Source organism: Myotis brandtii, unplaced genomic scaffold (genome assembly GCF_000412655.1).
Source record: "Myotis brandtii unplaced genomic scaffold, ASM41265v1 scaffold953, whole genome shotgun sequence".
NCBI lineage: Eukaryota > Metazoa > Chordata > Mammalia > Chiroptera > Vespertilionidae > Myotis > Myotis brandtii.
This window is the reverse complement of record NW_005371933.1, coordinates 1,907,136-1,979,224: the sequence shown is the minus strand read 5'-3', so window position 1 is coordinate 1,979,224 and position 72,089 is coordinate 1,907,136. Positions and strand designations below refer to the sequence as shown.

The following is a 72,089-nucleotide window of genomic DNA, read 5'->3' as shown; positions in this document are numbered from 1 at the left end:
TTTGGGGAATTCTGGACTGCCATCTTGGGAGCGCTCCATCCAAGTGCACAGAGGGAACCCATTTATCCCTGCCCTTAGGGGTGAGCCTTAGGCCTTGGCAGTGCTCACAAGCACCTCCCACACCCCCACTTTGATTTTTTTAATGCCTGGTTTGCTCCAAACAGTCCCAGTTCTCTGCAGCAATAACCCTGGAGCCCCCATAAAACACTTGGAGGCTTTGTATGGAAGGGCCCTACCCCCACCCCTGGGCCTTTCTCTCTTCTTGGAGGACAGGACCTCTTGCCACTGGCCAGGCCCCTTGCTCAGCTCCCCCAGCTGACCCGCTAAAGAAGGGCAGAGGGCAGAAAATAACTCATGAGAACCAAAAACAAAACCCCATTGGAACCACAAATGGAAATGGCTTAGGGAAACAGGGCCCTGGGATGTTTGGGCTATTAATAAAGCCATGTGCCTCAGCCCTCTTCTCCCAGGGAGCAAGCCAGGCCAGCTCCGGGACAGGCATGTTCATTCTAGGAAAGACCCCAATTTGTCAGATGAAATGTGCTCCAGACCCTGTTCACTCTGCAAGCCCCTCCCAACACACACACATGCACCTTTCTATCAGTCTTCTAGGCACTACATTACCTTTAACCCCTTCTTGGTCCCAGTAAGGCAGTGGTTCTCAACCTATCTTTTTAAAATCCTGATTTCTGGGCCTCATCCTCCGGAAATTCTGTTTCTTTGTTACTAATGTTGTGGCCCCACCCCATAACAAAGAAACAGAATTTCCGGAGGATGAGGCCCAGAAATCAGGATTTTAAAAAGATTCCGAGGTGATTCTAATGTGCAGTCAAGGTTGAGAACCACTGCAGTAAGGGAAGAAGGCATGGGAACAAAGGGTAGTGTACAAGGGCTTGGAGACTTCTGAGGACTTGGTCAGAGGTAACTATGTCTTCGTATTTATCCTCTGTGACCCTGGAAAGATTGAACCACCAGGACTTGTACTATATTCTCATCAAGGACAGACAGACGACACATACACTTGATCACAGATTAGTAGGGGGGAAAAATCCCTAGAACTTTTTTTCCCCAAAGTTGTCTGCTGTGTGCAGCTTGAGTAGCCAATAGAATAATAATTTCCACTCCTTGCTTGAATTTTCCACCACTTGTCTCTTCCTCACTACCCCTCCCCCATGCCCTGCCCCAAGATCATGGAGAACCCTAGGGAATACTCTGGAATGGACTGCTGCCTGCAGAGCTAGGCCTTCCTAGCTCACATCTAGGAAAACAAAGTGTACTCAAAGTGTGTGGCACAGAATGGGTACTGGAGGATTCATCCAGTGAACTAATTAGCACCTCAGCCATGAAGAAGCTCTGAGTCACAGGCTCTAATAGAGGTTCTGAGAGGGAGATGGGACCACAGGTGGCCATCCAGCCAGCCCCCTGCCCTCAGGCAGAGAAGGTGTCAAGCCTGTTGTATAGATGAGGCTACTGATACAGCAGAAGCCCCTCTCTGGAGGTCTACATGGCTGCTGGATCCACCTGCTTCCTGAAAGTGCCACAGCTTTGGACTTCGTCCTGGCTTCTCACCTCCTGATATCCATGAAACCAACCTGGGCAAGGGAGGGGGATAGAGGCATGACATCCCATCCATCCCACCATTCCAACAACATTTAGTGTGGTCAGGAAACCCAGAGTTAGCCACTCTCCATCTGATTCAGGAATAGCGTGTATTTTTATTATCATAGTCAGGAGATTAAGTTCCATTCAAACCACCCAACGTGGTGGGAAGACAGTGTGGGATAGAACAGTGCTGGGCTGACCTGGGTATGCGTTTCTTTTCTGTCCCTTGCAAGTGGAATGGTTGACCTTGGGCCACCATCAGTTTCCTGATCCATATAATGTAGATACTATTGTTAAGCCCCAGATTCCTCAAACTGCAAAACAGATGCAGCAACCGCTCTGCTTTGTACATGGTAGATGCCTGTTTTTCTCACCACTGGACATCCGAGCACGGCTCTAAGCTCATCGTAGGCATAGAAAATTGTTTGTCAAAGAAATGAACAATGAACCCATATCAACCTATTATTTCAATAGAAAATGCCTTCAACATAGCTCCCTTTTTAATGTTAAAGCTGGTGGTTTATCTCAATGTTGGTTGGGCTTCGGTGGCCTGGAGAGTAAGAAGGTTTTAGCTTTGGTTCAGGGCTGGCTGTTTGGATCAGAAATATCAGGGTAGGCCACTTGGTGTAGGGTGAGTGCAAGCTACCTGTGTTGTGAGCCCTGCTGTGTGTTGGTGTGGGCACCTCTCATGCTTCATCACAGCAGTCATTATAACAGAAGTACCTTGGCCAGGCAAGTTGCAAGTCCCCAGTGGTGGGCAGGGCCACAGTAATAATGCACGTTTGGTAGGTGCCAGGAACACTTGCATGCCCTGTCTAATTCAATGTGCACAGAGAGGTTAAGGCACTTGCTAGAGGTCACCCAGCTATTAAATGGAGGAACCAGGATTTGGAGTCCAGATTCTGACTTTAAAGCACTTGCTCTTTAACAGCTGTGCCTATTCTGAACCACACGCAGAACCAAAGAACCAGCTACAGATAGCCAGCACTGGGTGAACCCCACCCAGACCCCTATCTTGTGCATGAGGCCCAGAGCCATTTGCCTACAATCCATCTTTAAAGTTTGCTCTTTGTGCAGCCCGCCCCATTCCTTCTCCATTCTGCTGGCTGGAGCTAGATTCCCTTCACCCACCCTTCCCACTGCCCCAAGGTCCTTCCCAAGGCAAGAAAAGTAATTTAGAAGAGACTGAGATTCAACATGGTCCTGAGCGCACCATCATTTGTGCTGGAGCCTGAACGATGACTCACTCACAGCACAGAGACTCGCAACAGTAGTGATGTAATAAATGGGTTGCCATGAGGGATAGTAGAGACTCTTTGTCTTGAAAGTTTAAAATTTCCATAGCTTGCATCCTTCAGGGACAGCCGAGACAAAGCTGAAAGGACAAACTAGCTCCAGGATCCTTAACCTCATCAGACCCTGCACCTTCTTTTGTAGCAAATAGTTTATAGCACCCCATATATTATCCCAAAATAAAATTCATGAAAGTATAAACTACATAAATATATAATTTCAAAATTTCAATTTAATGCTTTAATTATAACACAAAAGGAGAAGTAAAACAATGTTATATATACATATACATATATATGTGTATACACACACACACACACACACACACACACACACACAATTCAATATGTGATTGCCAACCACCATTACACTAAAAGACACACTGAGACATGTCTGGATCTCTATGTGGAGTCACTGTGAGACAGCAGCTACACATGCAGACGGATAGCCGTGTGTTGTCTTCTTGGTGACTCTAACACCAGGAGCAGAGTTGCCATTGGCGATGTGATTTTCCGACGCAATGAACAACTCTTAGAGTACTGATAGAAATCCGCACAAGTTCCCCTCCATGTTCACAGTAATTGTATTTCTGGAATATTCAATGTATATTAAAACCCCACAAAATACTTTGCTTTTACATATAATATGGAATTAGAGGTTCCAAGCTCAGACACCCGAGCTTTTCAGTACATGAATGTCTGGAGAAACACTGGAAAGACAGGTGGGTTAGAGAACAGTTGTTTGTACAGGACTGGCCCATGCATGGCAGGACACCTAGCATTTGTGGCCCTGACCAGCAAACAAGAGCGGCCCACACTTTTTCAGAACATTCCTGGAGGCTGAATTGCCCCTTTCAGAAGAACTGGATTAGGTAAGCTTCCAGGTTCCCCCCTCCCAGCCCCTGCCTACGGAGAGTCCATTGGATGCAAGGCTTTGGGCTGGACGATGGGGCCATTGTGAGGTTGAATGAGGGGAGATTCAGAGATAAAACACTGTCCATGCCCTACAGTGTGGTGGGGGACAGGGGTGAAAGGAGAAAGAGTAAGAAAATGAAACATGTAGTTCCCACCTGGCTTTGAGCATCTGGGGACAGGAGCTATGAGCTTGACTCCCCTTTTTAACCTCCTATCGGCCCTGGAATGGGGACTTGCTAAGTCCATGTTGCCTGTTGGATGAAGGAAAGTCAGTAGATTGGAGGCTAAAGAGGCTGAGCCTCTGTTTGTATTATGTTGTAGAGATGACTGAAATGAAAAGTGGGCTTTGAGGGGGAAACATTCTCTTGGTCACAACTATTGACCAAGAACACACTACAGCCTAGTCCTGAGAGTGAAAGGGAGACCAGGAATCAACCCAGTGACTGAAGAGTCAGTGGGTCAAGGAAACCAGGAAGGAGCTCTAAGGCATCCCCCCGCCCCCCAACATGCATGCACGCACACACTGGGTCGCCTCCTTCACCTCCCAAGGGGCATGCTATTCAATTCACACCAGCTTGTCCTCTGGGTCAGTTGTCCTCCTATTTACAGATTGGGGCCCAAGCTACTCCCATTCCAGCCAAGAAGAACCTTGCTTGCCTCCCAAGAGGCAGCAACCTATCCTAGGCTTGACCAACCTTGAACTTTTCAGGTAGAGGCTGTTCTGGCCAGAGGGAGGAGAAAGCAATGCTTAGATTATCTGCTAGGCTGAGCAACCCTTGCTTAGGGCACCAGCCAAGCAGGGGAGAAAATATATTTTTGGAAAGATATTTCTTAAGCAGTAAAGTAGTCATCAGGGGAAACAATCAGAACTCTGCTGCACCTCTCACATTCTTCTATGATTTAGTCCTAGTTTTATTTTTGAACTACGTGTATGTGTGTGTGTGTGTGTGTGTGTGTGTGTGTGTGTGTGCTATAAGCTTTTCTGTGCTTAGAGTGAAGCACCCTGCAGTTAATGTTACAGCCTTTGGAGTCAGACTGGTGGCCTCTTATTAACCACATGACCTCGGGCAAGTTACCACTTCTTTGTGAGTCAGTTTCTCTCTGTGTAAAATGGGATGGTTATAGTACTTATTTTCTAAGATTTTTAAGAGGATAAAAAAGAATTAATATACAAAAAGCATATAGTACAGTACTAAGCATGTTGTAAGTACTATGTAAGTATTTGCTATTAGTGGTAGCATTACTATTAATGCCACTAAAGGTCTTATTCTGGCCCTAGAAGAGAGCATGGGAACAAGGCCATGCTGTATGCTCCCACACCTGCCAAGGAGTCAACAGCTCTTGAGTTTCTGAATTCTGTATTACAAGGATTGAGAAGAAAATAACATAGGGGACTTATAGGTAGGAGGAGTTTAAGAACATTGGTTTATACCAAGTGACTGCTCTCCCTCTTCTAAGGAGGACCTTGATTTTGTGCACTGGGTGTATAGAAATGGTTTGTGGACTAGAAAAAAATTACTAAAAGAATCCCATTTCTGGAAAGGTAGGTCAAAGGTGGCTAGGAGTCGCTGGAGTGGTAAGGAAGGTACTTGATGACTATAGCAGGCTGCCTGAGGTTAGCCTCCCGTGTGTCTGTGCATGTGTGTCCATGTGTGTGCATGGGTCTATCAAAGCATTTCTGAGGTGATGGGCTTCAGCTACAGAGGCCATTGAGCTGTCTATCCCTTTGGTTTTAAGGAACAAACATTAACCTTGGGCACACCCAGACTGTGATGACTTTGCTTATCCTAACTTCCTGGAGAATTGGATCATTTACTCAACAGGTCAAGAGACCCTACCTTGTGCCAGATGCTACACAGAGGAACTAAGATATGGACAGGTATTGATGCCAGGCTCTAATCGGAGCATATTTGATCTTCATAGGAGTCTTATGAGGTAGCTATCACTATTTTCATCATTCTAGGGGAAGAAATTGAGGCACAGTTCTTTAATAACTTGCCCAAATATACACAGTATATGTCCAGAGCTGGAATTCGAACCCAAGGAAACTGGTTCTAGAGTCCAGAGTTTATGGTCTAAACCCCCAATCTCTGCCACAGGGCTTTGACCCTCCAGGCGCTTGTGAGGTGTGTGTGTGTGTGTGTGTGTGTGTGTGTGTGTGTGTGTGAACAATTAACAGGTAACTCAAAGAGGAGTTATAGCTGATATCCAACAATGAAGCAGAGGACCTCACAGGATAACAACCAGTTTTAACATCCAGGTCTCTTCTCTTTGCAACTCCAACAGAGGATGCTCTTATTGTTCCTGCTACAGCTTCTTTAGAATTTTACCTTTTGCCGTTTCCTGCTGGAGGTATAATAATCACCTCCACTACAAAGAGAACTCTCCCTACCCATAGATCCCATGGGAGCAAACCTAGCCCTTCTTTTGCTGTGTCTATGTTGATTGAGGAGGAGGGAAAGACCAGGGATTGATGTGGTTGCTTCTTTAAGTTCAGTCACTTGATGTTTTCTAGAACTGGCAATGGCAAGTGTGAAGCCACCTGTCCATCTAGCCCTACATGGCAAAGAAAAGGACATCATGGGTGGTGAGTACAATGTAAACTCGTCCCATTTGCCACTGTGTTTGCTCTTGGGACTTGAATCTAGCAAAGAGGTAAGTCATGAGATGAGGTGCTAAGAACTAGCTTCAAAAAGCCAAGCCTTAAATATAAGTGAGTCTGTCCCTGTAGGAATGAACTTCCAGTCTTTAACAGGATCACTGCACAGTAACCACCCATGAAAATTGCCTTGGTGGCCTTTGGGTCCTGTTGGCTTTGATTCCAATCTGCCTCTCCTAAGCCCCCTCAGAACTTGGAGCATCCCGCTTGCTTTCTGGTTTTCCATCCTGCCTTGACCCCCACTCCAACTGCATTCATGAGAGTTTTAGTTGCAAGCAATAGAACCCAACTCTGGTTAGCATTCATTGGAAGGGAACTGGGTCACTCACAGAATCAACAGAAAGGCTAAAGAATAGGGCAGAGCAGGAACCAAGAGTGGCAAAAGCTCAGCTAAGTCCAGTAGCTCAAGCTACTGCTGCCACACCCACCATTGCCACAGCCACCACTGCCACAGGACCCCCTGCTGCCCTGCTGTAGCCCATCAGCCCTGAACACTTAGCAATTTCCCAACCCTCAACTGCAGCACCGCTGCCAAGAATAATTCCTGATGGGCCCTTGAGACTTTGCATGGTGTCTCTAGATTCCAAGTCCCAGGCAGGCACCTGCCATTGGTTGCACTTAAATCCCCGCTAATATTCCAGATATCAGGGCTGAGGAAAGGGCTCTCTCTCCCCCACTTATTTTCCATAGTTGGGAGAGCCGTGCTGTTCATCTGTTTGATTAGTTCCCTCTAAAAAGAAAGGGTTAGGAGGAGGCAAACATATAGAAAAACCTGCCCTGTTGCAAATTCCCCTGAAGGGGTGACATTATCTTTGTTGGATGGAGAAAGGTAGCCAACCTTTTTTTTTTTTAATATATTTTATTGATTTTTTACAGAGAGGAAGGGAGAGAGATAGAGAGTTAGAAACATCGATGCAAGAGAAACATCGATCAGCTGCCTCATGCACATCTCCCACTGGGGATGTGCCCGAAACCCAGGTACATGCCCTTGACCGAAATCGAACCCAGGACCCTTGAGTCCGCAGGCCGACGCTCTATCCACTGAGCCAAACCGGTTTCGGCATAGCCAAGCTTTTCCTGGTGACATTATCTTTGTTGGATGGAGAAAGGTAGCCAAGCTTCTCCCGTGGTTTCTCTAGCACATAAACGAATAGATTTCCATTTTAGCTAAGCTAATTTAAATATAATCTTTGTCATATGCAGCCAAAAGAATCCCGAATCATACTTTCATCCCCCTACCTGTGGTTCTCAGCCAGGGATGGCATAGCCCCCGGGGATGTTTGGAAATGTGTGGAGTGTTTGTTTGCCATGTAGTGAATGTTGGCTAAGGATGCTGAACATCCTGAGAGCCACGGCACAGTTAAACACAGTAAGAACTGCTCTCACCCAAAAGCCAACAGTGCCGCTATTAGGAAACATGGCACCTGCACGGAACATGACAGATGGCGCTGATCAACCTCTTCAACTCGGAGTTCCCACTGAGGTTGGCTGTGGCTTCATTATTCTTGACGCGGTGCAGAGCTGTGACTGATTCCTCACAGTTGGCAAAACCACACATGTGCCATCCCTGATGAAGACCAACTTCTTCTTCTTCTTTTTTTTTTTTTTTACAGCTAAAGGGTCTGAGACAAGGAGAGAAAGCCTAATTTACCCCAAGTCACACAGCTCAGTCTAGAGTCAGTTCTCTGGCCCCCGTTGCGTGCTCTCGCCATAACACTCTGCGACCCTTGCCCTTTTCATCGAGGCAGGCTTGGGAAGTCCAGACTTGCTTCGAAGTGTTTCCAGGAAGATTTCAGGGAGGTTCACTGGCTCAAGGCAGGGCCCTGGGTGCCAGGGTGCCACCTGCAGAGGCAGACAATAAGAGGGAGAGAGGCTGTCTGCGGAAGAGGCTGAACTTTGTGGGCAGAGCTGGCACCCAGCAAAGGAATGAACAGGGAGCTGGCCTCTCCCCGAGGGGAGAGCAGGGCTGAGGATGATTTGCAGAGACTTGGAGCAGTTGCTTCAACCCGATAATCACACAGGAACTAATTAGCACCGTCCTTCCAAGCACAGCCTTCTCTGGGCTGCAGGATGCTCAGTGGAGGAGAGAAACCCATTAATTACTTTATCAGGAAGCACTGATAAGTACCCGAAAAAGGTACCTCTCCCAGGCTCCCAGCTAATTAAAGAGGGCTGCGGGGTGAAGGGATGTGCATCTCACCGGGGAGAGCAGAGCGCTCGCTTTGATCCTGAGCCTCAGCTGTGGCCCAGTCCCTTCCCCCAGAGACTCCGCCCTCGCAGCTCAGCAACCCGGAGCCTGGGTCTTTGGGAATCAGGGAGTCTGCTGACTGCAGTGCCCACCAGACTAACTGGGGGCGGAGGGGTCCTCAGCAAGGCGTCTGGTCTGTTTCCCGAGACTCCACACAACAGCCCCACTAGGATGTGCTGTGCTGTGCGCATCTTCTCCCTGGGGGTATTAGCAGGCCCATCTTGTGGGGGTGGAAAACAAGGCTCACAACACATAGTGTCTAGTCAGGGGCCTCTCGGGTAAGGAGAGGCAGGAGACCAACTTGAATCCAGATCTCCTGCTCGAATGTTATTTGCACCACGATACATTATTCCGCAGGGTCTGAGGCACAGCTTCCAGTTAGCAGACTTCCGTTTCTAGTCTGGGGCTCCTTCCTTAGCTCTTGGAGTCGATCCCTTCATTTCTCAGAGCCTAGGTAACCTCATCAGTGAAATGGGGCTAATACCACCTGCTAGGTTGATTATAAGGAGAAGTACTATGTCACAAGGTTACACACTCAGATCACCTAGAACAGAGCCTGTGGGCCATTAACTCTCTAATGCACCAGTTTTCACGCTAATTTCTCACTGCAGAAATTTTAGTTCAAATGCCATCTTACAGAAATGACCAACATGCAAACAGCTAAAAGTGGAACTTCTATGGAGGGAGCCTGGCCCCCTCCCCCCTGCAGGGACCCTGCTGAGCACCCACAAGTTTTCAGAGCAGTTGGCAGGCCAGAGCTAATGGGAGCAAGATACCCTGAGATCTCAAGGGCCTCGGAATAAATGCCCCACCTTAAAACAGGTGGTGTCCTTTTATCTCACAGAGGACCTTAATGACCAAGGAGGGCTAATGGATTTATACAGGTCCCTCTTGCCTTATTCCCAGATGGTCACCTGGCTAGGGAAGAGGAAGGAATATAATGTGCATAAACAGGACCAAACCCATGACCTTGACATCCACTGCTATACTCTAACCCACCCCTCTCTACCCCCGGCTAGGCAGCCAGTGGTCCAGTAAGGAAATAGTGACATTTTGTGTAGACACGTTTGTTTTAGGCCTTCCAGGAAAGTAAAAAAAAAAAGATCACATTATTAATAATAGCATTGCTCCACCTTGTAATTATATGGTAGCTTAGAGAGGTTGGGATGCCTTTTCTAAGGACACATCCAAAGATAAGAGTGGGGTCTAGAAATACTGAAGCCTGGATCCCAGGAGGTGAAATGTTATGAGAACACATCCTGATTTCTCGGAAGACCTGGAGAGGAGATGCCGCCACCCTCCCAGCACCTGAGCGCAGCTCTGTCCTCTCAGGAGGTAATTCTTTTGTTTACCAAAGGTGGCCCAGACTCACAAAGTGCATTTGCCTTCTGGGAGGTCAGGATTGAGGGTCTGGGACAGGAGCATTTATTGCAGATTCTTCTTTCTGGGAACGTATCTATAATTATTATAGAGGACATTTTAACCCATGGATATTTGCTCTCCTGCCTCTGCCCTCTCCTCTGGCAAGTCAGCTGCTCAAAATTCAACTACTATCCATTGAACGGCCACATGTCTACTCTGGGCCTGGTACTTGCTAGGCACACCTCAGGTGTTACTTCATTTAATCCTCAAAACTGCCAGCAATTCAGGACTCTTGTTCCAATTTATGGACATGAAACTGAGGCTCAAAGAGACTTGGGCCCTTAGCCTTGGCCTCACAACTATTGAGTGGCCAGAATTCTGTCTGAGGTTAAGTCCAGTGCTCTCTAAAGCCTTCCCCATGAAAACTTTCCAGAGAAATCCTACCTGTGTCCATCGTTCTAGATGCTGCCCAGAAAAACAACCTGGAAGCACTGAACAGCCTAGAAGATCCAGCCTAGAGGGAGATAATGAGAGAATGGGGAGACCTGAGCTCTAGTTGGTTCTCATTTTAATCAGCTAGCCAGCTCCCTTCTCTAGATCTCGGTGTTCTCCGCTGTAAAGCAGAGGGAGTGGCCTTCTGAGCCACTTCCTGCTCTAACCCCTCCACCGATGACTGCCTGTGGGTGTCTGAAGGCAGTTGTGCTTGGTTGTGTCTCAGTCTGACCTGTTGATGTATCCACAGGCTTTTCTGCCCATGCTCAGTCTGTCCCCAGGAGGGATGCCAGGCCTGCCTCCTTCATCCCCCTGAGCTGGGCTGCTCACCTAGTTTCCCAGCTCATGGAGCCTGACTTCTACTCTGGGGAAGTTAGAAAGGAATCAGGACCCTGGAAGGTGGCACAGCCCCCTGGTGGCTGTGGAGGAGGCAACTGCAAGTGCCCTAGCTGAGGACTTGTCCCTTAGCCCTCTGGTGCTCCCAACAGAGCAACTCTTGGGCTGGTTTTAGTTTGGTGGTTGTTGTTAATCTTTTTGTTGTTGTTGTTAAATTTTTAAAATATTTTTTTAATTGAGAAAGGAAGAGGGAGAGAGAGATAGAAACATCAGCTGCCGACTGCCTGCCCCCCACTGGAGGCCAAGCCCGCAACCCAGGCATGTGCCCTGACCAGGAAGCCAACCAGCAACCTGCTGGTGCATGGGACAATGCTCAACCAACTGAGCCACGCCAGCTGGGCTCTTGGGCTGTTTTAATAGCAAGGTAAATGCATGCTTCCCTGTGCTCCCAGTAGTTCATTAGCAAAAGAAGACACAGGGAGGTGCTAGGGTACAATACGAACAAATCAGCCCTGGCCCTTGTCCTCATGGAGCTTAGCATCGTAAGAGAGGAAACAGACAATAAGTAGGTACAGTAATAAATATGTAATATCAAATTGTGAAAGTGGTGTGGTGGAGAATAAAGGGGTATGTCGGGGGAGGTGGAGGGAAAAGCTTCTATTAAAACATGGCTGCCAAGGAAGCTCAGTTTGAGATGAAAGTCATGGAACCACTGTGTTAAGTGAGGGGGAAAGAGCCTGAGGCAAGGTCAAAGGCCCTAGAATAGGGGCTGTGAACTTTTCCTATAAAGGGCCAGATGGTAAATATGTTAGGTGCATGCCCCATAAATCTCTGTATTGCCTGTGTTCCAATAAAACTTTATTTACAAAATAGGTGCAGGCAGCATTCTGTCAATGTGTGCCCTAAAACAAGAAAGCACTGGGTATGTGTCAAGAAAGAACAGGCTGGCCAATAAGGAGCAAGGAAGGAGTGTCTTGAGGTGAGCTAGAGCAACAGGCGAGAGTAAGGTTGTGGAGGGCCTTGTAGATCAAAGTAAGGAGTTTGGGTTCAATTCTAAATGCCCTGGAAAGTTATGGCAAGGTTTTAAAGTAGCAAAGATTACTCTGGCTATTGTATGGAGTTGGAGAGAAGAAAGGAAGCAGGAAGACCATCTTCGTCCAGGGAGAGAGCTGGAGACCTAACCATCGGGTGGACATGACAAAATGTGGATGACTTTGAGATAGGATTTGGAGGTAGAATCGACAGGACTTGCTGATGGAGGCATGTGGGGCTGAGGAGAAGGGAGCTCAGGTTTCTGGCTGGAGCAAGCAGGTGAATTTACTGAGCTATAGAAGATAAGACATGGAGGGTCTAGGGTCAGGGGTCAGGGGATAGATTTGGAGATGGAAATCAAGAGTTTAGTCTCAGACAGGCTAAACTTGAGATGCCTGTGAGACATCCAAGGATTTCAGAGGAGGGTGCACCAGGGCTCCATGAGGTACCTCCCTCACTGGTTCCACGTGGCTCCATCTGCCCTGGGCTTGGGCTTGGCCCTAATTCCTGGGTGGACCCACCTCAACCATAGGATGACCTCCCCACAGTCACAAAGCTTCACGGCCACTGCTGTTGCTTCATCTCCTGACACTGCTGACCAACCCTCCAGGGATAAGAGTCAGGCTTCATCAAGATTTCCATGACACCTGCCGTGCCAGGGGGCTCAGTGACTCCGGAGCCCAGGTCCAGCCCCTCTGGGCTCCTGCAGCCTCCAACTTCCCCACTGCTGTCCAGGGGGGCCAGTGACATAACCAGAAAATGCTAAAGGGCCAATGTTAATTCATGTAAGACAGGTGATAGGAAGAAACTGGCAGATAAATAGTTCGCCTCCCGCCCTCCAGCAACTCTTTCAAGATGTGGTGGTTCCATATGGCCTCACTGGATGGCTTACATGGTCAGCCAACCAGCTACTCATTTTCTTGAGAAGCTGTAGCCAGTTCCACAACACCCCACCTTGTGTTTCCTCCCTCCCTTCTTCCCTCCCTTCCTCCCTCCCTTACTTCTTTCCTCAATTCATTCCTTCCTTCCTTCCTTCCTTCCTTCCTTCCTTCCTTCCTTCCTTCCTTCCCTCCCTGCTTCATTGCCCCTTTCCCTCAGTCCTGCTTCCCTGGTAGTACATCTTCCAATAAAACGTAAGCCCTTGGGCTTTGCCTCAAATTCAGTGTTGCAGGAGACTGGGCTAATATGAGGGGTTTAGGTGTTAAGTATGGTAAGAATCATTTACTTATTTCACAGACACTAAGAAGGACTTGCTATATGCCAGGTATTGTTCTGTCCTTCAGATAGTAACTCATTTTATCCTCATAGCAAGCCTAAGAGGAAGGTATTACTGTCATCCTCATTTTACAGATGAGGAAACTGTGACATAGTTTAAGCAGCCATCTAGATTAGCGCCGTCCAATAGAAACATAATGCAAGTCACTTATATAGTTGGAAGTTTTCTAGCAAGTGCATTAAAAAGGTAACAAAAAATGGTAAATTTATATGTAATAATGCATTTTATTTAGCTTAATATGTACAAAATATTATCAATTTTACATGTAATCAATATTAAACATTTTTATTGGGATAGTTTACTTGTTTTTATTTACTTAGGAGGAAAAATGAAACCTTTTTTTTTTTTTAAAAAGAACAGACCACAAGGAAAATATGTCACAGTCCTGAAACAACAAACAGACAAGTTGCATTATCATTTCAAGTAATAAGTTGGTAAAAGACAAGAAGGTCTTATCAAAATAGTAAGGTGCCAAAGTTGGGGTAGGAACACTGCATGTTGCAAAGGCTCCAAACAAAAGTGGTTTTAGTTTAATTTAATTCATTTTAATCACAGTTGATATTCAATATTATTTTATTCTAGAGGCCTAGTTCACGAAAATTCATGCAGGAGTAGGCCTTCCTTCCCCCAGCTGCCAGCACCGGCTTCCCTCCGGCACACAGGACCCAGGCTGGCTTCCCTCCAGCCCTGGCTTCATCAGGAAGGAAACTGCCCACCATAACTGCTTTTAGTTAAAGTTTAATTTCAGACCATCCTTTGTGGTTACTTTAGGTCTCTGAGTCTGCTAGGCTGCCACGCAGGCCTTCCCTGAGCTTGTCAGGTCAGCGTGTGGCCCCTTTCGTCCACAATTATTATGTATTAGTTTCAGGCATACAGCATAGAGGCTAGACATTTATATAATTTACCAAGTGACCACCCTGATAAGTCTAGTACCCACTGGGCACCATACGTAGTTACTACAATATTATTGACATTTCTTCCCTATGCTGTACTTTGCATCCCCATGTGACTCTTTTGTAGCTACCAACTTGTACTTCTTAATCTACTGGGAAAGTTTACCTTCTTTCGTTCATATAAGTCCTTGAAATCCGGTGTGTATTTTATACCCACAGCACCTCTCACTTTGCACTGGCCCCATTTCAAGTGCTTAATAGCCACTTGTGGCCAGTGACTACCCGATGGGACAGTGCAGAAATAGCGCGTTGTCTTGGGAGTGGATGAGAATGTAGAGAAGGAAGAATGCCCTCTAATTGGAACACACCGGGCATTCCAGAGGGTGACTGGACAGAAATAGTTATCAGGAAACCACTTTCCAGATCCTCCACGTCCATCGCCCTCTTTCCTAAAATGGAGTTACCCGGGAATAAGACTGAATTCACACACTAGGGCTCTCCCCACTTCACAAAAGAAGGGGGGGGTGACCCAACATACAGGTCAAGTCCCTGGGCAATTCCATAGCCATAGGGTCTGCTGCACTCAATTGTCACTGAATGACTTTGTTCTTGCTCCTACTCTCATCAAAGAATGCAAACGCTTGAGGCAGAGGCCTGTGAGAGCAAAGAGGAAAAGCATTAAATGCTAAAAATGGCTTTTTCCATTTTAAAAAATGTGATCAATAAATTACTTTGAAACATAAGAAATAATACGGGATAAAAATCTGTGGAGGAACTAGGAATAGTAACACACCTTCAAGGAGATAAAAGGATGGAACGTTTCTAAATGTTAAGTGAGCTCTTACATTTTTAAGTGAATCATAGTGGGTATCAAATCATAGATGTTATATAGTTCATCGGGTACATTGAAAAGTGTGATGTGACAGTTTTAAATGTCAATACTTACCATATGCCAGAAAGTATCCCTCTCTGCAGCTATTTAAACTTAAACAATATTTAGACTTCATTTTCAAAATGTACTGGAGGTGGGAGTGCATAGTTTTAGGAAATTATGTTAGGGGTACATACATAAGGGTGAATGTCTATGCGTTTTCTCACTTCTCTACACTGGCCCCCAGGACTGCCTCAATATTTGGGTAATGATGACATCAAGAGGCAATACAGACGGGGGAGTGAGGGAAATGGGGAGGTGTTGGTACACATTATCAGTTCTGAGCTGAGCAAGTTCTGAGGATCTAATGGACAGCATATAGATTATAGACTATAGTTGATAACACTGTATTGTATATCTAAAATTTGCAAAGAGAGTAGATCTTAAATGTTCTCACTATAAAAACTGGATTTGAAAAAGGCAATGAAGAAATAAACAACCGTTTCTTCTGAACTCTAGAAAGTAGGTGGGAAGCCAATATATAATGATTGAGTACCCACCATGGACCTGGGCCTAGTAGAGGCTTTGTATCTACCCGTCTTTATTGTTCCCGGTGGGCACTGTTATCCCCATTTTACTGATAGGAAAATGAGGGCTCAGAGGGGTAAGTGAGGGGCTGATGCAATTTACAGCTGCCTTATGCCTTACAGCTGGTAGGCACTAGAGCCGGGACTCAGCCCAGCTCTGTCTTAATTCAAAACCAGTGCTTCTCCATTGTACTATGATGCCTCTAAAAACCAGAAAAGTATCTGAATCCACCTTAGGGTTTTTTTCCTTTCTCTGATCAAAACAAAGGCTCTGTCTAATTCTTTTCTCCGGTCATAACATTCCCTAAGGCCAGGGACATAGCGCCCTCTAGCGATGGGGCAGACAGTTGGCGGTGAGTTGGTTGGCTTCCAAGAGAGCTTGCCAAGCCCCTCCCATTTCCCTCTCCCTCCAGGCTCCACAGTGAGCTTGTCCCAGACTCCCGCCCCTCCCCAACCACAGGGATCAAAGGAAGGGAGGAAAACAGAGGCAAAGGGCTTGATGCTGAATGGGGATGTTGGTCAGATGTTGAGTTTACCTGGAATGCCCCAGGCTATTTTGGGAAGGCAGACATCCTAGGGAAACAATGAAGTGAAACAATGAAAGAAAACAACTAAAGCAAAATCCAGAGCCCAGTTTTTGCCAAATCAGCCCCATGCGGCCCGCACAGGCCCTGAAAGTCCAAGTCAGGCGTGGGAAGGGCTGAGGCCTCAGGTGTCCGGGTTACTAGCAGGAATGTGAGATGTAGGAAAAGGGTCCCCTTGAAGTCCCCAACAAGTTGGTGACAAAAGGGAAGATCCTGGGTGAGGTGAGAGGGGAGCAAAACCTGGCCGGAGTTGGAGGTTCGGCTCCATCATTTGTTAGCGAGGTGACCTTAGGCAAGTAGCCTCATCTAGAAGATAGGGAGACTCATAGGATTGCCCGGGATTTCTGTAAGAAGGCTAATTAAACGCCGGGACCATAACATGTTTTGTTAGTAGACTGCTAGCAGCCCTAACCGGTTTGGCTCAGTGAATAGAGCGACGGCCTTCGGACTGAAAGGTCCCGGGTTCGATTCAGGTCAAGGGCATGTACCTTGTTTGCGGGCACATCCCCAGTAGGAGGTGTGTAGGAGGCAGCTGATAGATGTTTCTCTCTCATTGATGTTTCTAACTCTCTATCCCTCTCCCTTCCTCTCTATAAAAAATCAATAAAATATGTATTTTTAAAAAGAATGCTGACAAATACTGGCTGTTCCTGCTTGGACTTCAAGACCCTTCCTCTCTATAAAAAGTCAATAAAATATATATATATATATTTTAAAAAAAGAATGCTGACAAATACTGGCTGTTCCTGCTTGAACTCCAAGGGGACTAGTTAGTACTATGTAAACCAAGCATGTCAAACTCAAAGGCTAACCCAGGCCAAATACTGTAAATGAGGCGTGCGGCCCGTGGGCCACACGTTTGACATGCTTGATGTAAACTGCGACTGTCCTTAAAGCTCACATTTCTCAAAGGAACAAGGAACACATACATCCTTTATTGCAGCTGCTAGAGGAACCAAGAGAAAAAGCATTTTCCATGTTATTCTCTTTTCCACCAGGGTTGAGGGACACACCCCTCTTCTAGATCCTGCCACCTCTCAAGAGGAAAGACCCATACCTCTTTCTTTTTGAGTTTTGAGAATTTCTGTTACTGTACTATAGGGACCAACTTAACCCTCCTTTTGTCCGGTCCTGTCCTATCCAGCCAGGGTACACTGTGCCTGGTGTGGGGGGTGAGGGGATGTGAGAGAGGGAGTTGTTTTCCAGAGCAGTTCTGACTGTGGCCAGCTGGTACAAGCATTACTTCCCAGCCATGAGCCACCTGTCCTCCAAGTTCAGGAGCCAGGCAGGTAATAGCCCCAGGGGCTGACTGTGGGCAAAGCTTGGCACCTTGGTCAGCCTGAAATTCCCAACTGAGACATTTGTGCCAAGGAGGCCACACTGCTCCTCAGATCCCTCCCAGGGACCTAGGGGAGGAGAGGACGTCTTGCCTTGGTGGGTTCGTGTCCCTGGGCTGCCATAAAACCACCACAAATGGGCTGGCTAATAACAATAGGAACCTCATCTCCCACAGTTCTAGAGGCGAGAGGTTCAAAGTCAAGGTGTCCCACACAGCCATGCACCCTCTGATGGCTCCCGGCGTTCCTTGGCTTGTGGTGGCACAATGTCAGGGTCTCTCTCTGTCTTCATATGGCCTTCCTCTCTGTGTGTCTGTCTCATCTTCCTCCCCTCTCCTTTATAAGGACATTATCATTTATTTTAGGGTTCACCCTTGAGATCCTTCACTTAAGTCTGTAAAGACCCTATTTCCACATGAGGTCACCGGCTGTTAGGTCTTGGACATACCTTTTGGGATAAAATTTAACTCATCACACTTGGTCTGGGGCTACTTTAAAATCCTGCCTTGTTAGCTTTGTGGCTTTAAAAATGCTAGAGAGGAGGGTTACAGAGGCAGTAAAGGGGAAAGGCTTGCAGGCCAAGGGTCAAGACAGTGGAAAGTGATAAAAAGCAGAGGCAGGAGAATCTTGTGTCTGGAGTACCTTGCTCCCATCCTGCCCCATTTCTCACCCCTTCCCTCTTTGCAGCACCCCAGACTCTTCTTTTCCAGATGAGGCATGAATGAGCCCTCTCCTTCCTGAAACCTCCAGTGGAGCTGGCGAGAGCACATGCAAGAACCCGGCGGCCCAGGAGCTCAGCCAGCCCGTCCTAGAAACAGACATCTGTCTGTGCCTCTGTCTGCCGAGCCCCTGGCCCTCACTGCGATGGGAGAATGTGACACCTTGACCCTGCACAGTCCTTCTGTTACTCAGAAGTAGGTTAGTGCAGGTTGCTGGGATGAAGTGGGTGAAAGTTATCAGCCGGAAGCTTGGAGTGTTTGGGGTGTTTTCTCAGTACCTATTTCCAGGCCCATAGAACTGAACATACACCTGATTCCAAGGAGGGAGGAAGAGGTTGTGGCTAAAGGGCAGGCTCTGGAGTCAGACTGTCTGGAGTCAGCACTACCTCCTGGCCACTTGCAACTTCAGGCAGCAGAAATGGGCTTAACGGCTCTGAGCCTCAGTCTTCTCATCTGTAAAATGGAAACGGTGAATGTACCTGCCTCACACAGCTGCAAGACTTGAATGAAGTGAGGCACGGAAAACACAGTGCCTACCACAGGGCAGCTGCTGTAATTAAAGGAAAAATAATCATAATGGTGTTGATTAGAAAAATAATAAAAGACCCCAGTTGCCTTGTTCAACAAGGTACTCCAAGGAGCAAAGTTTTAGAGCTTAAAAAGGGGTCGGCATGTGAATCACGTCAGCCCCGCAGCCACAGAAGTGCTGACAAGGCACCAGGCTCCACTCCTTTTTGGTCTTCTTGGTTTGCAGGCGCGCTCCCCTCCTGTCTGAGAACTAGAGTTCCAGCCGCGAGATAAACACAATGGACTCGGAGGTGGGCATTGTTCTCCAGCAGCCTGGCCCCAGCCCAGCTGGGAGAGCATTTCCTTTCCAGCATTCCAAACGGCGACTGTCCCAAAAGATGATTAAAAATCAGCTTGCAGTGGCAGCCGAGTAAAAGGCGCTGAGCTCCAAGTGTGGGGCGGGCAGGGTATCCCAGGTTATTAAATAAGCACGCTCACATTGGCGGGGGGTAGGGAGGGATGGGGGGGGGTAGAGGACAATCGTCAGATTGGTAGCTGTCAGCTTTGAATAGTGTTTGTGCATCTGGACAACTTGCTGGCGATGGGGCTCAGGAAGGCTCTCCAAAGCCAATTCCCAGGTGCCTGGAGGTATGGCTGAAGCAACTCGCCCTTCCCTTTGGTTTACCCTGCAACTCCATCAAGATTCCAGAAAGTCTTGGTTTAAATGGTTTCTCAACATGGGCCTGTGACATGGGTCCTATCTCACTCCCCCTTCCATCACTGGAAAAATTGAGAAGCAGAGAAACAAAGCACGTGACACAGTGTCGCCAGGATCCAGGGTCCAGAACCTCCCAGATGTGTGCAGCTGTGTGTGGACAGCCCGACAAGTCTCTGTGACCAGTCGGAGGATGACGCAGGTCTAGGCCAGAAGTAAGGAATCAGGATGTGATTTACTTCCATCCCTGGGACCCTCCAGGGACGAGGCTGCTGGAGAAGATCAAAGCCGCGTAGGCGGGTACCTGGCTGTGCCAACCTCCACCAGGTCAGAAGGTGGCCAGCAAGGCATCTGGATCTGGTCAAGGTGAACTTTTCCTTCTCATCTACCTTTTTTAAAATGTTATATTTTTATTGATTTCAGGGAGAGAGAGACAGAAACATCAATGATGAGAATCATTGATTGGCTGCCTCCTGCATGCTCCCCACTGGGAATCGAGCTTGCAACCCAGGCATGTGCCCTGACTGGGAATTGAACTGGGACCTCCTGGTTTATAGATCAACTAGAGGCCCGGTGCACGAATTCATGCATGGGTGGGGTCCCTTGGGGTGGCCTGCAGAAATCGGGCCCAGCTCACACCCCCAGCCTCGCAGCCCTGTAGCCCTGCCTGGCACCCCACCTTAGCCTGGAGCTGCCCCCTCACCTGCTCCACCATCCCACCTTGGTCCCACTCTCATCGGGGGCCCATCAGGGCCGGCAGTGCCTCCACTGCTGCCCGCTGCCAGTGCCAGCGCCGAGTCGCCGATGCTCGCCATGTTCCACGCCATCCCCTGGTGGTCAGTGCACATCATAGTGAGCGGTTGAACTCCCGTCAAAACACCACCCGAGAGGACAATTTGCATATTATGCTTTTATTATATAGGACTAGAGGCCTGATGCATGAAAATTCGTGCAAGAGTAGGCTTTCCTTCCCCCAGCTGCCAGCACCAGCTTCCCTCCGGCACCCGGGATCCAGGCTTCCCTCCTCCGGCCACCCGCAGGCACCTGGGACCTGAGCTGCCAGCACCGGCTTCCCCCCGGCCCCAGCTTCATCAGGAAGGACGTCCAGAATGACATCTGGAAGACATCTGGTCTAATTAGCATATTACCCTTTTATTATTATAGATACTCAATCACTGAGTCACACTGGCCAGACCTCATCTACCTTTTAAATGTCACTCTTACCAGTTACTCCTCCTAATGAGGGGTAGTCCACAGTGGACATAGACTAATCCTGTCTCCTCCACCTCCACTCCCATCCCACAGGGTCAGAACAGAAGCTGCCAAGTTCGCACAATGCGGCTCTGCCCCTATGGCCACATTTGATTGGTCCAGATGCAGAACTTGACCCAAAACAGGGATCAAGTTAAGAGAGGACTTGTTTTCTCTTCAGGTGTTCCAATAACAGGTAAAACTCAGAAGCTGTGAACAGCCATCTTCTGCCATGTATACTGGGAACAAAGAAAGCCTCTAGTGAGAACAAAGTCAAATCATACTGAACTCGAATCCCAGCTCCACTACTTACTGGCTGTGTGTCTTTGGGCAAATTACTTAGTCTCTCTGAGCCTATCGCACAGGGTGGCTGAGAGGTTTAAATGAGATGATATTTACCAGGAGCCAAACACCAAGAGGTGATCAATATATGGTTATCTTCCCTTCCCCTTCCTTCCATTGATTCCAATATGAAGCAAGATCTGGGCAGCCAGGGTGATGTGGTCCTAATCCACTCTCTACATACAAGCTGGGATCTTAATAGAGCCCAAATATATTTACAATTTATTTTACCACGTGATTTATTTTACCATGTGAGCAGATTCATGTGAAAGTTTTAATGTGATTCAAGTGTGGAACCGCTTATTGAGGACCACAAAGGTGAATCCAATGAAACTTACACTCTCCCAATAGCTGCACGTCACACACACACACACACACACACACACACACACACACACACGGCAGCTGGCAGAGCCCACACCCTGGATAACGTGATGGGGCATTGCCAGCACTGGGGCTTCACTGGCCAATGAGGACCCCTTTGTCTAGGGTCAGGGAGGACTTGTGTCACCCGACTTCTGCTACAGTGGGTCCTGTCATGGGCTAGGTCTTAGCACTGCATGTTTTCTTTGCAGTCTTATTTATTCCTCAGACAAACCTGTGGATCAGGTGCTGTTAGTATCTCCACTTTATAGGTGAGAAAGCTAATGCTCAGGGAGGTCAAGAGACTTGTCCAAGGTCATACTGCTGCTCAGTGGTGGGGCCAGGACCCTGACCTAGGTCTCTATGAGCCCAGAGCCCTCGAGTCACCATTTCTACACAACTTCCATATTGAAACTGGAAAAAAAAACACCTTAGAAATCAGTCCTCTAGACTCAGCAGCATGGCATCACCTGGGAGTTTGTTAGAAATGCAGAGTCTCAGGCCCTGCACTTTTCACAAGAGCCCGTGCTATTTTGTATGCACCTTCACGTCGGAGAAGCCCAGCTCTAGGTTAAATGTGGTCTGATTACTAGTCTCCAGCATGTTAATAGGAAAGAAAAGTTTTCATGGTCAAATGAGTTCAGGAAAGAGCAAGTTGAACAAAGCCAAACTGGCTTCCCTGTTACTGGATCTCTGGGTGCCTTTAATAAGGTGATATGTATGTATTACGATGTGTTAATTGGGGGTGGAGTTTACAGTATTCCCCCAACTTATCTGACCTTAGAGACCTTTCTTTTTCTTTTTCTCTTTCTTCTTTTTTTTTTTAAGCAGCATGAAAAACTAGTGTACCAAATACTTACTAGTAGCTTTGGGGAATGGCTGATTTAGACCAGCTGCCTTGTAGCACAGCTGTTGTAAATGAGGTTGCGAGAAGTCGTTTTGCCCAAGGTGGCAGTCAGCTGGTGGCTGTGTGGGACTGCGTGTCAGGCCTGCAGACTTTGTATACTGTGTTCTTTCCAGGGTCTGGCTCTGGGAGGCCCAGAAATTTAACTTTGATCCTGGCCCATCGCCTCCCAGTTATGAGGAAATAGCCATGCCCCGTGATCAAGCTCGGCAAGAGGAGGCTGGAGTCAAACAGGTTAATGAGCTCTGCTCCAGAGTCCAAACCACAGGCCCGAGATCACAGAGCTAACAAGTATCCAAGCAGAGGAGGGAACACAGGTGTGTCTGGTCCCAGTGCTCAGCCTCTCTCCTTCCCTGGAGGCAGGGAGCCTTCTAGCTTGGCAGCCACACCGGGGGCAGAGCAGAGATTGGGTGAAGGTTGAGTCCTGAAGAAGGAGCCAGACCTCCTCCTGGCGAGCCATCAACCGCAGGATTACAAAAAACAGTGAGTCACAATCCAACACTTGGGAGATAAAAAGGACAGCGCGTGTGTGTGTGTGTGTGTGTGTGTGAGAGAGAGAGAGGGGGGGGGGCATTTCTGGATTTCTAAAAGGGGGCAGGGATTGAGGGGTGCCTACCACTGGCTGAGGCTCTCAGATGTGAAGGGCCTTCTCTGGATCTCAAAGAGGCAAGTCTTTCAGTTGATGCCAGAGATTGGGTGGTTGGGTAGGATAAGGCCATTTCCTTGTGGCAAAACAAGCCCTGCATCTGGGCATATCAGGGGCAGGGCCAGTGAGAACCAGTGAGGTCATGGAGGCATCCTCTTCATCAGCCAAAAATCCCAACAAAAACCCTCAGTGGTTCACCTCCTCTGGCTGCATCTGCCTGTCTTCCCTCTGGGCCTTCTCCTGGTTTCCCTTTACTTGGACGTCCACGACTCTGTAGTGTGATCCTTGAACCCAGACCTGTAGGTACAGAGTGCATGCAGGTCAGTCCACTGAGCCACAATCGCAGGAGGGAGCTTCTTTGGAGAAAGCAGGAAAGGAGACAGAGAAGTGCCCTCCCCAGTGCCAGGCACTGAGCTTGGCACTTAGCACGGTATCTCATCCAACAGAAACATAGGCAAGCACTGTTTACCCCCCTTTCGTAGGTTAGGAAACGGAGTCACCGAGGGCCAAGGAGTGTGCCGGAGGTCACCAGGTGAGGGAACTGAGGTGTGAACCCTCAGGTTTTGTGCTGCACTGCGCTCTTGGGCAGGGGAGGTTTTAGTCTGAGGAAGCAGACGGAGGGAGAGGATGTATCGGGGGCAGTCCAGCTCTGGCCTTCCTACGCTCGGCCCCTCAGACCCACAGTGGAACCATCGAAGGCAGGACTCAGACCACATCCTAACTTAGTAAATCTGAATCCCTGGCTGGAACCCGTGTATTATCAGTTTGTTAAAGCTTGTCCGGTGATTCCAGTGAGGTCAAAGTTGAGAGCCAACCTCCTCACTTAAATGTATTTAAATTCTTTCAATGGTGTAAGTGTTCAAGAAACACCAATCTTCTCCCTACCCGGCCCCTACCCCAAATTCAGCCCACTTTCTACTAGACAACGATGGACAGAGAAGATTATGAGCAAGGGTGGGATTGTGATTCCGACCATCCTTGAGCCTTAAGGACAAGGCAGGACTTGGGGTGCCCTGGGGTGTTGCCTGTCCAGGGGGGGTCCTGGGGAAGGACCCAGAGGCCATATGTTGACTAGTGAGAGGTGGCTGGGGGAGCAAGTGCGGGTAGGGCACTGGGGTGAGATTGCTGCTTCTGACCAGACAGGCAGCCCAGAGTTGGTCCAGTCCATCCTACCAGGAAATGCAGGTGGAGCCCCCAGGTGGACAGTGACACTTTGTCTTAAAGAGCCTGGCACGGTGCCCTCCAGGCAGGGACGGCTGAAAGGCAAGGTAAAGGCGAGCTTCCCCTCCTGCCTGGGCCTTTGTTGTATAAATAAACGATGATTAAAACCCTGGTATAAATATCCTAAACTGTTCACGGTGCTTGCTTCCAGCCCGGTGGGATTAGGGGGGACTTTCACTTCCCTTGGTCATCTGTTTCTTTGATATTTAGCTTGTTCCTAACAACCATTGTACTACTTTTGTCATAAAAAAGAATGAATTTTTAAAATTTAAATATTTGCAGAACAGCATTTACCTGTGCGCTCACATGGACTTTCGGGGAGAATCAGTCATTTGGAGGAAGATTTCCAAATCGTAGCAGCCCAGGCACAGTTTGGTGCCCCTCCCTTATCTGAGCTGTTTTCAAGGACAGCTTCCTTCATCCTGGGGTTACCCTTCACTCTCCCAACAGGAAGCATTTTAGGTCGAATCAGCTCTTCTCTCCCTACTGTGGCTTTGCCATCAAGAGCACCCCTGCCTTCTTCCCCACACATGCCCAGGTGCTCTGTCAGCCACCAACACATCAGATATCTCTTTTCACCCCTCGGTCCTCAATAGCAAGAAGAAACCTGCCCCAGGGTGTAGGATTAGTTACCCCCTTAGCAAATGGTAGCTCAGTGCAGGAGAGGTAGCGGGAAGAGGCTCTGAAATATGAATGTGCTAGAGAAACATCATTGATTCATGCCCGAAGCCAGGCTGTGCCCAGGTGTAACATAGCGAGGAGACAGCAACAGGGAGCATTTCAAAATGAGAAACTGTGAAAAGCAAAGCAGGGGCGGGCTAGGTGCACAGGGTCCGCCCCTCTGGTAGGGGCTCACCCCATCCTGCTGCTTTGCCCAGCCTGACACACCAGGCATGGGAGTGCTGAGCGGAGTATCACATCACGTTAGCTTAGGGGCAATCGTGGAAGCACTGGGCCTGTCGTCCACTGAGTGGGCAGAGGTGCCAGAAGACGTGGGTCTGCCTGAGTCACGGGTGAGCTTGAATCTAGTGCTTAACATACACACTTTTCACACAACATGGTCCCCAAATGTAAGACAGCCACCTCAATGCATGCTCACCCACAGTCACAGCACCTGTCCCCACCCTGGTGGGGACACCAGCTGGTGGGACTTAATGAGAGAGAGTTTGTCAGTCTCCAGCATGGTACCTTCTTTTAATTTTTTTAACATATTTTTATTGATTTCAGAAAGGAAGAGAGAGATAGAAACATCAATGATGAGAGAGACTCATTGATCAGCTGCCTCCTGCACACCCCCTACTGGGGGTCGAGCCTGAAACCTGGGCATATGCCCTGATCAGGAATTGAACCGTGACCTCCTGGTTCATAGGTCGAGTTCAACCACTGAGCCAAGTCAGCCTGGCCAGCACGGTACCTTTTGAAGGAGAGGTCAAGGTGATTTTGACCACGCACACTCCTTCCTTGTGCCCTGATTTTAAAGAAAGTAACCCCTAAAGGTGAAATCCCAGCTCCTGCTTCGTTGGCTGCCAGCATTCCTTTGTTCTCTTCCCATCTAGCTCCATCCTCTGGTCCCCAGCTTTTGACACCACCGCAGGCCTTTGCCTGGGATGGAAGGCCAACTGCCCCGTCACAGGGGCTCCCTGGAGTACTGGGTTGGATCAGAGGCCACCAGAATTTGGGGGATTCTTCCAATCCTGTAATGGCCACAAGGACTCGAGGGCCGGGTAGTTAATGGAAAAGGCGTCAGCTTTCTCAGGGAACTCAGCTGGAAGGATTCGTGTTCGAGGGTGCCAACCCCTTTCTAGTCACAGGAATCTGAACTATGAAGACACTTGGATAGGGGACAAGGCCCTGGGCTCGGAGACAGATAAGTGTTTCTCTGGAAAAGGAATCTTGGCCTCCTGCAGACCTGGGAAGTGCCAGGGCTTAGCTCCTGCGTGAAGATTGCTGGTGCTGACAGCTGGGAGCCAGGGCTCTGGGGCAGCTCGCAGCACAAGAGCCCAGGAGCCGGAGGTCCTGGTGCGGGAGGAGCCCTTGCAGCGTGAGCTCTGCGTTCTGCAGATACCCACCGGCTGGCCCCTCTGAGGGCTCCCTCCTATGGTGTCAGAGCCATTTCCCAAGCACCTGCCACAGTTATCAGCTCAGGCTGAGTGTTGCTGGAGTGCAGAGAGAGGGCAGAGGGAGAGAAGCAGCTGGGGGCTTCTGCCCTGGCAGCTCAGCGGCCCAGAGGAGCTCAGAGAGTCATGGGACACTGTGCATTCACCACAGAGTTGTCTCCAGGCTGCCGTTCAGAGCACACACTTGGGGTCTGGAAGGCTGAGACTCCCATCCCATTCCTGCTAGATTTAGGCTGAGCGCTGCGGACAACTCACACGTGACTTCTCTGAGCCTCAGTCTTCTCACCTGCCAAGTGGGGATAATAAGGCCATCCTCACGAGGTTGTGGCAAGGCTACACGAGAAAAGGGGCAAAAGGACAAAGGTGTGTTATAGAGCGTGAGCCTGCTGGGATAGGCTGGGCCACATGGTGTGGGGGCAGAGAAGGACAGGTGAGGACCCCAGACAATGGAGAGGATCTTTGCTTCCTTAATGATGTCTTCTGTTTGTTTCATTTCTAATAGAGACTTTGAGGATCGGAGAGGAGCTCCCTGTGAGGAGAGGAAGGATCTAGAACACAGGGTGGTGGTGCAGGGAAGAAGGCCAGGAGGAGCTTGGACCCCTCCTCCTTGGTGACCATGGGGTCTGCCTACATATTTTTTATTTCTCGTGTATCAGGCAAAGACTCCTATTAATAAAATAAACTGTTTCCCTACTTACAAAGTGAAGGGATTGGATGGGCTGCACTTCAAGCTCTGTCCAACTACAATTTGGTGTCTCTAGATACATGGAGAAACACTCTACATATGCACACATGCATGTACACATGCACATTCACATGGATGCACAGTTGCTCACACTGACATACATTCTGTTCCATGGGTTCAAGTCAGAATAAGCTGGTCTTTGTGGAAAACCATGGGCATGAGTTCCAGGCGTGGGCACACCTGTGCTGCTGCTGTTAGGCCTTTCCCCAGGTGAGAAAAGGACCAAGGCCTGGGACCACTCTCCTATCTGGCCTCTGCATTATCCCTGGCCTCTGCATTATCCCTCCAGTGGTGAGGGGAGCAGTTGGGCAAGGAGAATGCTGCAGAAAAGAAGAGTATGAGTATCCACCCTGAGGCAAGTCAGGAGGCAAGGGTGTGGGGACTTGGCTTTACCACACTCCCAGATGCACCCAGAGAGGGCAGAATGCCAGGCTTAGCCCTGGGAGGTCCTAGAAGACTAGCCAATGCTCAGGTCACACCTTCATGCTTTGGGTAAAACCAGGGAGACTCAGGGTAACAGTCACAGTCATCTTCCATGGCTCTCCTGCTGCAGGACCATGCAAGGTCACTCCTGAGGACAGCAACATTGAGTCATTAAGCGATTCATCCATTCACCGAACACCTATCTAAAGCAGACCTATATCCTGCTTTGGGGGAGCTCAGAGCTATCTTTTCTGCACGGCTGACTTCCCAGCAGGATGAAGGAGGCCTTCTCCTAGCCTTTGAGCACCATATGAGTAGGCCTCCGTGTAGCAAACTACATTGGAGGACTGAGTGTCCAGCCTGTGGGTTTTGAGTCTCCTTCAGTGCCTTGGAGTAGAGAAGACCTCTTTGCCCGGTGCACCCCACACCTTGTCTCCACCTGTGCCTTCCCAAGCTGGTGCCAGGCTGGATCACAGCACCCCAGCCTTAAATGGCACCCATGCTCCCAGCATCCATACCACAGGCCAGAACCAGACAGATGCTTCAATACAGGCTTAATGAACAGCCCCACTGTAGGAACACGGAAGGGGGTGGTAATTCTGGCTTGGGGAATGGAGGAAAGCTTCATCAGAAAGAAAGAGATGAACTAGCACTGAGAGATGGCTAGAGTATTGACAAAAGCCTGAGGGAATATTGTCAGCCAAGACTTGGAGGCAAGAATAGATGAAGGCTGGAAACATTTTTGGTAGATACGTCATCACATGGCCCCCTGACTCAGAGCCAATCACTTCCCTGTACATGGTTGAAGAAACATGAATTTTGGAATCTAAAAGATTTGATCACATACTAACCATGTGATCTTAAGTAAATCATTTAACCCCTCTAAGCTTCCATTTTTTCATCTTACTACCTACATTAGCCATCTCACAGGGTCCTCGGAGCTTCAGATGTGTTATCATGTGAAGCAGCTCACCAGTGCCTACTTAGCACACAGTAGGCAGTAGGTAATGTCTCCTATTTCACCTTCCCTACAATGCCAAGTAGCTGCTCTGCTCCCCCATCTACACCATGATCTTCAGGAGACTGGTGGATTACTGAGATGTCCCAATTCCTCAGAAGCAAGCAGCACAGAGGGGGAAACTAGCTATGGGCTAGGTTGGCATCACATGTACACATGATTTCCCCCAATAAAATGTGCCTTCAGAAGGCATCAGGAGAGGAAGCTTCCAAGGAGAGCCAAGGGTGGAGCTGGGAACCGACAGGAAGAGGGGGAAAGGAAGAGAAGAGGGAGGGCCACGTTGTTTTTCATTTGCACAACTTCTAGTTCTTTCATTGCCATTGACACGACAAAGCCAAACTTCTTGGCTTGAGCTTGATTTTTTTTCTGCTCTTTATAAAAATCCCAGAGTGAAGAATGTATCTCCTTTAGAACTGTCTGTCAGACCAGTCCTTTCTATCTGTGAGGGTCTAGCTCAGAGCTAGTCTTCTTTGCCAAGGTTAAAGACTGAGGACATTGGCTCGGGCAGTGCACACTTGGGAAATGGAATGCTGCAGAGGGTCAGGCATGGAGGCTTTCTCCTGGTGGAGAGTGAGCCTTCTAGATGCCTTTCCTGTAAGTCTTTTAAATTCCTGTCCTCCTTCAAACTTGTGTGTGTGTGTGTGTGTGTGTGTGTGTGTGTGTGTGTGCGCGCGCGCATGCGTACAGGTGCATGCCTGCATGCTATGTCTGCTTAACTGGGAAGCATGTCTATGTCTGTCTGCAGCTAGAATTGCAAGAATCACATGAAATGGAGATATTAGGCAATTATTCCAGTTCTTCAGGTTTTAAACTACTTCTACCTAATATAACCAGATAAGGAAGGTTGGAGTAGGTGGTTCATTCTGCTCAAATTACTCATATAATAACCTTGATTTTCCCATTCACTCTGGGTGTACGAGACAACATTTATCATTAATATCAGCCGGGTCAAAGAACACAGGTATTAAATAAACCTTGTAAATAAAGATAGATGTTCCCAGCCCAGTCTCTTCACAGGTGGTGTGTTTAGTCATATATTCAACAGACATTTTTCAAGCAACAAATATTTATTTTGGCAGACACTGTGCTAGGTGTTGGGGATACAATGATAAGTAAGCAAACATGGTCCTTGCCCAGGTAAAGTGTTTATTTTGGTAAGAAAAAGAAGCAACAATAACTAAGTGAACAAATATGATGCTTGGAAATTATAGCAAGGGTCAGAAAGAGTAAAAACTTTTCTATGCTTTTTGTAAACAAGTTTTGATAACTGTCCGTGAAATTAATTGACACCTGTGTATGAAGTCAGAGTGCCTGTGATGATACTTGGTGATTCACCTGGTCATCACCACTAGCCTCTGCCAAGGCCAAGGGCTCGCCTCAGGCTAACTTAAATCAACAGGTTTGCAGGGAAAACCATTGGCTCTGGCACGAGAAGCCCTGAGCCCACAGCCCAAATAGCTGAATGAGCAAGTCACTTTAGTCTTTTTTTTTAAAATAATCTATAAAATGGGCATCATATCAACCCTACCAAACCCAAGGGTTCTTGTGAGGATCAAGGAGATCATGGGTGAAAGTGCTCTGAAAACCATAAAACTCTAGATAAAGGAAGCGGTGTTGGTAAAATTTCTCCACAAAGAAGTTTAGTAAATCCAAGAGGGAAAGGAAGGGGAGAGGGAGAGGAAAGAAGAGGAGTGGAGAGGAGGTGGGAAGAGAAGAGGGAAAGGGGAGGAGAGGAGTGATAAGGATTGTCCTGCCATTATCCTATTTAACACCCACAACAACCCTATAGAAGTCTCATCTTCATCTACAGATGAGTAAACTGAGGCACAGAAAAGCTAGGAAAGGCACATTGCTAATCCGTTGGGAGCTGGGTTTAATCTGCCCACATCCAAAGCTCTGCCCTTTATCACAAAGCCATAGCTAGACCAATGGAGGGAAGACGCCAGCCTCTCTTCTTTATTTTTTAACTTGAGACGTTGAGTCCCAAATTGGGCTTTCCAGGGAAATGCCACCGGTGATTCTAGTTACAGGAAGAATGTGACCAAAACAAACAACTTCAGAAAATCTAGAGATTATTGACCAACCCTGTTTTTTATGGATTAAAAAAGGCTCTGTAAAGTTTAGGTGGCTTGCCCAAAGCCAATAACTGATTGGTGACAGCATCAGAGAAAAGAAAAAAGGAAGACTAGGTTGATTGTTTTTCAAACTGTGGATGCTTCTCACTAGTGGGTCATTAAAAAAAAGTCATTGGTGAGTAATAACCAGAAGTTTTAAAAAATAAAATAGAGTAGGGTAGAAAATAGAGTACCTCATAAAGGGAAGTACTGCTTCATGATACTTTTCAGTTCCCTGTGTAGAGAGCCTGAACGTAAAATCCCTGTGGGCCATAGTCAAAACCTCTGAGTCTCCCAGGCTGGAGAGTGAGCATGGAGGAGGAAGAGACCCATGGGACTGACAGGATGTTTGAGCAAAATCCAAGATTTACTCCTCTGATTCAAGCAAAACAGCTCTAAAATAACCACAAGGCCTATTTATAGCCTGTGCCAAAATTACTTTTCCTTCATCTCTGGCGTTGACCAGGAGGGCTCCTCCACAGCACACTGCTCCGAGGGAGATGACAGGGGCCCAGAAAAGCCGTCCTGCAGGAAGGAGGCCAGGGGCCAGACTTTTATATAAACCCCCAAGCTGTTTCCCTCGCCTTACTTCCTCTGCCTGCCTGGGGATAAGAGCAGGGCCTCGGAAACAGGGAACAGCATCCTTCACAACAGGATGTAGCAGGGGGACCACACACTGCTCTCTGAGTCAGGCCACCAGGGAGCCAGGCTCTGGCCCCACTTAGTCACTGCAGGGCACCTTAACCCTTCAGAGAACAGGAGCTGACACAGCTGAGGGCCTGAAGGGAGGATGCAGGGGAACTTTCCAACCTGTGACCCTATGGACAGGCCTTCCACAGCCTTGGGGCCCAGGTTTCGGCACCTTCACCTACACCTGGAGCCCACCCAGTACCCAGAAGTTGGCGGTGGAGAATGGACATCATTTCAAGGATTCCTCCCATGTCAGAGGCATGGTTTGGGCTAATACACGTGTGTGTGTGTGTGTGTGTGTGTGTGTGTGTGTGTGTGTGTGTAATGGGGGAGGATGTGGGTGTAGAAGAAACTAGAATAATCAGGAACCTCATCCCTGGACCATGGGAGGGGTTGGTGAGGGCCTCCAGTGTTGGTTACAGAAGGGCCAACCTCTATCTTTTCATATGTGCAGCGATCAGTGTGTATATGGGTATGAGGAGTGGGAGCAGAGTGAGAGTAAAACTATTCATGACACCAAGGAAAACTTTCAACCTTGATAACGGATTATAACTAAAGAGCCAACCATGTGAGAATAGGAAAAGTAAAAATTGAACACTACAGTCAATTTCATGAGCTATTCAACATTCAGGTCTAATTTCCATATAGATAGGTGTTGATTATGCTTGTCATTAAATTTCATGTGAGAGTGACTTTGTTGTAGGTTTATTTGATGGCATGAAGCTCTGCTGATAGGTGGTCAACCTTCATTGAGTGTTGATCCTGATACAGAGCTGCTGTGCTCACAACTTAAAACATTCCTAAGGGAATCCTGAGAACTGGTTCCAATCTCTGCCCAGAAATTGCCTCCTTGGGAGAGAAGTGCCTGCTCGGGGCACATGGCCAGTGAGAGGTAAAGCCAAATGCCTGAGTGTGCTGACGCCCAACCCCTAATCTGCAAGGCTGGGCTGTTCACAGTCCCCCTGTCTACACCCCAGATTCTGGTGGGAAGGACTCCTAGGAAACAGATTCCTGGGAGAGATTCAGGGTTGCTCTGAAGGATGGCCAAGACTGTCTTGCAGCTGGAGACACAAGAATATCTTAAAAGACCACAGTATCCAATGAGAGAGACACACCTGACTTCTAATCCCAGGTTTTCTCTTTAAAAACCTGTGTAACCTTGGCCAAGTCAATCTTTCTTGAGCTTCATTTTTCACATCTAAAAAGGAGATCATTGTACCTGCCTACTGGACTGTGAGGATTAATTGAGAACAGTGAGCAAAAGCTCCTAGCCCAGGGCTACTAGAGTAATCTCAGTACTGGCACTTTCCCTCTTTGTAAAGCTGGCATTGATTTAGAGCTGACCCTCAGGGCAAGGAAGGCCCAGAGCTGTCAATGTTCAGGGTGGTCTCCTAGCAGCTAGTGCTCCTAACTCAATGAGTTCTAAGACTCCTCTTCCTTCTAGCATGGCCTGGGGGGAGCTCGTAGGCCCCGCAGGCAGAGAGCTGCTGCCATGGCTGCAAAGCAATTGTGGCTTGGAAAGAATCTCTGGCATGTGTCATGTGTCCTCCACAAGCCATGATCCATGGTGTGTTGGAAAAGTGCTTTGTTCCGGGACCAAGAGGTCAGTTTGTGGGAGGGTCGCCCATAAGTCTGCATGCTGGGCAGCTAACCCGTCCCCAGAGCCATCTGCTCTGGATCACAGATCCAGACAGAGAGACTGGGTGGCTTGTGTCTGAACTTAGAGAGGGCTGCTAATGGCGGGGAAGAGGGGGCAAGGCCAAGGATTGGTGAGGAGGGGCCATGGAGTGGTTTGCCTACCTGGGTGACCAGTAGAGACAAGGGCTGGTTTGGGACACCTCAAGAACCAAGTTTTCTCAGCTCAGTCACCCAACTTCATTAGGACCCATGCAAGTCATGTCCTTTCCTTGGGTCCAACTTTCCTTATTGGTGAAATGAAGGGGTTGGACAATCTTGAAGTTCTCTTCTAGCTTTGCTATTTTTAGGCCATAAATTCCTAGTTTCTTACAAGGCCCACAGTTCTCCTATGAACAGAAGCCATAGTTAAGCAAGTTGAAGTGGATGGGATGGAGTGCAGAATGGGAAAGGGGGTGGAGAAGACAAGAAGTAAATGCAGAGGGTTTGATTTTCCCAGTTGGATGGCTGGTATGTGCAATGTCATTTTCTTTATTTTTCTGCCATCAGATTTATTTTGTATCTCAAGCCCCTATTCTGGCTGATGCAGAAAAACTAGTGTAGTTACTTCCAGGTAAATCAGTTACTTCCAGGCGAATCAGTCACTTAAGTCATTTTCTCAATCATTTTACTTCTCAGCTCTATCAAATTCAGGATGTTCACTTTCATTTCCCTTCACCCCATCTGTGGAGAGAGGGAGGCTGTGCCTCTGCTCAATCTGCCCTGAGTCCTCCTTTGAGATGTTACGTGTCCCTGTCTGGTCTTCACAGTTATCCATGAATCTTTATATCTGTGGGCTGATCAAGGTCTGATGAGTGTGGGGACTTTACCTAGCCTTTGCTTTCCCAAAACTCTCGTAGGGTGTTGGTCAGTAGATGTTTGAGGCAATGGCTGGGATCTGAGATCTCCACAGCCTTGACCCAGCCAGGCTTGAGGAAGATCTGTGTGGGATTCCTAAATCCATGGGGCGTGATGGGAGAAATGTATTGACACCATCCTGAAATCAAAATGGGTAAGATAAACATGGAGGCTTTCTTTAAAGTAGAACAGGCCATGATGAGCTGCTACAGAGCCTTTCTCCGTCTACCTTGGGAAGAAGACATTTCTTCCCTCCTTCAACACATCCTTATTGGGTCTTTTCTATAAGATCCAGGCACTGTGCTGGGCACTGGGGGCATGGTGATGAATGAGACAGATACTGGCCTGCCCTCCCAGAGCTTGTAAGAGTTACAGACAATGAAACAAAGAACAATGAAGAATGATGGATATTGTGACCCACGCGGGGAAGCACATGGGTGTCTAGGAGCACTTGGTGGGAGAGAAGTGGTTAAGGTTAGTCAAGGAAGACTTCCTGGGAAAGGTGAAATTTAAGGGGAGACTGGTGTTTTAAGCCAAGAAAACAGCAGATATGAATGATAAATCCCCTGCTGAGAGATGTTGATGGTTGGAGCACAGAGGGCAACAGGACAGAGGAAGATGAGGCTTGAGAGGTAAGAGGGTACCAGTAAGAGGTGAATGAGTGCACCGGGTTTGAGGGCATCAACTAAGTACTCACTTCCTCACTCCCTTCCAGTCTTAAATCCTGAGTGCAGAGTCTAACCTTTTTTATGTCTTCATAACATCTAGCATGGGGCTGTGCATACAGTAAGTGCTCAATTAATACTTGTGAAGTCATTGACCAAGGATAGGGGTCAATGAAAAGTTAAGGACCTAGTTCTACATACAGACCTTTAGAAAATTAAAGCATGCATTTCCAATCACATGACCTGTAAGTTTATGGCCCTGTAGTTGCATTTTAAAAACTAAAACAAAATACTTGTTAAAAACTAATGGGAATGTGTAAAATCAGCACTGGCAAGTCTCCATTGGCAGGCAGGGAAACCTGGCTTCTTGAAGGCTGCCTGGCTCCATGGCTGAAATATGCCACGAGCAGAGATCCAGAGGTGAAAAGTCATTTGCTTCTGGGAGCAAGAAATGAACTCAAACCCAAGGTGGCAGGTTTCAGCTCTCTAGGGCAAAATGACATTATGAGCCTCAAAGTGTTAAGGATTGCCAGCTCACAACACATTCATTGCAATGGGAATTCAGAAGAGGCAGCCAGTCCTAGCTGGAGTCGTTAGGGGGAGGTGTAGGATGCCAGCTTTCTCCTAAGGCTGGGCCTCAGCCAGGTCAGAGGAGCCCAAGACCTCCCAGAACCCATCCTCTCTGTCTTTCAGAAGCCCACTGGCCCCCCAAGTCTTGTCTCTTCCAGCCACCCTCTTCTGCCTGGGCCTTACCACTCAGCTGTCCATGCCTCCTCAGTATACGTTTGCTTTCACCTCTCCGCACACACAGGCCATGTTCAAGCCAAGCATTTGCTCCTATACCAAACCCTCAGTCAGTTAGTTTCTCAGCAATTTAGATATGCTAAATGCAGAAAGTCTGGTTTTCTGGTTAAACAATATCCTCAGATATTTTCTCTTCTCACCCCAGATCTCCTCTCCAGGCCTTTCTTCCCAGCCCTCATGCCCTTTGTTGTTTGATTTAGGAGTTGAATGAGTTTTCTAGAAACACACCACAGAAATAAATTCCTCAGAGGCAATGCAATAAATTATCTGAGATATGCATGAGTGATGGAGCCTTTTGGTAGGAGACGCTGAAGAATGCTAATCATGGAAAAACACATTTCAAGAGGCCAAATTTTACAGGGAGCAATTAGTATTAAATGAGACCATGTCAGAGGCACCGGGGCATTGGAAACGGGCTGCCCTGCCTCCTTTTGTCAGTTGGGTTTTCTAAATGGAACAGAATGATATGTAACCAAAATACTGGAAGACCATTTCTTTGCTAAGGAGACCCAGCCAACAAACACAGTGGAAAAATAGGAGATAGCTCTCTCTCTCTCTGGGAGTTTATTTTTCAATCTTCCGTTAGAGGACAGAACCTAGAGCCTTGAAAAGCTCTAGGAGTCAAAACAATCAGTAAGAAAAGTTCTTTGACTCCCCCGAGCTGAGTACAGATAAAAATGCCACTTTTAAAGAAAGAAGGGAAACTGGAATTGTTAGGTTAAATGTTTGTGTTTGCGAACCATCTGTCCTGTGTTAAGAAAAGGATTTTTTTATATATATATAAAATAAAAGTCTGTGTTGTCATCTAAATGATTGGTTTGTGCCCTCGTGGGGAGTCTAAAGAGAAAACTATTTGGGTTTAAAAAATGGGAAAAATTAGTCACTAGTGATTCACAGAGACTATAAATATGTGGCTATGTTGTTCACTTATGTATGGTCCAGCTGGGATAAGCTGTTTGGGAGGAAGCAGGAAGATACACAAACAGTCTGAAAGGCAGCCGAGGCCCTGCTTCAGGTGTGGTGGAGTGACCAAGCCTCCCTCCCCTCAGAGCCTCTTTGTCTCAGTATTCAGTCCTGCCTGCAATAGCCAGTAGCTGCCTCTGTTAACTTGTGTTTGTCCTAAGCCACAGAGAGCTACCCTGGCCACGTCACACTGGGCTGATAGTGCCAGGGAATCCGCATCTCCCAGGAGCAGCCCTCAACCAGTGATGGAGGGGAATGTGTGTGATGTAGCCCAGCATCCTCACCCCTGGGGCGGGAGAGAGCCCAGGCTCTACACCTTTCCCAGAATTTCCCCATAGGGTTCTGCTCTGCTCACCCACAGGAGTAACTGCTTAATATCACACCCTTTATTAGCTGCCCCCGCCCCTGCCCCACTTCCTCCTTCCCCTACCGTGTTTCCTGCACTTGCCATAAAAACACCTTGCCCTTGAATACTTGCCTCAGGGTGTGCTTCTGGGGGAACCCAAGCTGAGACACTGAGCTACATTTTTTCCCTCCCTGGGGTCTAATGAGCCTTGTTATTATTAACTTCCTTTGCACCTCTTTCCCTGTACAGCATTCTCAGCCATTCCTCTCCCCACAAGCCTCAGCCCTTCACCTGCCTACACAATTCTTCCTGCCAGAACCCTTCCTGCTTCCCCAGCTGAGTCGGTGCAGGACTGAGTCACCAGTAGGTTGGAGTGGACCTGGGTCTGGGTGGCTTCCTATTGGTCATGCCCTCACCCTGGGTCCTAATACTCTGCAAGTATTCAAATCAGGTGCTGTGGGGTCAAATTCCAATAGCAGATCGATAGCACCCTGACGATCCACTCCTGGATCTGACCGTAAGTGTCCACCTCATTGTCCATTCTACCAGGAGTGGAGCCCACAGAGGTGGTCAGGGCTAGTAGGAGAAAGAACACTGCCATTTCTGGGGTGCCCAGTTAATATGTTCTAGGCTCTGTTCAGGTGTAGTCTTCTAGCAATTGGTAACAAGTAAATAGGATTCTCATCAGATTTTTAAAACTAACATGTTTATCCACAATAAAAGGGATGACCTTTATAGAAATTTCAGAAAACATAAAAAGAAATGAAAGAAAAATACCACCCATATTCCTATCATCCAGAAACTACCTGAGATACTAGTTTTTCTCCTCCTGCCCCTTGATTCTTGTGTAAGTAGTAGAAATCACACTGGCTTTCTTTTCCACTCAGTAGTAAAGTAGGAGAATTTCTCTCATGTCACTTCATACTTTGCACACATTAGGACAGAATGCTTGTCTCTTGCACATTCTACATGTGGAGAGAGAACACCCACTCCATTCCCACGGGACGGGCACTTTGGGGAAGACTTCTTTTAGCACCGCCGATTGGTGAGATCAAGGAAAGAGCAGAAGGGGAACTGTCTCTTTCTTGTCTCTTTTCCTGAGTTTTAAAATCAAGAAGTAACTATAAAATTGTATTTTTTAGATAAAATATACCAAATAATCATCTAAGAGAGTTGAAAACAGTTGCTTCTGGAAAGAAAAAAGTCTTATTGAACTTCTTGCCTCCTTAATCCTTATATAACTTTGGTGAAAATGAAACAACGTCATTGAAGGGGGATGAGACATGATTTAATGACCTAACAGTAAACACAGGTTTTGTTATAAACTTTGTAAACATCATTTTTAATGGCTCCGTATTATCCCATTGTGTGGCTATACTACATTTTGTTTATCTATCTTCCTGTTATTGTACATGCCATCTGCTTCCCAATTGTATTTAGATACTACTGTGATGAGCAACCCTGTGCATAAAGCTTTATTTTGTTGTTGTAAATTTGAGATTTTCTTTGTAAGAAAATGAGAGTGCTCACAGGATATACGAGTGCTCATTCCCCATACCCTAACCAGCTTTGATTAAATTTATTTTTAAAAGTCTCAATTAAGTAATGAGTGAAATTATTTCCAATTTTCAACAGTTGATTAATGAGCTCAGAGACCTCCAGCCTGCCCCGGAGTGTGCAAGGTTAAGAAGTGGTGGAGCTGGATTCTAAGCCCAGTCTGTCTGCCTGCCAAATCCTCATCTCAGTAGAAAGGCCTAGTGGAGAGCAGTTGTCAGAGGAGCTGGGTCCTAAGTCCAACCTTTTCATTGACCAGGTAAGTACTCTTTTAATCTCAAGTTCCTTGTCCGTAAAACAGGAGTGCCTCATTAGCCCATCCCCTTCACAGAGCTATAAAGACCAAATGAGATAATGAATATCAACACTCTTGGGAAAATCTAGAAAGTGCCATTTGATTACAGACTTCAAAAGGGCATGGACCCGGCATTCCATTTCCTCTAAAATATATATCTGGATCTCGTGTTTATTTAGCATTAATTTGTGGCAATTATTATAGGTTAAATGCTTTAGATATATTATCTCCTTTAATCCTCCTAACAGCCCAATGGGTTCGGTGTGATTGTTTCTGTTTTTGAGATGAAAAATTGAGGCTACATCCCACAGCCTGGAAATGGTAGAGATGAGCTTGAACAAGGTGATCTGACTCTAGAGCTTGGGCTCTTATTGTTTTAAAATGTAGTTTCTATTACTCTTCAGACATGATGAGGCCAACAGATTAGGAGATGATTTCTACTGAAAAGAGAGTTTGTTACAGTTCTCAAGAGGAGGGGGCACTCCATGCCACATAGCCACTAGGGCAGTGGTTCTCAACCTTCCTAATGCCGCGACCCTTTAATACAGTTCCTCATGTTGTGGTGCCCCCCAATTTCATTGTTACAAATTGAACGTAATTAAAGCATAGTGATTAATCACAAAAACAATATGTAATTATATATGTGTTTTCCGATGGTCTTAGGCGACCCCTGTGAAAGGGTCATTCGACCCCCAAAGGGGTCACGACCCACAGGTTGAGAACCGCTGCACTAGGGGAAGTTCCAGGGTCTGTCAGGAGGCAGAAGGAGTGAGAGACAAGCATGGGCAAGAGCTTTTATTGTCGTTTTCCTAGGAAGGAATGGATTTGGCAGGGTAAACAGGTTACACAGGTTTGAGATTGACTAGTTTGAATATTTCAGCAGCGCCCCCACCCCTCTCCTGGGGGTTAGGTGAAGGTGCTTAAAATGATAAATATATCATTTTCTTCAGGTAAGCAAGAAGGAAGAGAGACCCTTAGCAGCGTTAATAGTCAGGATCTAGAGCTATGCTTGCGAAGAGCTCTTCTTACTGGAACCTACAGAGTTTTTAGATTCTGTCTAGTGAAGATCTCATAAATGTCACCAGGACTCCTGACATTGTCTTCAGAAAATACATGCTGACTCCTTACCTGACTAGGATTCTGATATTAATCCTCTCTCTCCAGGGCCCAAATGTCTGCCTTCTTCAGGCTGTCAGTCACCTGAAGAACACAATCAGGAGATTCTGGCTATTTTTCATCCTCACATTTCTGTCCTCATCACCAAGGTCATCCCAAGCATCTTTAGTCATTTACATGTATGTACACACGTATGAGTGTTTATTGTGCACAATGATTTGGATTAGTCTAGTTCAGTGATGGCGAACCTTTTGAGCTTGGCGTGTCAGCATTTTGAAAACCCCTAACTTAACTCTGGTGCCGTGTCACATATAGAAATTTTTTGATATTTGCAACCATAGTAAAACAAAGATTTATATTTTTGATATTTATTTTATATATTTAAACGCCATTTAACAAAGAAAAACTCAACCAAAAAAAATGAGTTCGCGTGTCACCTCTGACACGCGTGTCATAGGTTCGCCATCACTGGCTAGTTCATAGTTTATAAATGTCTTCCAGGGGGACCTGAACAACAGATCCTATTTGCCACATTTCAACACATTTGTCAGAATTGGGGATTCTGGAAATTGACAGGTGGAAGGCTGAATACACCCTTTGGGTAGGTATTCTGAGCCCTAAGATAGATCTATGATGCTGCATCATGCAAGCTATACTGACCAAATGGAGGAGTGTCCTAGTGTTGTGTGGGGACCTAAAAAGAGAACTCTCTGCCCTCAAGGAGTTTACAAAGAATAAAAGGCAATAGAAAGAAAAAGATCCCCAGTGTTGAATATTGTTAACATGAGGTGAAAATATATTTTAAGGGGATCATTGTCAAAGGAAATATGCAAACAGCAAAATAATATAGCATACATTCGATTCTGAGCGACTGCATTCTCCAGAAGTTCCCAAGGCTCACCCATCCCATCTGCTCATGCCAGTGGGCTGTCCCACCCTGCTCTCTATCTCCTCTCCCAGTCTAGCTCATTGGGAAGCTATCTTTTCAGCGAAAACAAGAACCAATGACTGTGCAAAATTAGAAGGGCCAGAAAGTAGGAGAGAAAGATGAGGCTTCAACTCAAGGGAGGAGCAGAAAGGCCCACCCCTTATCCAGAGGTTGTCAGGTCCACTTCCTTCACCAGCCCCATTCCAAAAACATCTCTCTACAGTTATTCAGGGATGCCTGTTGCCATGGCTACTGGGTGACAGATGCTTTTTGAATCTGGTATATGAAGAGCTCTTCCAATTTGGAATTCGACCCGGAACAGGTGGCTATTTTTAGCCCCACATGCTGCTAATACACACTTTAGAGAAGTCAGTTCTTTGTCTTGTACTTAAACATCATCTTTCTCCACACCCTCCCATTTCACTGCCCAAGTGGCTTGAGTCATGGATAGGAATTTTTGTTTACCATTATTACAATGTGAAAGACACAACTAAGACCCCAAGATTCAGGCTAGAAGAGCTGTATTTCAGACTCAGGATACTCATCGGGAAGCCAGCACAAGCCCTGGGCAGCATGTGTCAGCTTTCTCTCTGAGATGGAGGGCTGTCCTCTCCAGGGCAACTCTGAATGTTGATTTCCCACTTGATGCCCAGAGTGGCTGGCACCACCTTGCTCAGGGACTCTTGTGTTTGGCCCCTCTTCCATTAGGGCAAGCTCTCAATCTTGTGTGTACAAATCTGTGCTATTATTTGCAAAACAATACTTAGGATTCTGTGTTCTTCCTATGTACATATAAAGGCAGCCTAGTCTAAGGAGATGAGTTATAGACTTCCTCCAACTCCAAGTTAGTTTGACATTGAAGTTCTCACATGATGTGACCTCAAGTTATCTCTCTAAACTCTCAAAACTTGCAGACTCCAAGCCTGAAATCTCCAGGGTATTCTCCAAACATGCAGTGTACTCCCACTGGAATTTCTACATGGTTTTTAGTGCCTGTGTCAAACTCCACATGCCCAAGAATTCCTCTCTCCGCCTCTCTCCCTACCTCTTAGTTAAAAGCATTCAAGCATAGCATTCTTTCCTTCCTCTAGACCCTCATATTTCATGAGTAAATGTTTTAGAGCTTGAATCATTGCACATAGCATCTGGTGCTGTTATTTGGGCAATTCTTAACTTCCTCTTAACCACTGCAAACTTCATGGAACCAGAGGGCAGTTTTTCTCCATCTTGTATCTCTAATGGCTGATTCAGTGCTTTGCCAATAGAAGAGACTCAAGAAGTATTTGTGGAATTGAATTGCTATATAAAAGTCTTCAGACCGTGTTTCTAGTATCAATTTTGTCACTGACCTTGAATATAACTTTCCCAGATCTCAGTTTCTGTATCTGAAAAAAGAGAAATGTCTACATACACTTCACTTCCCTCACAACTTTGTCATTAGCACCAAACTAGCTTTGCCTTGTAAATGGTACCTTCTAAGAGAAAAACACGTGTCCTCTGGAAATGACAGAAAAAGAGTGAGGAAACACTATAGGAATGCTGGAACTATTCCAATTAGATACTAGAGCTATAGGAAACCTCAGGACAATTCAAGCAGGCTATCCAAGAAGAAAAATAAGGAAAAGGGGGGTTAAGGTGGAGGACGAGGAGGGAGGAGAAACAGAAGGAGATCGATTTGAGAGTGTGGTGTGGTCACAAATCATACACAGTCCAGTCAATGGCAGAGGGCGGCAGAGCAGAAATAGTCACTGATATGAATGCAGTGTGGAAAGGCAGGGCTGAAATCCACTTTCTCACTGCTGGCCAGGGTTTTGTTAGAGACAGAGGTTTCCCAGTCCATAAGAAGGGAAAATAGAAGGAGAAGGGCCCCAGGCCAAAGCAGAAGAATCGCTCAGAGATGGAACCCAGAAATCTAAATGTTAGTGATGGCCACGGAGGATTTTGATTCAGCTAGACTCTGGGCCATTCTTTGAGGAACAGTGTTAGATAAGACAAATTAACACTAAGACGCCTATTGGTTAGCTATTGCTGGAACCAAAACCGTAGAAGTAGGAAGTGGCAATAGAAGTAAAGCATCGTAGAAAGCCTGGGAAGTAAGGAAGAGACCAACAAAGCAATTTAAGAGAAAGCAAAATGTCTTGAAGGGTAAAAAACATTCACACAATATCTGTATAGAAGGATGGAAAGCAGATGCACATGGGACAAATGGCATATATATGCAGAAGGCCAAAGAGAGAGAGAGAAAAAGATGCAGCTTGATTTTTTCATTTTTTATTATTTCTCATGGAGGTGGGTTTACTCCTGGAACCAAGAATAGCAGTATGTAGAAAAAAGTGTTTTTGGAGCATGTATGGAACTTGGGACCAGTAGACACTGCTGATCCTGATGCTTGCTGAAATGCAGGAAGAGAAATAGAGACAACACAAGACAGAACAGTCAGTGAGATTCAAACAAATAAGTGCTGCAATAATGACCAAGTAATGAACAAGTCAGTTAGGCGAGAGCCCTAGGGGTCAGCATGGGCTCAGGACAAGTGATCTCAGGACCATGGATAGCTCTGTGCCTGCTCTGTGCCTGGAATAAAGGTGGCCTATTAACACAATGCTACCTTCATGGGTAGCACTGCCTGGGTCCCCTTTTCGATGTTGAGACGATCTGCTTGCCCAGTTAAGGTATAAGTCTTTAGATCTTGGGAATCATTGTTATCTGTCTGGCAGCCTTCGATAACTCTATTCAGGGGTGGATCGGATGGTAGAAAGATTACTGGGCTTGGAGTCAAGAGACCTATGTTTTGCTCCTAGCATTGCCACTTGCTAGATGTATGGCTTTAGTTAAGTCTAACTTGGTGAAGCTCAGGTTTCTCTTCTGTAAAATGAGTTTCATAAGTTTTTTCTCTACTTTCTGTAAAGGCCTACTGGCAAAACCAAATAAGATTAGTCATGTAAAAGCATTTTAAACTGTAAAAACCTATTTGAGAATGTGCAGTTATTGGAATTAGTCTCTTAGGAAATGAAGAAAGGGGTTCTATAGGAACTCTGCAGACTCAGGAGACAGGGGTGATAGACCAAAGGTGTATCAGAGCCCAGCATCTCCGAGAGTAGAAGTAGAGTGCTGAGAGGAACCTGGATTTTCAAAAGTTGTGGAAGCCGGTTGGAAAGATAGATAAATGTAAAAAAAATAAAGTGAAACGATAAAGGGGAAAAAGAGAGGAAAAGAACAAACTTGCAAATATTCATAACTTTCCCCCCCAAAAAAGGAAAGGTTGATTATTTTATGGCAATTTATGGATAGTAACCTGAAACAAGTTAAAATATCAAATAGGTGAAATAAATTCCTCAGAAATTTAAATCCATTTCAATAATATCAAACCTCTCTGGAAAAATCTCCTTTTTGTTATTTTTAAAGCCTTAGTTTTAACCTTATTATAAAAGTAATATATGATTATTATAGAAAAAATAGAAGAGATAAGCCTCAAAGATAATTTTTAAAAAATATATTTTATTGATTTTTCATGGAAGGAAGAGAGATAGAGAGCCAGAAACATTAATGAGAGAGAAACATCAATCAGCTGCCTCCTGCACACCTCCCACTGGGAATGTGCCTGCAACCAAGGTACATGCCCTTGACTGGAATCGAACCTGGGACCCTTCAGTCTGCAGGCCAATGCTCTATCCACTGAGCCAAACCAGTTAGGGCCCAAAGATAATATTTTAAAAATACTCTTAATCCTATGAATCTAAAGACAATCTTCAACTCTTCTTCTAATTCTTTTATGCACATAGAAGGAACTTGGTTCACTCACCACCTTTTAAAAAAACAGATAAGGGATTAACATAATACCATTTTGCAATATGTCTTTTTATACAACCATCATGTTGAATATTTGTCATATAGGTAACAGTAAATAAATTGGGGCAATATAATTTTAACAGTTACATATAATATTTTGTATAGATATATCATATTTATTTAACCATTCTTTTATTGTGGGATCGTTATTTCCAACACTTCTTTATTGCATACTGTGCTATAGGAAGTATATGTAGTGGTTAAACTTATATGGTCCAGTGACAAATTCACTTCAGCTCCCAGATTCCCTACATAGTGACTGTATATCTTTGTGAAAGTTTATCTCTTTAAGGCTCATATTCTTCACCTATAGAATGAGTTTAATAATATTACCAATACCAAAACCTATGGTCAGAATTAAGTAAAATAATATATTTAAAATGCATATAATAGGTACTTAGTAATAATGTTCATAATTTAAACAACCCTTATTGCTAATTTCTATACTCATCCTTAACTCTTTCTATAAGATAAATTTCCAGAATGAGAATTTTTATATCAAAGGAAGGACATATATAATTTAGGTCAATGCCATATTTTAAATGTAGAGATAATTCAGTTGTCATGAAGAAGAGAGAGAGAGCCAAATGTTAAAAAGAAAAAGTAGTGTATGGGTGCAAAGATGTAGGGCTCATTGCTATTAAACCAGGAGTAAGCATATCCTAGAAGCAATAAACCTATTTCTAGGAAAATAAATTAAATTAAAAATTGCAATATATATATATATGCAATACACATTCATTGCAGTATTATTTATGATAGCAAAAATTGAAAATAACCTAAGTATCTTATTGATAGGAGAATGATTAGATATATTATGGTACATCCATTCAGCTGAATATTATGCAGCCATTAAAAAGAATAACTAAAGTTACATATGTTAATTTTGCAAGGAGTTCCTGATATAATGTTATGGGGAAAGTGGAGTGACAGAAAGAAAGCATACCATAATCGTACATCTATGTAACAATTTTTAAGGCTGCGGGATTCAAGGCTTATTAGTTATATGTGCTAACAATAGAACAAAGCTAGATACTGCATATGAAAGGTATTTGAAAACTGCTATACAAACTTTATAATCTCAATAATAAACTTACTAAAAGAACGTGAGGGTGAAATAGGGTAATAAAAAGAACAGGATATGTATGAAATAAAGGTTATTATAAAATAAAAGCCATCTCTTCTGATCCTAGAAGTCCAGGTGTTAAAGCAGTAAAGATGCTGAGAAATTGTCTTATCTATCACTTTGCCTTTCAGTAAAATATGTTTATCCTTGTATGTAAGTGCAAAAGCAGAGGTACACAGAGCTAAGAGACTGACCTAAAGTCACATGGCTCATAAGAGTGGAGTGATGACCAAGATTCTCCCTTCTAGTCAAAATGGAATTCTCAAAATCTTAGAAGCCTGGTAAGATCAAATAGAGAATATGCACGTTTCTATTGGAACGGGAAGAAATTAGAACTGTAAAAGGGATCATTAAAGGGAGAGAAGACCCTTTTTTCAAGATGCCATGAAGAAATAGGACATGTTAAAAATACACAAAAAAAATGCCCAAAGGGAAGCATGAAGCCAAAGTCTTTAAATAACAGAATAGCTCTCCCCTTGCTCAGGAGTGACCAACGCAGAGTGAGTTTCCTTCTCCTGTAAAAGTGAAGACAGTGGTGCAGAAATAGCACACATAAAAGAACAAATAAGGAACGTCGCCATAAAGAGGGTCTTGGAGATTAGTGAAGATAGAGAAGGCTAATCAAGGAAAAGGACAATACCTATAGGTACCTTAGCGGACAAGGAGAAGGATGGAGTGTGGCCCACAGGAGGGAGAGGTCCAGCATGTGGTCTGCCTCTTGAGAGCCACTCACAGGACAGCCCTGCAAATGATCACCCGGACGTCACTGCTCAAGGCAGCAGCACCGTCAGCCTGATGACAGGGACATGCTCCTGAGCAGGTAACCTCACTGCTGAAGACCACACGCTTTCCTACAAGCGTAGCAAAGTGTAGAAAAGTGGTAAAATGGCCAACGAGTGCAGCGAAGTGGTGTTAATTTAAAATGCAGGGAAGGAAATGATGCTGGGAAGGAAATCAGTGGTTCAAGGAGGGAGAGTTTGTGAAACCTCAAGGCGGACACGGAATCTCCGTGGCCTTTCTATCCTTTGAGTTTCCACTTCTCTGCTCCAGCTCAGCTGGCTTCTCCCTCCTTCTTTACGTGGGTCAGTACCAGCACTGTGAGTATCTTCAAAACATGGATTAGTCTCTTTGTGCAGACAGAAACAACTGACTTTTTCAAATGGAACCTACAACGAAGACCGGGAGTGCTTGGGAAAAATAAACCCAATCTCCATTCCTCAAATACTCAAAATACATTAATTATGAAAATAGAGTCCCAAAGCTTAGATGGATGGGGCTGCCACCGCTTAATGCGCGTGCAATACCCTGATTTATCTATGGCTCAACTCAACTCCATCTTGTCAGATTTCTCTGAAATGCATTCAGGAGTTGGTCAGTCCCACCGTTGCCCTGCGGATCCATTGTTCTACACTTGTTTCTTGGGCCTTTTCTCACGAAGGGTATCATTGGCCATCTTCCAAGGAGCATCTTGTCCTCAAGTTAACTCTTGCATGACAGACAAACTGCTCATCTTCTTCCTGCATATCAGAACTAACAGCTTCTGGTTGGACAGAGTGTTCTTGGTGCAATCCCCAAATCACCTAAGTTCTTTTCTGCTCAGATAGCTAACTCCTCACCCATCCCCAAGTACTTCAAGGGAACCCGTTCTCAGGGGATCCTTAACTTTTAAAAAAATTTAATATCCCTGCTCTTATACAAGGATTGCAATCAACTGCAAAATCAACGTTCAAGAGATTGCACAAAAATGTGAATATACTGAACACTACTGAATTGTACACTTAAAAATGGTTAGGGAGTAATTTTATATTTGTATTTTACTCTTATTTTTTTAAAGCTCCTTGGGAAGCTACAGGACATTTTAAAAAGTAGGACAAAACAGTACTATCCTCGGGATGTGTTATTAATAATTGTGTTGGCAGAGCACCTTTTCGTTTAGAAGGCACTTTTATACACCTTCTATTTAATCCTTACAGCCGTGTTGATGAATGAGTACAGATGTTTCTTATCCCCATTTTATGCACAGGAAACATGAGTCTAGAATGAATGTCCAAGGAGGCAAAAGCTGGAATTAAACATAGGTCTTGTGATTCTATAGGCATGTGTTCTGATACTATGCTCCTTGTTGGTGAGAAAAGAGGTGCAAGTGCAATGGAGAGCTTAGGACCTGACATTTGTGGGCCCCACGCCATGCCAGGTACACGCAGGGATAAAGTGCTGTAGTACCCAGGCATCATTATCTCTTTGTCTTAACCATAAACCTATGAGATCAGTCTTACAAGTATCCTGATTTTATTGTTATTTTTTATATTGGCTTTTAGAGAGCGAGGTAGGGAGAGGGAGAGAGAGAGAAACATCGATGTGAGAAACATCAAGAGAGCAAAATATGAATGGGCTGCTTCCTGCACAACTCTTACTGGGGATTGAGCCCAGGGCCCTGACCAGAAATCAAACTGCCAATCATTGGGTGCTCAGGCCAAGGCCCAACTAACTGAGTCACACTGGCCAGGGCTACAAGTATCCTGATTTTCAAGTTGAGAGAACCGAAGCTCAGAGAGGTTAAGTAACTTTCCCAAGGTTGCCCAGCTAGTAAGGAAAGAACTGAATTCAAGGCAATATAATATTTAGGAGCAGAACTGCCAGGAGAGGACATGGGGAGGCAGTGATTCTGCAACAGCTATCTCTGTGCCTCTAATTGTCCTCTGGTCATGAAAGAATTTGAAAATGTTTGGCTAAGTTAACAGTGGAGGTAAAGGGGCAGCCACAGGTGCAAAGAACAAACCCTTTTCTGAAGGTAAGTGGAAAAGGGGACAAAGGGTTACAATCTCGAAGATGTAGACAGGAAAGCAAAATTGCAAAAAACAAAAACAAAAAAACACCCTATAATTACGGTGTCAAGAGCACTGGCCAGAGGAGGAAAGGCTTCTTTAGAAAAGACAGAGACAAAGATCAAAGGCCAAAGGAATTTTATTTTCTTGCATGTGCTGCATTTCTAAGAAAGTGATAGACAATGTTTGCAGGGAAATATGTGAGGTAGGTAGGAAAAATTATAAACACAATTAACATTTCACTAATTTTTAAACAATTTTAAATGCTAGAGGATCCAATGAGATAATGCATGGGAAATGCTTAAATTATAAAGTGTTATACAAAAGTGGAGTGGTACTTATTTTTATATGAGTGTATTTATAATAAAAGTGGAAAGAAAACCAGGCCAAGGGGCTGAGCGGAGGCTCAGCTGGGCTCTGTGGCGGCTCTCACTGCGCATGTCTTGCCCTGGAGGCTCCTCTTTATCTTGTTGAATTACAGCTCCGCTACACCTCTGGCGCTGAGTGCTGATGTGGTACAGCTGTTCAACAACTGGCCCACGTTTACCCCAGGTGTGGTATGTGAGGAATCAGTTGAGCAATTGCTCTTCTATGTGTTGTTTGGGGTTTGCAAAATCCCACCACGATCCTGAAAGTCTAAGTCATCTCAGAGGTCTCCCCAAAGCTACCAACCTGTGTTGGAGAAGTGGGTTCTGCGAGTGAATGGGGACAGGGGGGTACGCAGGTGTTGGGGTAGAGTAGGAATCTTACAGTTGCAGGGAAGGCACCCTTTCCCTTACTGGGGGTTCCTCAAAGATCTGAGTTGCTGTGTGACCCTGTCTCTCTCACAGACCTTATTGCTCTTCAGGTGTCCTAGTCATGCTCTTTCTTTTCTCTTTTTTTACCTCTTTTTCCCTCTTTTACTTTCTTCCCTTCACTTTTCTCCTTTGCTTTTCATTATTTCTTCCTTACTCTGCACCTCTGTGTTTCTTCTTTCTCTTTTCTTTTGGCCAATTACCATTTTCAGAGTAGATCATGTGGGGCTGAGAGATGGGCTAAGATGTGGGATTTTTCGAAAGATGAACTGCTCTTGAATCAGATGCCGCACAAAGACAGCAGTTCCTGCAACTCGAGGGTCAGGCTGTGTAATCAGAGTCCAGGGTTGCAGAAGGGATATTTGCAAGAGCCATTCAGTGATCACCTCCTTCAAATAAAAGCCATCAGTCTCCCTCCAAGAGAGCCTCTGGGAGCCCCACACTGGGAGCTTCGGCACCAGATATGTTTTCTGCTCAATCTAACCCTCTGTCTTCAAACTGCTCCCTCCCGGCCCTGGATCCACTCTGCTCCTGGACAGGTGAATCCTTCTGGAGACTGAAGGTTTAAAGGAGAGATTCCCATTATTTTTGCCTCCAAGCGTTTGCTTTTGAAAGATTTGGTCTCCAAGCAATCAAATGATTTTTTTTTAATGACCCATGAAGATGACTTTGTTTCTCCATGTTCTAATTAATCATGGATGAATGTGTTTGCCCGCCAGGCTTCTCATGAGCATGAGGTACTCAGCGTTCCCACATGAGCAGGTACAATTGAGCCTGGTGCAATGCCAGTTGACATTTCAGTTGACCTTTGAGGTCTGATGACAGATAAATGTGCTCCTTCCCTCAGCTTCCCGAAACGTTTGAACACCCTTGGAGACCCCAACACCCACTACCTTCCTGGGGAACATTGCTTTGAGGTGCAGAAGATGACGATTAAAGTGACTGATGATGGGGACACTCAGAACCAAGGAACCTGACCTTTAAAGGAGCACTTAGGAATGGATAGCCTCAGGGAAAGGGGAGGGAGAAGTCTTGCCTTCAAGAGAGAAGGAGGAAGAAATTCTGGATGGGGCAGATCCTGGTTTGGTAGAGTTTGAAGCTTATGCCATTTGGGGGGTCTTCTCCAAGGTACAGGTTACAAAATTACAAATGCAAAATTAGGTACCATGTCTTGAGGGGTCCTGCTGCTTTAGGGTTCCTAGAAAATCTGCTCCGGCCATGCCTTCTGTTCCTTTTGAGGGAGGCCCATGGCCGAAGTCTTCACCAAGCTCCAGAGTGTCAACCTGTGGCCACTGCAGACAAACTGGTGATTTGAAAACCACATTTTGTGAACACCAGCCTATGGCATAGCTTTCCTCTAAGGGGTTTCCCCCAAATTAGAGAAATTCAGAACCTAAGCTCAGAAACTTTTCTAGAACAGCTCCCATGCTATCTTTGGTTCTCAGAGGCAACCTAAGGCAGAAAATGAGCTATGAACAGAAAGGCTTTGGATTCACGTAGACCTGCATTAAAACCTCCAGCTCTGCTGCTTACTAGCTGGTGACTTTGAACCCAGTTACTCCATCTGATTCTCCCCTATGGGAAGAATCTTCCTATGAAGATTACATAATAAAATCTATGTCAAGGACTGGGCTAATTAATGAATATAAGTTTCCTTTTCCCCCTAATAAGAGTAGGGCATATGTGGGGCTGGTTCCCCCCAAACACACCCAGACAGGATTTTACATGAGGCAGCCCTGAAAAAACAAGACTGAAATATTATGCTCAACATTGACTGGGAAGATCATGGGGGGACCAGACCACCCCACTTTAGACTCTGCCCCCAGGGAAACCAGAGAAGGTCCCCTGGGTTGGGAGTTGGGTGGAAGCAGGATCCTGGAAAAATTAGTGGACTGGAGAGTTGTGATATAGGGTGAAGAGGTGGTCCTGGGAGAAAGTGAAGTCAGCAGTGAGTCTTCTCCCTTGATGGGGGCTGCAGGCTCCCAAAGGCCATGTGTAGGCTGCATCACCACTCAAGTGCACACAGCCTATTGAATGTACTGAAGAAGCATGGGTGCAAGTCTCTGTCCTCCCTAGTAACATGCTTGTCACTGGTGGATGTGATAAATGACATTTGTCTATACCAGCCGTGGGCAAACTATGGCCCGCGGGCCGGATCCGGCCCGTTTGAAATGAATAAAACTAAAAAAAAAAAAAGACCGTACCCTTTTATGTAATGATGTTTACTTTGAATTTATATTAGTTCACACAAACACTCCATCCATGCTTTTGTTCCGGCCCTCCGGTCCAGTTTAAGAACCCACTGTGGCCCTCGAGTCAAAAAGTTTGCCCACCCCTGGATACCCTACGATTTTACTGAGCCCAATCCCAGCTGCCCCAATTGCCTAATGTCATCACTCCCTTTCTCAGTGGCCCTAGGCACAGAGAGGGGAGTTCTGTGAACACTGAGCACATCTTGCAGGCAGAGAGACCTTCCCTGCCTGGCTTCCAGCAGCAACTAAATATCCACAGCCATGCATGGGTCTCCGCTGAGTGCTTTTCCTAAGTACTTTGTGCAGGGGTACTTAGCTATGGTTGGGTTCTTTTTACTAGTATATTTTTGCTCAACTCCTACTGTGTCCAATCCTTGCATCAGCCACTGCTCTGCTCCTTGGCACTAAATGTGAAGCATGAAGAACCCATTTAGGACACTTTCTGAATTATTTGACGTTTTCCAGATTCTCTAGCCTAAGGGTAGCCAAGAGGAGGCGGAGACGCAGGACTATGACCCATATATGATTTGTCACCTCTGACTTGACTTTGTCAGGAAAATTTCCAGCTAGAAGAGTGGGAGAGTTGAAAGGGAGGACAGGGAAGGATAAGATTCTTGTCCAGAAAGAAGAAAGCAGGATGCCTGGGGGCAGGAAGGATGAAGTCATTCTGCCTCTCCAAAAAGTTCCTGTTCTGAGGAGTGCCCCTCTCCCAAAAAGCCTTCACAAGAGTGTTAAGATTAAGATCAGGGGAAGATAAACAACTCAGCAAGGATCTAGGCTGAGCTGAGGTCGGTGTTGGCATTGATGTCCAAGTCCAAGTTAGGCCCTGGCTTACCAAACCCAGCCAAGCCTTGAATTTTAAAATTATGGTGAGGTTTTGTTGTGATTATTTCCAGAGGAAGAGAAAGATGAAGAGAGGCAATATTGCTTTAAATGTTCTTTCTTCGTCCCAGAAAATCTCCCTTGCTGTTGGAAAGGGACAGATCTAAAAGCAAAATCTAGAATATATAACACCTCAACTGAGAAAGGATGGGGACCAAGTGCCTTAATGATAATTCATGAACAGAGGTTCCAAAGGTGTTACCTGAGTGCCAAGCAGCTGTGTTAAACCTTCAGAAAGGCATGTGCCTTCCAGGCTGGGACTTTCATTAAAAAGCAGGGCCAGGAATATGGAGATTGTCCCTTTATGCCCCTCACTGGTTGGACCATGTCTGAAGCGCTGGGCTGACTATTGACAAAGAGGAAATCTTCCAGTTGGCAGACACTCTCAACTCATCGCCACTGCCAATTCTTCTCATTGCTTCACCCCAAGCGTGGTGTCCCCAAATCCAGAGCTAATCTGACTGGTCAGAGTGGTGAAAACCTACCATCTATGCTTCCCCAGGATCTGCCTTCATTTCCCTCTGAAAAACCACCTCCATCATTCTCTGCCTTACATGGTTCGATGTCTACCTCTGAGCTCTAGAAATAGGCACATGACTCAATTCTGGGACTTTTTGTTAGAATTCTTAGGAAACATAAGCTAATTTTTAGCTGAAGGTGAAGCCGAGAGGAAGTGAACCAAAGCTGCTAGAAGCAACCCCTTGGAAACATTGGCCTGAGAGGAACATCAACTTAGTCACTTGGGTCCACCAGTTCCTGAAGCAGGAGCTGCTCTCGGCCCCAGGACCTTGGAGTTATATGAGCCAGTAAGTTTCCTTTGTGCGTAAGACAGGATAGGTTGGGTGTCTGTTCTTCCAAGCAGAGGAATCCTGATAATATAGATAAGGGATAGGTCAACATTCCATTGAAGCTTAGAATTAAATAACAATTTTTTAAAATTTTAGATCTATTTTTATTTTATACTTACAATAGTATTTTTATATTGACCTCAACCGTCAAAAAACATTCAAAATAAAAGTCTGGATGGGGGAAGTGGCACAAGTCCTCTGAACAGCTGAAATTGGGATTATGATGTTCTGGTTTTGATAAGTGAGACCCTTGGACCCATAGTCATTGTGTTTATTTAAGTTCACTTTTCCTTTACTAAGCGCTTTATTTTTTATTGATGTATAATTGACATACAGTACTCTATTACATTCAGGTGTACATCATAATGATTCAATATTTATATACCTTATGAAATAATTCCCAAAATAATTCTTGACTCAGACTGCTTCTCCAGCCTCTTCCCCAAGCCTCCCACATGTCAATCTTACCCAGGACCCAGTATCCCCAGGGCATGAGGCTCAGGAATCTGAGTTGCTTTCAAGTACCGTGACCTCTCCTTCCTGATCCCAGTCAACACATGTCAATCTTACCCAGGACCCAGTATCCCCAGGGCGTGAGGCTCAGGAATCTGAGTTGCTTTCAGGTATGGTGACCTCTCCCTCCTGATCCCAGTCTCTGTGCCTTGTCCTTGATTCTGTGGCCTAAACCCCCTGATTGCAGTGGATTCTCTAGTCTGGAGCTCTGACTGCCTGTTTGGATTTCACAGAGGTCTGAACTTATTGTGAACTTGGAATACACTCTGGCTACCCCTGAAGTGCCTCCCTACAGCCAGGTCCCTTCATTCTGGGAACAAGGGTCTTGAGCCAGGCAGTCTGAGGTCTACCCCTAAAGAAGCTTCTTAACTCCAGTGTGATTTAGATACACCCAAATGGGAGCCTCTACAGCAGTGGTTCTCAACCTTCCTAATGCCGCGACCCTTTAATACAGTTCCTCATGTTGTGGTGACCCCCAACCATAAAATTATTTTCGTTGCTACTTCATAACTGTAATTTTGCTACTGTTATGAATCATAATGTAAATATCTGATATGCAGGATGTATTTTCATTGTTACAAGGGGCAATAGAAGAAGGAACTACTTTGGATTGTTTTTGTGCACTTGAGACTTGCCCTTGACTTTAGCAGAAACTTCCTTAACATCTTTGTCAGCTTTCAAATGCCTCTCCCTGTTTAGGTTAGCAAACGATTGTGGATGGATTCTTGGGATTGGCACCGAGGGAGACTGGAATGAGCTTGGGGTGACCTTCATAGAGAACACCCACTGCCCAGAGCTAGAGCAAATGGCTGGACTTCACAAGGCTGGGATTAAAAATCTTGCCCATAAACCAAACTCAATTCCAGGGAACTGAACTATTTCCTCACTGGGGGACAAAAGAGAGAGTCCCCCTGGGCTAAATCGGGAGGCAGTCATCTTCACAAGGCTGGTGGGAAATGGGGGCCCAAGTTTAATAATGCTAAACCTATCAAAACCAAGCGGACATAGCTCACATCCTGTGGGCAATAAACATCCACAGGTGAAATTTTATGAGGTTTTAAAGGGAACTTTATGAGTTTTGAGGGAGCCTTCGTATAAACTGAAACCAGCCATGGAAAAACAATATAATGTGAACTGTGGAAGGTAATATCTGAAAATTCTGTCACTGTTACCAAACCAAAGAAACTGTTCAGGGGAACAAGAAAGATATGCTAGACTTTATGTCTCTCCCATGATTTCTGGTGAGGTAGAATGTTCTACCAGCAACATTTTTAGCTCCTTGAGAGCAAAGGCTATTAAAGGTCTCCTGTTTCCCACACAGCACCTCGTACAATGTAGGTGCGCATGTGCATATATAAACACATGAAATATGTCCAAGAGATGGGGAATATTTGTGATTACTCTCGCAGGAAGTCCCCAGTGTTCTGGGGGCTTTTCGTACCACAGGTAGGAAACTTGAACTCTGAATGTTAAGACACTTTCCCAAGGTCACATGGTTAATAATAGCTGAATCCTAATTCGAGCCCATATCTGTCTGTCCCTAGAGTCCATGCCCTTTCAACCACATCTATGGTTGCCAAACTTTTGGATTTCATCAACCAATACAGTTTCAAAAACACTTAAGGGAACCCCGATTGAATTGCGAACATGTTACCAAAAGGATATTGTTAAAAATTAAAGAATGTTGTACTAACAGCAGCCCCGAAAGACAGAACATGATCTCAAAATAAAGAAAATAAATGTATGAAATACTCCATTCCTTAAGGCACATGTGCGTATGTGTGAACCTGTAAAAATATCGTCATTGACAGGCGCCAGACTAGCTCTTGGAACAGCTCTTTCCCGCCACACTTTACCCTCCTGATCTCTTGTAGCACCGAACACAATGTCCTACACAAAGTATGTACTTAGAGTATTGTATGATTAACATTATTTGCTCTTTTCTGTTTGATCCTCTAAAAAGACCTCAATGATACAGGTTCTTAGCAATGTCACAGACCTAGACAACTTGCTTCATCTTGTTTAACTTTGTATTTATGGCTTAAATACAAAGTTAAACATAAAACACCTCTTCCTTCTCTTGGCAGATTTCTCCTCCTGGCAGACTCTATCAATACAGCTTCATCATTGCTCCTCTGACCTGGAATCTCACCCTCAGAGGTTCTTCAGGAATGGGGTCGAGAAGGGCTGACTCTTCTACTGGGTGACCTTAGGAAATTCTCTCTTCTTTTTGCATCTCAGTTTTTTTTTCATGTACAAAATGAGGAGGATTGGGCCAAAACACCTCACAGGGTGTTCCCAATCTTGGCGATCTCCACGCCTCACCCATCTGGCCCATTGCAGCTCCCTCTACATCAGGGCTCCTTTTGTTTGAGAAAATCTGGAATTTGGGGATGGATTCAATGACAAGTTGGCTCTTGAGAAAGACTCTGTAATATGATCGCACAGCTGTTTAGTGATTCTACATGAGTGTAAGATCACTTCGGGGTGGAATGTCAAAGTTTACCAGACATTATCTTGGACCAGTTCTCCTTTTTCCATGAGACCAGATCATTATCCTCAAAAGCATTACTAATTGTGCACATGCACGAGATGCCGGAAGGAAGGCCCCAGCTGGGAAGCAGGGGACCCATGCTGGGGGTCATCCACCTTGCTCAGGTTTCTCCTTGGCGGGGCTTACACTGGAGGGCCTGGCAAATAGCCAGGCTGTGCCCTGGAAGAAATGACTTGTCAAGTAACCAGCCCCAGCCCCAGGAGGTGCTCGCACACGCACTTGGCCTTTCATTTATCTTTGCAGCAGTGAAACTAGGATAACAGGTAGGCTATCCTGGAAGCCTACCTCACTGAGAGGGAAAGGTTAAGTTACAGGGCCCACGTTTTAAAACATTTTTTAAAAAAGACTTCTTTGCTCTTTAATTTTAGAATAGTTACTCTCTGGCACCCATCGGAACAGGGCTATTTGGATGTCATCTAGAAACGGAGAAGAAAAGGAGAGAGCTAGCTGGCTGGGCTGCCTGCTGGATTGATGGTAGTTGCTTTTTCACATACAGATCAAAAGCCTCCTGAGCAGTTAACCCTCAGCCAGGGAGTGACTCCTACAAATAGAGAGGATTTAGCAGAAGCAAGAGAGCACAGCGTGCAAATGCAGCGCACTAATCAGTGCTGGAGCTTTCTGGTCACCTCTGTAAAAATATCTTGAAAAATAGCCACTCTGCTAAGGCCCTGAGAGCTATTAGCCATCTTAATGTGCAGGAAGTAAGTTTCCCCAGACCCTTGGAGATTGCACGGTGACCCTTTCTCAAGAGAGAAACTACAGCGGGAAGGCCGGGGAGGGTTGGGGGGAGGGTGTAAGAGATCAATCAAAGGACTTGTATGCATGCATATAAGCATAACCAATGGACACAAGACACTGGGGGGTAGGGGAGGCCAGGGGAAAGTCAAGGGAAAGAAAAAGGAGACAAATGTAATAGTCTTTGTAATATTTTAAGCAATAAAACAAAATCTAAAAAAAAAAGAGCTACGGATGACTTAGGGTCACCAAGAAACACAACCAATGGGATGGATCCTACTTGGGGGGGGCGGGGTAGGGGTTGGGGAAACCAGGTATAAATGATCTCTTTGTCCTTGGTGATATCTTTCTATATTATCTCTGGCGATTAGTATAAAAGCAAGAGTAAAGATAGAAAATCAGAGTTTTGGAGAAAGGGCAAGATGAAGAAGACAGAGATACAAGGAGTCATGTGCTCCAAGAAGAAATATTGGGAACAAGTAGATTCAGGAAAGGCCTTCAGGGAGTGGCCACGAAAGAAGCTTGAAGAGCAGCAAGAGCTCAGAGAAACTGACTTGGGGAAGGGATGCCCCACACTGGGAACACACCTCTGAGGGAACGCTTGTGAGTGGGAGATGGGGGAAGAACACTGCTCGGGTGGCATGGGGACGTTCTGAAGTCAGGTCACACCTGACCTCTATCGAGGGCCCAGAGAATCTGGAGGAAAGCTCCCCAACCACTCAGCAACCAGGAAAGTCGGAGGGAGAAAGCCAGTCTAAAGGCAGCTGAGGAGGAGGAAACAGGGGGAAGGAGACCTGAGAAGGAGATGTTAGGTGGAATTTAATGGGGCTCTGACCACCAAAGTGGAGTCCAGGCACCCTAAGAAAGAGCACTTTGACCCATGACAAAGGGCTATGGAGAAAGAGCCAAAAAATTGAAAGGGCAGAGGAAAGACTTCTATTTAAGAACCACATAGACCATCCCACCTGGTGAGCCACAGAGGCTGTTTTCTTTCTGTTCACAGATTCCTTCCACATCTGTAAAGGCAAAAGTGTCTTGTGTCAGCTTCACAGCGTTAGAGACCCATCCCGTCTTCTCATTTTATTCTTGAGGATACTTAAGGCCACCCCGAGAGCTGGTGGAAGAGCCCTAACTGGAGCTCTCCTCCTTCCCAAGCCCCAATTCCTGCCACCCCCCCATCCATCCCTGGCGCTCAGAGAGTGTGCTGCCCTGTGCCCCCATTTTTGGAATCCGAGAGTCTCCCATGGTGTCTTCCTGTCTCTCTGCCCTAAGGATCTTCCCATCTCAGCCTCTTGCTCACCTGAACCTGTGTCTCCTGCTGCTGTATGTAGCATATCGCTGCCCTTGGGCTCACCGTGCCATCAGGCTCTGCTGTTGAGAGAGGGCCCATCTGCTGCTATCTTTCTCTGCCAGCTCAGGAGCCTCTCCTGGCCCCCTCAGGGGGGTGTGCTTTTGGTCTCAGGCCCACATGTTCCCCTTCTCCTTTCAGGACAGGCATGAGTGAGATTCTGGGGGAACGAGGGAGGGAGTGTGGATGTGCAGGGAGCAGGAGAGCGTGCAGGCAGCTGCTAAGACCCATCTCCAGCCTCCTCGAACATTTCCAGACACACAGACGGGAGAGATGATCACATGTGGGTCTATGGGTAACACATGTGTGAGTGCAGCTTACACTCTGTTCTAGTCCAACAATGAACAATGAGACTCTCTGGAAACTGAGGAATGTGAATTTCCTAGGCTTCTGATTATGGGTTCACTGCTTAAGCCCAAAGCTTCCGTCACTTTGTTTGAGAACTGGTTAAAGGGTAAGAGGATCTGTTCCATCAAAGGACAAAAAGGTCATTTAAAACAGGTTCCCTTAAACCAAGACCTCATACAAATCCAAGCAGAAAAACAGAAATGAGAATTAGGGACGGGAAGAGAGGCCTCACAGGAGGAGCTGGTTTCTGTCTGAGGGGGGCGAGCTGTCAAATCCTTTGCTCCGGAGAATCACAGGCTCCCCAGTGGCCTTGAGCTGGGATGGACTCAAGGCTGAAGGACAGGCTATGAGAAATGATCTTTCTCAAGACCTATCATGCGAGCTTTGCTCAACTCTCTAGATACCAGAAACCCACCCATTGTTCTTTCAAGGTCAATGACCCCAGTTTCCCCACTGAGACTCGGTATATGCTATCTATTTCTTCTAAACCAAAAGAAAAAAAGAAAACAAACCAACAACTTACTGTTCTGAGCCAGGCCCCATGATTGGGGCTCATGGGGATGGAAAGATAAGCTGAACAGGATCCTTGGCCTCCCAAAACGTAGAACAAGGTCAAACTTTCTTTAATTTGGGATGTTTTAAAGTGTTTCCCAAGATGCTTCTCCTGCGTTGCTGAGGTGTCTGCTCCCCGGCAAGTCTGATTGCAGGTGACAATAGAGCCACTCTCTGTTGGAAGCAGGTGGCTATGCCGTCATGTCTGGGTCCCTTTCACTTTCCTTTCTATAGTCACTTCCTCTGTGGCTACCTGAGCCAGGTGCTGGGCCGAGGCATTGCTGGCCTGGGTGCCTGGTGCTCCGGACCTCTCCTAGTGAGTCTGGGTGGGGATGTGTCTGGGCAGCAGCACATCCTTAGCATCCCCCGGGGAGGCCCAGGATGCATCTCTCTATTTCTTTCTATTACGTCCATGGATGGGGGTGTTGAATGGACCCCCAGGGAGGCTTTAAAAATTGAGAGCCAGTCCTGACCAAGGCCCCCACCGGATGGTGAGAGAGCATGGGAGGAAACAAAAGTGCTTGTGTTAACAGAATGTCATTTCCCAACATGATTCAGGCCCTACGCTCAGGCAGGAAAAGGAGAGCAAATGCCTTGCCATTCATCACATCGGACATAGTTATTTTTAGAGCACACACCAGCTCAGCACTGGGCTCCAGGGCCCTGCCATGGAAGGAAATGAGGCTGGTCTGATAGAGTCAGTCAAGAGTGGAGATCTTGCAGGCCTGTGTGTGTGTGTGTGTGTGTGTGTGTGTGTGTGTGTGTGTGTGTGTAAAAGGAGGAGTAGGGAGGTGGCCTTCCTCCCAGACTGCAGGCCCTGAGTCTGGTACCTTATGTGAGCAAGAGGAGGGAAACTGAGCATGGAGGTGGTCATGGGGGGATCCTTAAGGGAGAAGAGAGGGCCTGGAACTCAAGCGGGCCCTGGCGGGAAGTACCCCTCCCATCCCCAAGGTGGCCTGCCCTGCCCTTTCATATGCACACAGGAAGTCCTCCCAGGTTGAGAGCAAGGCAGCCTCTGTCCTAGACTTGGTAGGATGCCCTTGGCTTTGCTATCACAGCCTTGAAAACACCTGGCCAACACAAAGGCCTTCATGCCCAGGTGAAAAGGACAGACCATCTGGACCCTGTGAGCTGTCATCAGGAGATAACTTCTGCCCCAATCAGCACCCAAGCACCCATTTTTCTAAAAGGCAGAGTCTTATCTGGGCATGGAAAAAGATCCCTTTTTACAAGAAACAGAGAAGAGGCTTCCCTTTATTTTACTCATTTCTGGCTCTCTCCTCTCTCTAGTGACTGAGGGGAGAGGGAGGCCCGGGTGGCTCCAGGCAGTTTTCCTCTCATTTTATCTTGAATACCCTGCCCTCCTGACTTCTACCTCCAGAGATCTCTGGGCCCTGAACAAAGATGTGTAAGCTACCATCCATATCCCAACTCTAGCAAACAGCCAGGGTGAGCTCATCGCCCTTCCTCCTTTGCACAGGGTTAGAATTCTGGATGTGCTTCAAGGTCTATGGAACTGTACTCTATACTCCGTGGGCTTTCAGGGCCGTAGAGATGATTTACTTTCCATTAATAGCTCAGCTGGCCCTGAGGTTCTGGCCAGTTTTGAACCTTCTTACTGGCAGAGAGGGTTAGAGGACTTCCCACCAAACCATTGGACAGCCTCCCATAGGCCAAGGCTACTGGACCAAGCCTCTCACCGTGGCAAGTCCCTGCTACTGCTCCTCCCAGGAAGCAGGGAAAGCTCACGTGAAGGCTTGAGGGAGCCAGCAGCACACTGAGAACAGGAGTCTCTATTGCTCATTAGCACCCAACAGATGGTTTATCTACTTTGTACCATGACGGGGGTGGTATGGGGATAGGAGAGGACTAAGGAGGGTGTGTGTGTGTGTGTGTGTGTGTGTGTGTGTGTGTGTCAGGAGGGGGGGGTGTCATCAGGGGAATCCTTAAGGCCCCCCCCCACACACACCACATTGTACACACAGCAAGTTGAGATCACCTTCCCATTTATGTTACTTGTATTTTTTCTTCTGAAGAGTTATCACAAGGAAGTACCATCCAGCTGTCAATTCAGCAGCAAAAACACACTTGACTGTGTTCAAGGACTCTCAGGATCACCAGAACATAGGCTGGCAGGGGAAGACTGCCTAGGAAGCCAGGTGTCCCAATCTCATCTCTACCACCAACTTACAGCCATTGTGACCTTGAATCAACCGTTCACCGATCTGACCAAAAAAGGAATGGCTTTGATCAAAGCACCTCAGAATAAATTTAACTGGGGAGGTGGGCTTCTAAGAAATACGCTGCCTGGAGAAATTAGTCCTTATGCTACTGGTAGAAGCTAACAGAGTAGAAAGAAAATGGCTGAAAGTTATTGATCTTCTACCAAATGCCAAATACCATACATGTCACCACCAATTCTTACAAAAGCCCTGCATGGAAAGTATTTTCCCATTATATAGATCAGCGGTTCTCAACCTGTGGGTCGAGACGCCTTTGGGTCACAGGGGTCGCCCAAGACCATCGGAAAATACATATATAATTACATATTGTTTTTGTGATTAATCACCGTGCTTTAATTATGTTCAATTTGTAACAATGAAATTGGAGGTCACCACAACATGAGGAACTGTATTAAAGGGTCGCGGCATTAGGAAGGTTGAGAACCACTGTAATAGACAAATAAATGGAGATCAAAGGTGTTAAAGCAATTGGTCAAGCCCACATGCTTTCTGTCACACCACATGCCTCTCAATGGCTCAAGGAGAACAATACCAGTTCGTTGGTTGGTTTTTCTCATACTGAACATCTTTTTAAAGTTTGTCCCTTCTCTGTACTTCATTTTTCCTGTCCATAAAATTACTTATTATAAAAGAACTGTAATCCTATCCACCTCAAGCTGTGCTGAAAACAGTAAAGAATAACGTTGACAAAGCTTCTGGCCCCACAAGCCACCATATTAGAGTCTTTTACCAGTGATGGTCAGATGACCTCATTTGAAAGCTTCTGTGGGTGCTGGGTGCTTGGAGCTGAGTAGGATGAGTCAGATGCCAGCCCACTTCTTTTCCAAGGACCCAAAACCAACCAACTTCCTGCTTTTTTTCCCCCTTTGAAACCCTATGTTTGCTTGTGCTTGAATGTCCCTGGGAGGGTTATTTGTCCCGGTCCATCATGAGGTCTTTGGTGCAGTGAGCAGAGGTGCCAGTGTATGCTATGTACTCTCTGCTAAACCTTTTCTCCCTTTCTCTTTGTCTTGCCCTGTGACTTTCAAAACCCATTGCCTGCCTCTCTGTTGCAGTCGTCTCCATCTTTCTTTTTCTTCTCTTCAGCCACTCTCCTTCATAGCTCTCTGCCCTTCTCCCTCCGGCCTCTGTGCCATTCTTTCTTCTCCTTGATGACTGGGTGGCTGACAACTGGAGAGACACCGCATTATACACACAGCAGGTTGAGATCACCTTCTCCCCGACTGCAGCAATCTCCATGACACTGCAGTGCAGAGCGAGGGCCCGGAGGGCTGACGCAGGAGACCTTGCACTTGACACTCAGCATGGGCTGAAGCTGAAGGAAACTGACTCTCAAATCACAGTTCCTAGGCACAGCCTCCAAGAGGACAGGGCTCTGAGAGAGCCCTCCGCCTGCAGGAGGCAACTGTAGGAGTTCACACTTCTCCTCTTTCTCTTCTCTCCTCACTGATACCCGAGTTACTTATGGAGATTTTTGGTCATAAGGGCCACAGAGGAGTCCCGGAGACACAGGACACTGGCGGCATCTGGAATAATCTGGCGCTGTTCTCTTGCTTCCAGTCACAACAAGGTTTACTTTTAGAGGAAATTGACAAATGAACTCCAGCCTCAAAGACTGGTCCCAGTTTCCTCCGAGCCCAGGAAACTCTTCAGGCTGAAATACCAATGAAATTGGCCTGCTTTACTGCACGCTCAGCACAAATAGCTTCGTGTGCTTGGTACATGGGTGAAAGGCGAGGAGAAAGAATTGTGGAAATAAGTAGAGGCCGTGTCTAGATGCATGGATCTGTGGGGTAAAGGCTCCTGGCATATTCCCAGTCCCACCTCGGACTCTCCACATGACCCCACACATTGTTTTCTTTTTCTGTGTCTTGGTTTCCGTATTTATAGATAGGCTTGTACCAAGAAGAAACCCATACATAACTGGAGAAAAGAAAATGCTATGTAAATAATATTAGAGATTCCCCTGCTGTTTGCTTGACAGCAGTTCGCTTAGAAGATCCAAGATCCTTTTGATCTGAGATGAGAGGGACCAGCTGCTGAGAGATGGAGTCTGATTTAGTCCAGAGTTAACCTTCCAGAAGATCTGTGTAGATAATTTGTGATGCTTCTTTGTAGTCTAAATCCAGGACAAAGGTGGAGAATATGATCTGTGGGACTGGTAACAACCACACGCTATAACTTCTGATGAAAACATTATTTTAATTTCTGTCTCATTCACATTTCTCACATTGGTCGTTCTGTGCAGACCAGTCCCCCTGGACAGGTACTTTTGACCTCACAAAAGCCTGTATTTTTATTAAAATTAAGACATGATAGCCTCACCTATCAGGAGCTATATAACATTCAGGATGAAAAGTACCCAGCATTTTTGACTCCCTACTTTGAGGGGTGTTAAGACAATGTGACTCCATATGGCCAATATGGAAAAGGGCTAGTGTGTGTGGGGGGGGGGGAGGGGTGTCACACAATGTACTTACTGGACTGCATACAACTGTCTCCCTGCAATCCTCCCTCACGTCTCCACGGCCAGATTGGAGCAGCCTGTGGAAAAAATTCCTGTCTATTTTCAGAAACAGATAAAAGCATTCAGATTATGCAGTGCAAATCTCGGCCTGAAAGCGGCTGGAAAAATCTGTTCCTTGCCACTGTCATTGACCCCCCGACCCCTCCAACTAATGACATTCAGGCCCGCTTCCCCTCCCCTCTCCTCACCCCTACCAGTACAGACTGACCCTGCACCGCACATCTGGTCCTTGTCTGGACTGTCAGAGCATTCGCTCCTTGGAGAACTGGAGACAATGGACTAGAAGTTGATAAAAATAATTATCAACTGGTTCAAGGAGAAGTCAGTGTTAAACCCATGTGTGTTTTTTATCTGGATTTGGGGGGAGCATATTTACAGAGCTGCCTGGTAGTCCACTCCCTGCCCAGGGGTCTTAGGGCAGGAGGCTGGGTCTCCAGCCCACCCACCTCCATTTGCTAAGGAGACCCGCCTGGGGGAGGACAAGTGTCTCCTGAGTAGAGCTGCCTGAGACCAGATGTCTGTCTCCCTGTCCTGACCTCCCCTCAGCATCTGAGGCTTGGGAACACGGCACAGTTCATCAGGCTGGATCTCTGGTGCAGGGGATTATGCCTGGCTTTAGGGAAAAGCCTGTTCAGAGACGCCTCCACTGTCCAGTGCACTCATGTTTGCAATAAATCAGTCATGCTCTGAAGACACGAAAATGTAAACACAATAAACCAGGCTTATGCTTAGTGCACCGGGGAGCAAATATCAGTCAAACACACTCTGCAGGGCCACTCCGTTAGCCTTACCATCCGGGAGGCATTGGGGTCTCAGCGCTCCATCCTGGGAGTGTCTTTCCTCCCAGAAGGCCTTGTGCTCAGCACTCCTCACTGAATAATTCATTAAGCACCAAACTCCTCCTGCAAGAGCACTTGTTTTAAGCGCTTGTTTTTCTTCCTCCGCTGGAGGCAATGGGTTCACAATCTAAATAGAAGCCAAACAAAACCAGCTGCCCAAGGAGCCAGACCGGATGACTCTTCCCAGGGGAATGGGATGAGCTTCTCATTCCCTCCTCCCTGGCTTCCTCCTCTGGTCGCCAGCAGGAAGGTGGGGCTAGAACGAAGAAGGCGCCATCAAGCAAGAGACGGTTGAAGAGGGAAGCAGGGCCGTCCCTCTGGCTGGTGGATGGAGCCAGTGGTGGCAGCAAAGATGGTTCCCGGGTTGGAGAAGCAGAGGGCAGGAGCAGAGCTGCAGGCCAGATAGAAGCCAGGTGCTCCCACAGCCACAGGGAGGATGTGGACAGAGCAAAGGGCCGCACTAAACCCAACCAAGGCTCCAGATCCACATTTCTGTTTCTCTACTTTATTTTTAAAATATATCTTTGTTGATTTCAGAGAGGAAGGGGAGGGAGAGCGAGATAGAAACATCAATGATGAGAGAGAATCATTGATCGGCTGCCTCCTGCATGCCCCCTACTGGGGATTGAGCTTTCAACCTGGGAATGTGCCCTTGACCAGAATCAAACCAAGGACCCTTCCGTCCATAGGCCGACACTCTATCCACTGAGCAAACCAGCTAGGGCTGTTTCTCTACTTTTAAACTGAAGGCTCATAGTCTTTGAGGCAAGAACCAAGGAGCAAAGTAGAAATGGTGGTGATATTTAGTAAAAAGCGACGGCAGAATACTATAAGGAGAGAGAAACCATAGCTCAAATCATACCTTGGGTATATCTGTGAATGTTTTCTGTACCTCCAGGCCTTTGCTCAAGCTGGTCCCTCCGCCTAGACCAGTGATGGCAAACCTATGACACCTCTGACATGCGAACTCATTTTTTTGGTTGATTTTTCTTTGTTAAATGGCATTTAAATATATAAAATAAATATCAAAAATATAAATCTTTGTTTTACTATGGTTGCAAATATCAAAAAATTTCTATATGTGACACGGCACCAGAGTTAAGTTAGGGTTTTTCAAAATGCTGACACGCCGAGCTCAAAAGGTTCGCCATCACTGGCCTAGACTGCACCATCTTCTCCACCTGTCAAACTCCAACTCATCCTTAAAAACTGATCAGTGTTTCTCCTCTTCTGTAAGGCTTTCCAATAGTCCTTCAGTCAGAACACACCACTCCTTCCCTTGTACCCCAGCAGAACCATCTCTCTCTGTTGTGATGTTGCTTGTCTTTGGTTGTGTTCCAGGTAGTGAAGTATGTGTCTACCCGTAGCCTTGAGGACAGAGCCTGTGTTTTATTTGTATTGTTTCCCACACACTCCCAGAACCCAGCACAAAAAGTTTTTGTCAAACCGAATCCTATCATTTATGAGTCACAGTGGAGACCCAAATGCCAGCTTAAATATAGTACAGTGATGTGTATAGGACCCTTCTCATTCTTTTTTTGGGGGGTGGGGGGGGAAGGGGAGAAATAAAATTCACATAACATAAAATTCCCACTTTAATAATTTTAAAGTTTGGTGGTTTTTAGTATGTTCACAATGCTGGGCAACCATCACCAGTAATTCTAAACATTTTCTGTCCCCAAAAAGAGACCCTATACTCATTCAATAGTTCCTCCTATGGTCCCCTCCCCCAGCCCTAGGGGACCACTAATCTAGTGTCTGTCTCTATGAATTTGCTTGTTCTGGACATTTCCTATAAATGGCATCATACAATACGTGACCTTTTGTATCTGGCTTCTTTCATGTCAATGTTTTCAAGGTTCATCCATGTTGTAGCCTGTGTCAATACGATTTCACTGCATGGATATACCACATTCTGTTTATCCATTCATCAACTGATGGACACAGGTTGTTTCTACTTTTTGGCTACTGTGAATAATGCTGCCATGGATATTTGTTTATATGTTCTTGTGTGGACATGGGTTTCTAATTCTCTTGGGTATATATACAGGTAGGAATGAAACTGGAGGATCATATGGTAACTATATTTAACATTTTGAGGAACTAACAAACTTTCCCAAAGTAGCTGCACCATTTTGCATTCCCACAAGCAACATATGAGGACTCCAATTTCTTCACATTCTTGCCTATACTTGTTACTTTATGTGGGTTTTTTTTTTGTTTTTTATTATAGCTGTCTCAATGGGTGTAAAATGGTATATCGTTATAGTTTTGAGTTGTATTTTATCTAATAGTTAATGAGGTTGAGCATTTTATTTATGTGCTTTTTAGCCATTTGTGTATCTTCTTTAACAAAATATCTATTCAAGTCCTTTCCCCATTTTAAAAGTGGGCTGTTTGACTTTTTGTTATTGAGTTGTAAGAGTTCTTAATATATTCTGGATACTGGACTCTTATTTTCTCTCATCTTTTCACTTTCTTAGAAGTCATCTTCAATGCATTAACGGTATTCATTTTTATGAAGTTCACTTTATCTAATTTTTTTGGTGTGTTCTTTGAGCTTTTGGTGTCATACATAAGAAACCATTGCCTAATCGAAGGTCCTATGTTTCCTTCTAAGAGGTTTATAGTTTTAGCTCTTATATTTAGGTATTTTATTTGTTTTGAGTTAATTACATAAGAGGTGTGAAGTTGGGGTCCAAATTCATTCTATTGCATGTGCATATCTCACTGTTCCAGCACCATTTATTGAGAAGACTATTCTTTCCCCCATTGAATGGTCTTCACACCCTTGTTGGAAATCAATTCCTCATCCATATTTTATGTTGTTACTTTCTTGAATTCACCACTTGAAATAAGTGATGTGACGTCTAGTGCTGGTCATTGTATTAGTTACCATTTTTTCATTACTTTAAAGCTCTTAAATATTTACTTGTGCCTGTCAGTCTAGATGATTTATTTTATTGCTTCAACATTGAGAAAGCTATTTCTCCATTGATCTGGAAAAGCTTCTATGCTGATTTTTAGTTTTGCCCTATAATTTGTCTGTTTATCTATAAGTCTTAGCCCAACTGGAGTTTCCTTTATGATATTATATAAAGTATTGATCAAAATCAATCATTTTCTAAATTCATGACTCAATAAATCTTTACGTACTCTCATATATCACACATTAAATAGTGAGATTGAGTTCTGGATTCTCTTTTCTGCTGTATTGACCCCCTTTATTCAATTTTGGGATGAAAATCACCCTGTTTTAATTATTTATGTTTGTTTTTCTTGGTATCGCTGATGTCAACTAGATTGACTTGCACGTAGTAGGTGCTCAATCTTTACTGACTTGTATTAAATTGACAGTATATACTAATACCTTCCTAAGTTTCAATCCAGACTAATTTTTTAATTTTTAAAAAAATCAACTTTTACTTTTATTTGCTGGCTGATTGAGTTACATACACTTAGGAGTCTTTTTCATTTACTTGTTGCCACATTCTTCTGAGAAGTACGAGAAGTTGAAATAATGGAATATGAAAATAGGGGAGTTTCCACAGTACTTTCACGCATGCATGATCTCATTTTAGTCCTTGCAGCCTCCCCGGGAGACAGGCATTCTCTTTGCATGGAGCAAGGGGAAGCTCAGAGAGTTCCACCCACTCACCAGGGTCACACAACCTAGAATTGTGGCTCAAACCTGGATACCTGGTTCTAAATCCAGTATTCTCACATGCCCCTGATCTTATAGATCCTAGGGTTTTGTGCCTTTATTATCTCGCTGTACAGCTTGTGAGCCAGTCCATATTTCTAGGCCAAAGGCTGACATGATGAAATGTTTAGAAGGAGCCGTCTGGTAGATCAGCCACAGTAAGGTCTGTGAGACACAGCACAACTCCCCACCCTGTACTAATTCTGACCACAGCACAAGCTGTGGGTATAGATGCATGGCAGGGTTGAGGAAACCAGACCCCCAATCTGATACAGGGCATACCAGGCCTGGGAAGGGCATTTGAGCATCGAATGCCTCCAGTTTCAGATCGTAGATTGCTAAAGGGAAGCCAACACAGTGGGCTGGCATTTGAGCATAGAATGCCTCTTTTTAAACGCAGGCCTTGAGCTGACCGCAGGGCTCACAGGCAGAATGGCACACAGAGATGGGACTATAAATAGCAGCTGCAGCTGGAAAGCAAAAGATGGGCCTGACCTGTGCATAGTATGGAAAGGACCTCAGGCAAAGCATCAGTCTTGCCTGGCGCTCCCTCCCACTGCACTGAGCACCCTTCCTCCAACAGGCATCCTCCTTCCAGCAGACAGAGACTGTGCAATCTCACTGGGAGAGCTGCGAGCCTGAGCAGATTTCTCCATTCCAGTCTCAGGAGTTAAAATGGCAAGGCCGCTGTGGATTTGGGGACAACGCTCCTCTGGGCCAGGAGCTGATCCTTTATTTATGCTGGGTTGTCTGTCTTTGTCCGGTTCTGTCTGCTTCACCAGATTGGAAATGGTTTGCTGGAAAAAATTATGGTGCTGTCTAACATGATGTAACAAGATGTCATCTTCTAACTCTAATGCATAAAATGGATTTACAGGAAGGAGGAGGGGGAAAAACAAAGCCCCGGGGAGCACTTGAGTCAGATAAAAACCACTGGGTTTTGTTTGTGAATGCCAAAAAGCTGCATGTTATTTTACTTAGAAGAACATGAGAACAGACTGGCATTTCAGGGGAAAGCACAAGATATATGCTCTACAGTGCAGAGGAAATGTTTGCTAAGAAAACTTTAACATTAATTTCACATTGCACACACATACAAACATGCCACAAACTCTACATACGAATCACACAGAAGCACAAAATATGCCCCCGATACTGTGCACACACACAAACACATATCGACCACCCTGGCTAACCCTCACCCAGGCACAACACATACTCACCACCCACAAACATCAGTCCATGCCTTCCAACATCATCCCAACAACCTCGCCACAAAGGCAAACATACATGATTTTTTGTCAGGAATTCTGTAATGCCTTGCCCTGGCTCATGTGGCGCAGTGGTAGAGCATTGTCCCACACAACGAAGGATTGCAGGTTTGATTCCTGGTCAAGGACATGTACCTAGGTTGCAGGTTCGATCCCTGGCCTCATTCAGGGTATGCACAGGAAGCAATCAATTGATATGTCTCTCTCTCTCTCTCCCTCTCTCCCTTCCACTCTGTAAAAATCAATGGAAAAAAAGATCCTTAGGTGAGGATTAACAAAACAAAAAGAATTCTGTAATATGCCTATATCACTGAGCCATGGGAGTGAGCATAGACTCTGAGCTTAAACTTTCTGATGAACATCTGTAAGTCTGTCACCAGCTTCACAGAGCTTTCTTTCTTGAAGAAGCAGAATGAGAAAGACAAAGTAGAAAAAGGGTCAAAGGTTTTGTGGTTCTTTTTAAATATACAATGCTTCTAGAAAGGCACATTCCAACCCAATCCCAATATAGTGCAGGGAAGTAACATGAGGAGGCAAGGATATGATAGGGTTTCTCAGTCATTTGTGTTTCTTAAACACTATTGCCTTATTTCTGCATTCAAAGCGAGTTCTGGTGTGGCCTCTGGGGATGGTCAGTCCACCCCCACACACTTGACCTGGAAGGAAAGGGACCTATAGTGCAACCCATAGTGGGTTTCCCCCACTTTTAGTCCTTCCTTACTCAGCAGTAAGCTGAAGGTAGAGAGTGTTGGTGAAATGTCATGTATCAAGAAATGAGATAAAAATAATTGAATTGGCTGAATGCAGCATTTCCACTGTCCTGGAAAAGCTAAGCAGACATGCAAGTATGAGCTATGAAATGCTATGTGATTTCATGATTACACATATGAGTGAAATGCTCTTGTATTTTAAAACTGGCATTTCACAGTATAGAGACAAATGGTAAAATTCATGCTGACAATTTTTAAATTATAATTTTCTTAGAATGACCTTACATAGTAAATTGAAAATGTCATGACAAGTCCAGAGAGAGACTGCAGGGAAAAAAGAAAAACTTTATATTTGAGTACCTCCAGCAACACTTTTTTCTACTCTTTGAATGAGAGCCCCCACATTTCTGGTTTGCACTGGGCCCCTCAAATTACCTAGACAGATCTGACTGTGTGTTCCCCTGCTAGAATGTAAGCTCTCCCTGGGCAGGATTTAATCCCTGTCATATCCTAAGCTCTTATACCGTGCCTGGAACATAGAAAGTAGGCTTTCAATAAACATTTGTTGAATAAATAAATCAGTGAATAAATTAATGTAAGCCCAAGATGCCACACCTAGTCACCTGAAGGCAGAATTAGTTAGAACACATTTCATTCTACAACCTATTTCATTCTAGAACCAGCCTACTTATTCAACCTCACCTCCAACGATGTCCTCATTCATTCATTTATTCAACACACATTTATTGAGCATGTTTTATGTACCAGGCAAGGACAGATAAGCCTTTAAGGAGATTACCATTTAGAAATGGGGAACACGAGTATAGAGGGATAAAAGCAGCGAAGTGTCAGAAGTAGCTTGAGAGGAGTTTGTGCAGGTTACATGGGCAGTGCTGCTCAGTAAGACCTTGAGGGCTCTGGAAAGAGGCTGGGAGGAAGTAACACTGGCTTTCCCGACGTTACCTCCGGCTCTGATACAGCCAGTCTTCTTACTGCACGGACTCTATCACAGAGGCCTAACCTCCCTCACTCTCCTGACTCTCTACCACCTCCATCCCCTTGTACATGTTGTCATTCCAGAAAATGACTTCTCTCAATTTCTTCCATCCTGCAAAAACTTTTCAATCCAAAATGAACTCTTCTATTTCTAAGTGACTATAGAGGAATTCCGCCCTCCATCGTACATTGGTTTGAATTGTTCCACCATTGCTTCATGTGATAAATCATTCTGTAGTCCCCCCAACACCACACACACCAGACCAGGTGTAAGCTCCTGAAGAGCAGTGAGCACCTGTATTATGTCTGCATATCACGCAGGGTGTGCCTGGTCCAGCATCGGTGGAATCATCTGAGCAGCAGTGAGAGACACATATGGCCCCCTCTCCCCAAAATCATAGGCTACAAAGGCCTGCAGGTCTGAAGGAAGAATAAGTTAGCCCTTGAGTCAGCTCAACAGATGCGAGGTCCTCTTCTTCTAAAGGCCCCAGCCGTCTGGGGCTGAGCTAAGAGGTCCAATGGCCTAATAGCACTACCTACAAAATGGGAAAAAGTGAATCCAGGCTCTCAAGCCCTTGTGTTCAAGCCAGTGTACTAAAATGGAACCATCTGATGCAGATGAAAAAGCTATTAATTAGCTAACAAAAGCTGTTTCCTTTCTGACTAGCCTGGGCAGATGTTCTCTCTGGACTCAGCTTTTCCACAACAAT

At 45.8% G+C, this 72,089-nt stretch overlaps 1 long non-coding RNA gene across 1 annotated transcript; it reads left to right on the top strand.

Moving 5' to 3' along the window:
- Positions 1-22,506: 22,506 nt before the first annotated feature.
- Positions 22,507-38,385, top strand: LOC106724753. Its single transcript, XR_001360592.1, has 2 exons — positions 22,507-22,770; positions 38,207-38,385. It is a non-coding gene; the product is annotated as an uncharacterized LOC106724753 (long non-coding RNA).
- The last annotated feature ends 33,704 nt before the right edge of the window (positions 38,386-72,089 follow it).